We start from the raw sequence: 60,948 nt of genomic DNA, 5'->3' as shown, positions 1-60,948 counted from the left end.
CGAGTGATTCCGTGGTCGTGCTCGACCAGACGTTGCTACGATTAAATCCGGAATACTGCGTGTGCAATTATTATTTCGATGCTGCGGTGGACGTCGCGAAATATTAACGTTTATGGCGACGGATACACCTCGATCCGTCATTCGTCGAATTCAACGCGTTCTGCAACTTTGGGTACACAGAGGACCATTTTATAATAATTTCCAAGGGGCATCGACTGTTTTTATTTTTATTTTTATTTTTAGGTGTCTTTCGTTCGGTGACAGTGGATCAAAGTCGGTGATTTGTTAAACGCTGCGAACGAACCGGGTTTATTAGGTGAAATCGGCGGAACGTACGTGAATCGGAGCCGGCGCGGCGTAAAATTAGATTCGCCTCTGCGGCCAGTTCTTTTCTCAAACGGCGGTCAAAAGTTTCGAACGTCGTATATAAAACTGTCGCTAAAGTCGTTTGCGACTCCGATCGACTAAAAATTCGATTGCTGCCCGAACATGACAAGTTGCTGCTGCTTGGAGCACTAATCCTAAATCCTGGCGATTTATCAAATATTAATATTTTTATCGAATTTACACGCGAAGAGAATCGTTGAATTCGCCAAACCAAGCAAGACGTTCCACGAATGTTTTACGAATATTAGTAATAATAACGGGGGAGATATCCGTACTGGACGAGATTGGCGTCAATATCTGCCCCATCAAAATAGTGATTGTTCTCGAACGTATGGTCGAGCGTTGTCATTTGCAATTTTTTCATTCCGCTTCGTTAACGCGCATTGTGCTTTCGCTATTGCTCGGTACGCTCCTTGTTATTATGAGGATGGGATTTGCGCAATCAACGGCAAACATTCCACGAAAATCCACGACGAAAATAACTTTGTCACGGTGAAATGTTGATTTCGTTTCGTTCGATTCGCGTCGTCGCGTCCTCGACGGCCGACGGCGATGATCGAAATAATTTCTCCGATAATCGACGCACGAACAAGAGGACACTGATTTCGATCGCGGATGAAATTACACCAAGTTAATTACATCGAGGGCGGCGGGCCGGGTGTTTTAATTAAAAAAGTATTATATCGGTAAATAGTGCGATGTATAGCGAGGGCCGCGGGGAATCCCAATAAATCACGTTCGTTTCTTCGACGGGACGCGCGACAGTTCGAAAGTGGAAAGTCAAATTTCATTAATTTTAAACCACCCCTCGTCGTCGCGCGCTTATCGATATTAAAACCAAAATAATTAAAGATTATTGTTTCGCGGCGTTGCGTCTTGTTCCGATAAAGAAAAAGGTCACGCGATCGAACGCTTTGCCTTTGCAAGGGCTTTCGGGGCTATAATTTGCCTTTATGTGCTTTCCGGGGGAGGAGCCTCGAAATGGCGGAAGCGAAGGCAGAAGAGGGAAAAGGAAACGCGTAATCGCGATGGAAAATATTAGGTTGCAGGGTAACTGCGCCAAGATGCAGCGTGGAAACCCTTTAAAACGGAATTAAAGAAAGTGCAGGCTACGTTTGACCGAAAAATCCATTAAACCATTTTTCCTATGATATTAATCTGTATTAAATTGTACAGGTAACACCGGGAGCCATTAGGATAGTAGACATAATACCAGGAGTCATTAGGAGAGTACAGGTAAGTTTCGTAACTTTATAATACGATATGCTTCGACGGGAAATATAATATCGATGCAAGTTATCGTTGGTCGTGATTTGTTTAAAGGAAATTATTAATCAATAAGGGTACAATATTAAAATAAATAGAGAGTCTGAGCATTTCTCTGTCACATTTTCTGAGATTTCTAAAAATTGTACCTTGAAATTCAGGGTTGGTAAATATTAGCGATGCAGTTTACAGCCGTGGGAGCGTCTTTTCGATCGAAAACAGCCCGCGCTGCTCCGTGCACCGTCTTTATGGGGTTTCGCGGTGTGTTATGAGTGGAACGGCACTCTAGACGGATAAAAGATGAGTTCGTTTTGGGTAGCTAATTTACCAGAAGCTCTTGGTTGCCGGATATAGCGCGCAGACGCTCTCGAAAGAAGAAGGTATTACACGTAAGACGTGTACATGACAGCAAAGGTACAACGGGATGACTGGGTCTACAAAGAACCATATTCTCCGTGAAGCTTTCAGCAGAATGGAGAAAGCCGCTCAATACGGAAAAGAAGTTCATCAGGAAGAAAAAGTTACGACGCTTCTACGGGCTTATCTATTTTTTAATATCTAAACATTCCTTGGAACTTACTTTCGGATAAATAGTCGATATATACTGGGCGATATATTGGGTTAGATTTCAAATTTAATAATAGATCGATCGTTCGTCTCGAAGATAACATTCCGAAGGTAGAATTCGGTTTGCAACAACATTTTCCGACTTCTTCTTACGGGAAGAACTTTCTCAAATATCGAGTTGGTTTTAGAGAGACATTTATTTTATACGAGCGTAAAGTTTCAAACGAGTCGATCCGTTCGGTTCTGAGATACTACGCGAACGAGCTTGAAAAACACTATTCCGGGGGAAAAAGCAGAAAGGCTGGTTCCAAGTCCTACAACGTCTTAGACTAAATTCTTTGAAAATCGCCCTTCCCTTTACAGTTTCCATTATACTGGGTTTTAATTAATTTTAATGATCAAAATCGGTTCGAACGAGCTATCGTAGACGGTACTGCTGTTCGTTGTTTCCAAAGGAACTATACGAACTTCCTTGTTTAGCAGCTTTGTCGAAAACAGCGCCCGCGCTCGCTAATAACTCTACTTGGCAACCGATTTCCCGGATATTGATTACATTAACATTTGAGCCGGGTTTATGTTAATTTGACCGGAGCTACGGTTACTTGGAAAAGCGCTTAAACGGGCTACGAGCCCGCAGGAACCGAACACCATCCGATATTGTTTAAATATTTCTGTATCGGCGCTGTATCTGCATTACTAATTTTCCCTTCCGTTCGAACGCGCGATAAACAAAGCAATATTTTTGCTAGCCGGCGTACAACAAACCCGTTTCAAACGGTATATTTTTAATAACGACAGAATGCATTTGGGATCCCGGGGTCGGCAAAATAGTTTTGTTTTCCCGATCGCGGACGAGTATCGTTTGCAAGAGGGGGGAGGGCAGGGGAAAGAAAGGGACGAAAATTGATTGGTATTTCGAAACAGAAAATGCTTTTCATCGGCTTGGAAACAATGAATACCGCAGACCACTCGATCCCGTCGTTCTCGTTAGGTTTTCATTTTACCAATTGCTTCTTTTGATCTCGACGGGTCAACCGGTTAAGAAAGCAAACGCGACGCTCGGCGGCGAAACAAAGGGCTGTGTACCGCGGGCAAAGTGCGTTTCGAAACTGGGAAAAGCCGGAAAGCCGCGCAAAGGAAGCGACGGGTGCCTTTCGTGGTTTGCGTGAAACGTACACCTATATACGCGTACATATTGGTTCCCCGCGGTGGTTGTTCCAGGCTCTCGATCCCTCGTCGCGGACATATTTGCCCCGTTGACAATAAAGCGAGAGATCGTATAGATCAGAGTTATAGCGGGGGCGCCGGATCGAGCAACTTTTGGTAATTTACTTCCACGCCAGATGGAGAAAGGGGTTCCCGTAGCTTACGAGTGCCCCGGGGGAAGTTTTCTCCTTTATTACAGTTACGCTAGCAGTTACCCGTTACCATCCAGCGCAACGTGTCTACTGCACGGAGGTGGAAAGATCAGCTCTGGTAGGAATTGCCGGTCGTACGGCGAATGCACCCCACCGTGGAACACCTAATTTAAAAAGGTTATCGAAAACACGGTGGTCTGTCTTTTTAAACGATTTAAAAAATACGTCGAAAACTCTGGCCAAAAGAGAGGGACGGTTCTGTAGAAACGCCTCGTCATCGATCTTGGTCGCGATTCTAGATCGCGCGAACAGTTTAACGGGTCTGGGCAACGAGCTCCACCCGAACGTCGCGTTGTTCTTTGTCCCAGAAACGCTACGTCGACATACATAATGCAGGAAGGAAGTTTGGAGAATTTACGGGAGTCGGAGTGGCGTTCGTCATCGTTGGCGAGATCTCGTAAAGCCCGCGTTACCGGTGGACCGTGGCTCGGTGCTGGAACAGCCGCGGGTCAGAACAATGATCGTAGGTGGCCGCAAAATCCCGTTGATCTCCAAGGGCCAGCCTTTAGAACGGACGCTTGCAGCCGCGCAGGGACGTTTTCCAATATCCAATAAAGGCGAAACCATCGACTTCGCTCGACGAATGTTTCGCTTGGATACGATTTAAAGCGGCGTAGCTTGCAGAAACACGAATACAGCCGCGAATGTTCGTCTCTCCGGTTATGCCTCGAGGTCCAGAGGTATCTTCCTCTTCGTTAACGTTTCCGGAGCTATTTTGAAAACGCTCTGGGCAGAAATTCGAATAAGGTTACAGAAATAAGCGACGGCACCGGAAGACCGACCCGAGCAAACTCCGTTGTACGGAGCGATGTTTCGCGCAAAGCTGAATCGAAAACATAGAAAGTTCCTCTGAAACGATTTTTAACGTTCGAAACATAACGGAGAAGCGTGTAGAAAGTGTTGATTAAATATTCTATACAGGGTGGGATAGAGGATGATTCTACAATGTAAAAATAAGTAGAAAGAGGCCTCGAAATGGTCTTTGAAGAGTCATCGGGCACGCGTGGAATAGAGTGCGATTGGGACTCCGGCGCTAGTAGAAAAAGAGATTAATGGCCAGACGCGACAGCCAAATCGTATTGAATTTCACTTGATCCAGACAAATTTTCGCGTTCAATTACCCCGAAAACGAGCGAAAACATGTTTTTCATTCCACTTGGCTTATTTTTACACGTAGAATCGCGCCCCATCCTGTACATTAAACGTCGATTATGTCATACAGTAAAGTGTTTATTATTTTACCATCGATTTGGTTTTAAAAACGCTCTGAATTTCGAGAACGGTGTATTTAGCTTTGATCTCGATCGCAGAGTCCTGTATCTTTTCTCTCGGGAAGATGATCTTTGCTGTGCCCCTAGGCGGGGGGTAGATCACGTATGAATAGAAATTTAGGGCGCTTTCCTAAATTCTAAGATGACTACACGACCTGCTGCGTGGGATTTGTGTGAACCTTGCACGTTGCAGTCCTCCATAAATTCTGCCCTTTCGTCCTGTGCGGGCTTACGACGCGTCAAGTGCCATTGAGAGGGCCACGGCTAGACAGTCTCTCCCGAGAAACAGTAAAACTGATATTTCCCCCATGTCTGCCGGGAAACGCGTATAAATTAAAGGGCGAACGATAATCAGAAAAGTGGCGTCGTCGGAAATATTACTCGAAATTGAAATAAATTCTAGGGTTTATCTCTCTCTCTCTTTGTTTATTTTCCATTTAATATTCGGTCAATAATTGCTTTACCCGGTGGCGTGGATGCATTCGTTCGTACACGGATGCTCGTCCATTCCCGCGGAGTCTTTAATTTTCCCGTGTCAAGTCGGAATTCTGTTGCACTATGCAACGTGACCGAGAAAGGGAGACAAACTCCAGCGTCGAATGTTAAAAGGAAAGGGAGAGGGTGAGGTCCGACAAGTTTGCTTCGACAGCCAGACAGAAGAGTGTTCGAACGTGGATGGAACTGTAAGAGGATTCCACCGTGCCTGTATCCTTTACATTTACATTCCATTCGTCACGCATTGGTGTATTTGTAAAGGACTGCCCGACGCCGACTGCTTCTACGATTAGTCATTTTTTTTATCGTCTGTTTCTTGATTCGCTAAAAACCTGACTACGATACTGTTGATCGAAAGTATTATTTTGCATACAGGATAGCTGGAGACTTATACACAGTATCTATTAGCTCTGAAATATTTTGAAAACTCGCGCGTGGAAACTCCTGTTTGCAACGTCCACAATTTCTTCCCAATGGTCGAGGCTGTTTTTCCAAAAAACGAGTACGAAGCTGAAGTTTTCCCGAAAAAAATAAAATCGCGTATAACAGAATCCCCGTTGGTTAAAACCGTGTATTGGCAGGGTCAGGTGTATACAGAGGACGAGGGGCAAAGTGGTACGACCGGGCGGCGATTTTACATGCAAAAACAAGTCGAAAAAAAGAGAGCAATATTTTTCTCGCTCGAAATTTCGTTCCGGGAGATAATTGAATTTGGAAATTTGTCGGACACGCGCGCGATTGAATACCATTTCCCCGCCGCGGCTGACCATTAATCACTCTTTCTACTTGCGCGAACGTCCCCCGGCAGATCCCCGAAAAAAATATAATTCCATTCCCACGTTCGCGCCTGTAAATTTTTCTTAAATACAATTTCCCGTATTCCGGGACGGGGATTACCCCGGTACGCCCGCGGCGAATTCGATAATAAATATGATGGATGAATTGCACGTGTACTCTTCGAAATCTCAATTAGCGACAGCGGGCAGCTTCGACGCTTCCCAATATTTTCCGTCGTCCCAAAGAATTTCCAATAAGGCCAAGTATGGACATATTGTATCGAGGAGGAACCGTAATGTCTTTGCAACCGAAACGAAACCACTGGATGAAGATGGACGGACGGGACGTTGGATAGCGGATGTTGTTCTTTCGTTTATCCGAGTTTAGGGAAATTTTATTAAAACTCCGGACTAGGCTGACAAGTCGATCTAAAATTTGCTATTCGAGAAAGTATTTTGACAGCTCTGTTACTAATCACGATTTTTCCGAATGGGGGAATTTCCTCGTGGAAACAGGTCACGTGGACGAGGAGGTACGGATTACCCGGTATTTGAACGGAGGTTGGTTAGAATTCACTGGTTTCACTTTGGTTTGAATTTCTGGTTTGTCCCCTACGGTGCTTCCAATCGAATTGGAGGAGAATGAGGCAGAAGCGGATACGATCTTGGACGGTCGCCGTGACTCGAAACGCTACGACTTTCGATGAAGCTCATTGTTCACTTACCAGATCTATCGTCCATTTTCTGCGTAATCGCTACTTTCCATTCGCAATTTACATTAATTCCGAAAAGAATATCGGTACATATATTTCTCGTATTAACCCCTTAACGCTCATATTTTTCGGGTTAACCAAGAATGATCAGTTTTCTTTATTGGATTTGTTTCTAAAACTGCGGTTTTTGTTAATTACAATGTTGTATCCAACGTATAATTTGAAGGAAAACAAGTATTATCAACCCTTAAACCATTAGACTAAACAAATATCGTTTCTCGAAGCAGTCAGACTCGGGCATGAACGTTAAGGGGTTAAGATCTTTTCTGCCTGAATTTCCGTCCATCCAAAGAAAGGACGCTCTATTAGCGATCGATGAAACAGTCGTTTCGATTGAAATCGTAGGAGACGATCGAAGAAATTTGACTGATTGGGGAAACGGTGGTCCTGGACGAGAAGAAGGGAAAAAAATTGTTTCCAACAATGGTCGGGATTTTCCCCGAGCAGATGCTTTCCGTTCCGGTCTTCTATTTACAAAATTGTTCCCGCGAGTGGAAACGATCGCCGGGCTCGCTCGACGAGGCGGGCTTCGAACTCTTTTCTATCGAATTTCTATCGAACGGTAGGACGTCCGCGCGGAGTTACGTGACACGTATCGAACATCGTTGCTCCCGATGTACCGCGAGACATCGATCCGGTGTAAACACACTGTCCGCCGATATAGAATCACCATTGTGCTCTTTTCCTCTGTCACCTCTGACGCTTTTACGCGCGCTCGTTCCCATTAGTCCAGAGAAACTCTCCTGTCTCCGCGTTTCGTCCACGATCTCTCCGTGAAGCGCTTTTAATTTGTTCGTACCTCGGTTAACCCTCGAAAGCTCGACCCACGGACTCCGATGCACCATCCACGTTCCTTACTTTTCGCGAAAAATCACGGTAACGTCTTTCTTTTTTATTCTCCTTCCCCGATACCCCCTAGAAAAAAGGAGATTCTTAGCTCCGTTTAGTTCGTAATATTTTTCGAGATCGGTAGACGATGCAAGAAATTTATATATTTCAAAGCATCGAATCGACGAGGAAAACTGAATTCACGTGTGCGATTTGCACATCGGAATTACTCATGAATTATTTATAAATTTTCGATGTTGGTAAGATTTCGACGCAAATGCTCGTAGACATCAATCACGCCTACGATGTTCGCGTTAAAAGCAGGAGAATTGCTAACAGTGTCCCAAATATGCTGCACTTTCTCTAATTGTACGATTCTTCTGGTCCGACGAGGCTTGAGAGCAAAGGGTTTTATATAGGTCCCAAAACGAGGGGTAGGGAGGGAGACGCGCCAAGGATTTCCATGCAAGAAGATATTTAGGCGCGTTTGTTACGTGCCGGTTGCATCCCGTGAGAACCGACTCCTTGCATTCCGTGGGGGGTAGATTAGAGTAATGGTTTTTTAAGCGTTTCCTCCGCGAGCGCGAGCTTGAAACTGTTCGAGGAACCGAAAAATTATTCACCGTTCGTAACAGTGTACAGAGCGAGTCTACCAACCAAACTATAACTCTGTTTCAATGGAAGGCAGAAAAAAAAAAAAGGAACAAAAAAAAATATAGCGGTACATTTAGCGCAGCGCGGTGCAATTTTTCCCAGAGACGCATCGATGCAGTTACTTTTTCTGACGTTACAAAACCGTTTGAACGGTGCAATATTAAAACGCGAAATGGGATATCAATAATGAATTACATCATATATTATGAAATCAGTCTTGAATCACTGTTTAATTCATAACTGGGAAAATATCCATACCTGGCTTTAGCTTTCCCGTCATAAGCCGATGTGCGTTGGAATATAGGGCAATAGCTTGCTTCGATCCTATTTGGAAAACACAAAGTCGCTTTTCGTTCAGAAAAATTCTCCGAGCGTCTCTAACATTAGAATATCATAAAAATGATATCGGTATATGTAAGTAAACGAATCCGTTCGAGAAAAAAGTTTCTTTAATCGGCCACGTAAGAAACGGCAAATGCTTTCCCGGCCACCTAATATATTTCGCGTTACTGCCCCATAAATTTCATTTAATTGCCCGTTATTGACTCTTTTTTTGCCAGATGCCGCGGGAGTGGGCTTTCGAGCAGTTTCAGGTCGGATTCAGGTTAGCTTTAATGAAACTTTTTAACAAGCTTAGCTCTCCAGCGTTAAACACTTGGCGCGTTGTTCGATGAAGAAATCGTCGCACGTACGTACCCGCGGAACGACCAGCAATTTTCCAAAAAGCATCGGGACTTCTTGCGCTTGTTTTTTTTTCCCCCCCTTCCGCTGTAACAAACTGTGCAAACCGAGCGTATCGCGAAAGTTCTTGCGCCGTGGATAGAAATGGTCGAGCCAGTTCGCCACCGAGTTCATAACGATTTCGTTTTGGCGGCGTTACAAGCGTTATCGACGAGATATTTCCGTGTACATCGTACGGTCTCCGTGCCTTATCAATCGATTCGCGAGACTAATTACCAGCCAATTAAGCGATCCGCGGCGTCCACGGAATTTCCGTAATAGGAACGATTACACCGGCTCTCGAGCGTTCCCCGCGATGAAACAACCACCGAACTTTGACTTCGCGGGGGCCAATCGTGGCCCGTGATTGGCTCGTCGACTTCAACGGCAGACAGTGAAACGCTTGTCAGTCGACGAGGTTCCACTCGAAGGATTCCCTCGAAGCTGCGCCACGCGAGCACCATGAATGAACTTTTGCTAGTTGAATGTTCCGCTCGATGATGGCCTGTTCGCGACTTACGATGTAATACCTGACTTTATAAACGTCTGTCTATTGATTTACGTTTCGAACAAGAATTTCTTTTAAAACGGTACAGATAACTGTTCGATACAAAGAGTCAGTTCAATGAAGTATTCCTTCGGTTGGTGCAAGTCCATGAATAAAAATACATCAGGATCGAACCACTTTAAAAATGAGGTAAAGGTCTGTATAAAGGGAAGTAATTCGTTTGAGATCTATTACTTCAATGTAAAATGCGGTGGCGATTTTTTAGTCGCTTCAGCTCCTTGAGTATTTAGTCATTTTTGAGAGGCCCTATATAATAATTAATAACTCCGTAAGAAGGGATTGAACTTCGTGTCTGTGGCGCGCTCGAGCAATGCTTCGAGAGTACCTGCCTTTGCGGCAGTACCCTTTATAGGTATCAGTTCCACCAACTCTTCGATAATGTCTAAAGTTGAGCTACTTCGGGAACATACACCGCAAGCTGAGAGGTATCTTTTGTACCTGTACTGCTTCTTTCATCGAGCACTATTGAAAAGAACCGGAAATATTGATGGTAGCCTTTTACACAATTTTTCACGTGCACCGACGTTTCCTCCGCTCGACGCAATTATCTATTCAATTTCGTATTTTTGTCGCGTTCTTGTTATCAGTATCAAGTTGCACGATAGATCCGTTTCTACTAGACATTTCCACGGGGTAATAATTCAGAACATTTGGTCTTGGAACCAAGCACGTACCGCAGATTCGTCCAGTAAGTAGTAAGTAGTAATGGTCCGCGTTTGGTCAGACACTCGAGCCAGTCGCTTTGTACGATTGAAATTAGCTTCCCGGAGGTTGAAACTAATTTTTCAAAAATGCATAGTTTTGTCATTTCCAACGAAGATATAGTAATAATAGATGATATAAATGTCGATGGAATCTTTTATTCGGCAGAAGGGACGGTATACACGTGAGACGAGGTGCGGACAAACACAGGACGGGACAAGTGGGACGCATCTGTTCCGGAAGTAGATTCGTGTCGACGAACGGCTCATCACCTGTACCGTTTCGGCCTGGCCAGAAATTTCAGCCGACGGGAGCATTTGGCCTTTAACGCTTTCGGGGAGACCGTGAAAGCATCTTCTCTGACGTCGGTCTCTATCCCCGCTGGTCGTTCCAAAGGCTTCGCCAAGAGTATCGTCCTCGGGGAAGCTACGAAATTAAACACCCATGCATCCTGTCGCTTTAATGCCCGCCCCTTAAGGGGGACAAATGGTTCGAAAGAGAATTAATTCGCGGACCGGCAGTGGAAAAACGACCGTTTTGGATACCCCGGGACTCGGGTAATTGGCTAACGCAAAGAGTTAAGTCCGTAAACTTATCTCGCGGAGGCACCGCTGGCCTGCTAATGAGGAAATTTCGAACGGAATTTACATTTCCCGCGCGTCTGGGATCCGATCGAGAAATCCTCACTTATACGTACAGAATGGTCCATCGATTTCGCTGGAAACTACCCCAATTTTTTCATCCCCTATAATACTTAACAAGTCATTCTGTTAAACATTTTGGAAAGCTTCTCTTTTTAATCCAGACACGAAACGAGAATGGAAGTTTGTTTCGTATCGTCGAAATATCTTAAGAAAGTCAAAGTCCACGGTAATTAGCAGCGGGATCGGTCAATTATTTCTGGCGCGGTGCGGATTAATTACGGGGCCGCTGTGGTCGGTGAAACGACCGGTTCTCGTTCGTCCGCTTAATCGTGAAAAGCATCGTTTTAATTGCTGGTCGGCGTTTCACGGTTCGCGGGGCCCCACGAAACCGAAATCGAAAAGAAATTAAATCAATTCTGGAACTTTTCTTCGACTTTTGGCGAGCGTCGAACTTGCTCCCCCGAACGAGCGAATTTTTTTCACTCGTCTGTTTTCCTGTTGTAAGTTTCCTAAGCCCGCGCGATACCGGCGGTTCGAAAATCCGGCCCCGTAAACCGCAAATTTGGTAACTGGGTTGCGTCTGAATTAGGCTTGGTTTAGGTCGGGATTAGGGACGGGGGGAACTTGCGACTTTGTTACGTCGTTCGACACGGTATTTCATCGTATTCGATCAATTATCTATCCACGTTCGCGGTAGACTTTTGGACGATGTTCCCATTTTACGAAACTCCGAAACGAGTTTCGCGAGCGGGAGATAACGCATACGACTGTCTAGACTTCATCAATCCCCCGAATCCCCGCATTTATTTCGCCGTGGAACCGTCGCGGAAAAAGACGGGCCATCCTTTCTCGACGTTCTCGGTTGCAAAAAAATTCTCGATGACTCGGGATACCAGGTATACAGGAGACTCTGACGCACTGCGCGGAAGAACTCGGTAATCAGTTCCTTAATCAACGTAGCTATCGATGTCTGCGAGGAGGGACACCTCGACGAAGAACCGGAACGCGAAACTGCTGTTACGAAAGGAAAGTAGATCGATCACCGAAAGAGATAAAACAAACGAAACAGAGCGGCGCGCACAGGTGAAGACGGAAAAACTCTTGCTTTTCTTCCCGCTGTGTACCGTCGACCGCATCACCGGGATCCCCGGGAAACAAAACGTTAAAACAGTCTTCGCCGGGCGAACGAAAATTGGACAACTTCTCGTACAACCGCTGTAATCCACGAAGTACCTATCTCGCGCGAAAAAATATCGGTGGGACTGGAAAGGGTGCGAACAGTCGCGCCAAATTGGGCTACGTACGCTTAACCGTGGCGGAGCGGTTAATTAGTACACGCCACGATACATACTGTTTGATAAAATAACAGCAACGGTTTGAACTCGAGCAAATTTTCCGTTCAGCCACCCCTGGGGAAACATTTTAATGGGAGAAATCATTTTTCTAGAATGATTTGACATTTTTTAATCTTGTCGACAAATTTGTTCACCTGTTCGAATTTTTTTCTGGAAAGTGAGCAGGATTTCGAGGGTATGTCTATTCACCAAAAATGATCGTAATTGACCCCTGGAACCGAAAATAATTTTTTTAGAACGATTCGAAACTTTTCAATTTCGACGAATTTCAGGGGAATTTTCGTTAATGGTCAGACATTGTAGTTTCGGTAAAGAATTTTTTCCTCGTAAGTGCGTGGGATTTCGGGGGTATGTCTATTCACCAAAAATGATTGTAATTGACTCTTACAACCGAAAATAATTTTTTCGTGAATGATTTGAAATTTTTTAATAACTTTTTAACGAAGCCTCGATCGACAAATTGATATTCTCGATTTTCGTCTTATTTTGGTCTCTAAAATCTCCCATGAAGATTCTTTCCCATGGGTGGCCGAACACCCTGTGTATAAATTCAGTTTTCTCGAATACGAAACCTCCCGCGCGTTTCGAGCCACGGAATCCACCCGACCCGATTGCACCGTGAATTATGACTCGCTTTGGGCGCTGTAACGATAACGGTCGGTGAAAATAGCGCGTCGGTGGAAACGAATTAGCGCACGGCGAAATGATCGTCGTACCTATGGCCTTTAAAGCGGCCTGACTGACTGCGCCCGGGATCCGTGGCGGTACGATCTCCGGCAGAGTCTTTGGATACGCAATTTCCGCCATGCGACTGGTGATGATGTACGTGAGAGCGCTTTCGGGGACCGTGAAGGGATCCCTGACGTCCGGTAACTCTCTGATCAACGGCGTCGCCAACTCTTCGATCCTCCGCATGTTCACCGGCCTCCATTTCCTTCTTCTGCCCTGCAATTCACCGGCCCGTGTATCGATCACCGTCGTCGAAACGGTACCATTGTTACCGCGTCTTTTTCTATTCCGTCCCTACATGACGGAGCGCGGGTACGAGCACCGCGAGGAACGCTCGTTTTTCTCGTTCCCCTTTCACGACCCCGTTACGTTTCATCGACGTTCGCCGGCGAATCCGGATCGAACGCGGTTGATACCGCGTCGGAGGATCCCGTCAGCGTCGATCGAGAATCAACGGGGGCTTCCGTTTTCGCCTGGCCAGACCGGCCGGGCTAATAACTTAGAGACCCGCCCTTTTGTTTCTTTCTCTCGCCTATTCCGACTTTCGCCCATCAGGGTTGCATTTCGAGGACGCGGAACGAAAGAGACGCGTGCAGAATGAACCGCCATCTTCGTTAGTTTTCAGCAAATTTTTTAATACAAGCTCTCGCCATTTTGCCAATTTTTCTTCACCCGTTACGTAACGCGAATACGTGAGTTAGTACGTACGGGAAAGGTTGGTTTGGGCGGCACTTTGGGGGCAGCGAGTTTTTCCAAGAAGGCCACGTGTTGATCCCACTCTTCCGGTTTCACGGCTCTGCGTAGCCTGGCCATTATTTTGTTCCTGCAACGAGACCGCGTCACGCGATGGAGAATTAAACGGGGGGGTACGAAAATCGTGATCGAGACGTAACGTAATCGGTATAGCTTTCGATTAATTCGTTTCGACGAATGGACAGTTCCCGGGAGCAACGGGTAAACGAAAGAAGAGGGTACAAAGCGTACGGCGTAGGAAAGGGGGGGGGTGAAGGCGGCATGCGCTCCCGCTTGTTTGGCGAATTTCGAGACACCCTTGGGCACTATTAATAATTACATCTAGGGTACTCGTGTCTGCTAACTGTTCGCGAGTTGCATACAAAGTTCAACAGTAACGTTGGGTACCTATGAAAGTCGGCATGGAGAGTGGAAAGTCAATAGTCCGTTCTCGCTGAATGGCGCAAAATCGACGGGAAAGACGAATATTTGCGTTCCTGTGATAATTTTAAGCAGTATAATAAACCTGGTCGCTTTATTGGGTTTCGTAATACCCCGATCGATTCGTTGCGCGTCGATGCAGCTTCGTTATCGCTCGTGCAAAACGATCGATGGCGTACGCCATTTTAAATGGAATCTCTTTTAATTAGAAACTCACGACGATCGATGTAAATTAAAAATATTTTCCAGTCAACGGGTAGTATCTGTAGAAATAGTTGCAACGAGTTAATTTCTGGCACGAAGTCAGGAAATTCGCCGTCCCTGGCACACACGGAGCGTGAAACGCAGCGAATCACGATGCGAGCAGACAAACGCGTCCCGGTCTCGCGTTCGTCGTCTAAAAGAAAGACACCGTCGCTTCGCGATATCCAAATCCGACTTTACCAGATCGCATTTGCGAGCGCGAACCGTTCGAAAGACAATCCGATTACGTTCGTTCCCCGCGAGCCATTTTCCCGATTCCCATCGAAAGATCGACTTCTTTCCATCTGCCTCCTGCTCCTGTTTCTCCTCTCTGGAGAGGGGGCCAAAGAACCTCACGAGACTCCAACTCGTTTAATAATAGGTTGTAAGCTTTTCACGTTCAATCCCCTATTTCGTCTACGCTAAAGATGTTGATCCTTCTGAACAAAATTAAACTGCGTGGTCACTGATAAACACCAGCAGAGAGATCCATCCTAGACGCTGTACTTGGAAATTATTAATATCGTAATCCAAGGAGGGAACAAAGTATTTTGAAAGAATTGGTCTTTGGAACTTACTTCTTCCTCATTTCCCGCTGCTGTCTGGCGTTGCAAAAATATCGGTACTTCCGGTACCGGGAGTTCTGCACCTTCCACAGTAGCTCTGCTATGTTGGCCCTCGTTTGGAACCTCATGTTCGCCAGCAGCTGTCTGATCGAGGAACGTGCAATTCGTTAATCGTCGCTGGCGTTTAGTTCGACACCGAAAGAAAATCACCTCTTTTTTGGCAGAGCCAAGTCGACGATGCGTTTGCTGCTCTTGGCCTCGAGTGTTTTCGGGTGGATCCGCGGGTACGGCGGCGGTGCCAGTCTAGGAAGAAGCGAAACTAAGTTCCTTGGTGCAACGAACCTATTTGCTCGAAACGGTGAAACGATAGAGGGCGAGCGCGTAATTACTTACGCAGGATCGTATTTCTTGTTAAGGTGTTTCGGCCTCGCCATGACTTTGATTCGCTTCGAGGCGCGTGCTCGAAGGGCTGCGCGTCTGATGCCGAAAGGATTCGCCTGAAAATTAATATAGAAAATTAGAGAAATTGCACGCTTTTCCGCCAGACGATCTTGTAAGATATCGTTCCTCGCTGTCCTCGAACTTCAACCCTTTGCCAGACCTGCAAAAGTAGTTTGTAGTACTCGTTCTAGAAACACGGGGGAGTTATTTAGCCTTTTTACAAACGCCAGTCATTGTTAACCGTATTAATTCGTTTCGCGAACAATTGGAAATGCTTAATTGTTATTCGTTGCTCCGAGGCGATAAAGTAATGTTTTTTACTGCTACGCGTTTCACGGAGACGCGAAACTCTTGCGCGCAATCGCGACGATATAGACGGAATATTTTACGGTAAATTACTGTCACGCGCCCTGTTTCGATAAAGAAATTAAATTGGAGAGCCGGTAATAACTGCGTGGAAATTTGTTCGCCGTTAAAAAGGATTTAACGCGAACGGATTTCGAGGGGAAATTTTGGGTATACAACTATAAAAATAATTGTGTTTTTTTTCCCCTTATTTTCGTTGTTCGATCGGAATAATTTCTCGATGTTTGGTTCCGCCGCTGATGCTTGCATTTTTGTCCGGTGTAATCAATTTATTGGAAGACGAAGTGCAACGAGACAAATAATGAGAGAGCGCAATCGGATACCAATTATTTGGCGAAAAAATGTAATATCGAAGCATCGATAGTGCACGCGAAAGGAAATGGATTAATAAAGAGACTCGGCACGAGGGCTGGTTGCGTTAGATTTTAATCCCGGATCCCGGCACAACGGAATCAGGGCTTCAAAAAGTGTGAAAAGGTTCGTATTTTGCTTTGCGCGGCCGATCTTCCGCCAGGGGCAAAAATTGTATTCCGCGTTCTACGTCCACCCGCGCAAAAACCTAGTCGTTAAAAACGATTGTTCGACCGTAGTTTGTTTCACTGTTAATCCCAAAACCAAAACGGTATCGTGTATTTTAAATATAAATAAATAAACGTAAACTTTGGGGTGCATTCCACGTTAAAGGGTTGAAATATTACGCTAGGACCGCTCACCAGAAGGTTCAAATTCATTCTTTGGACCCTCCTCCAATTAGGCTGCGCCAGCAGAGTAATGTATTGCTTGTGGGACAAATGCGCCATGGCGTATTTGATCCTTTCCGCCAGCTTGTGCCCCATTTTTTCCACCGATTATTCCCCGTTATCAATTTCCTCGGGCACACGCGCCCTGGCCTCGATCCTGATTTTCTTCCCGCCCCTTTCGGATCCTTGCACTCCCAAACCTTTATTTATCCAGACGCTCGACTTCCAGCGGCGCGTTGCAGGTTGTTTAATTAAATTCACGTTTAATTAATTCGACGATCCGGGGTCCGATGGCGCGCTCGTTTAAAAACGACGAAGAAGAGGATAGGGCGGGAAGTTGAGAAATTGGGCCAACGACGTAATTTACCAGCGCGAAGCTTTCTTCTGCGTCTAACCCTTAATTTGGACGGCGATGCTGACCGTGGAACGCGTTCGAAATGGACTGACGGTGTTGCGAGACGCGAAACAAACGAACGCCGAAACCGATTATGGCTACGTTCACGCGAGCCCTATGAATCTCCTTTAACACGGAGGCTGTCGATTCCCCGATGCAGAGCTTTTCAGTATAGTGGACTGTAATAATGTAGGAACGCAGTTTCTCGAGACACGGGACCCCCTGACCCTATTCCGTGCCATTAATTTAGACTTTGTACGTAAACGATTCTCACCCTATTATAAAATCGAAATTAACAGCCGGCGTGTTCTCTTCGCCTGTAAATTTCACCGCTATTTTTGCGCCCGCGGTGCAATTTCGCGGAGTTCGGACAGGCCGGATCGACAAAGGAGGCAACGGCGGCGGTATTGTGCGACGAATCGCGTTCCCAGGCGAGAATTACCGCGGCGCGAAAATTATTTCGACCGATCCGCGGGACCGTGCAGCAGGGTGGCGGCAGGATAGGGAATTTTCAATTAATAGCAGGTACGGATACGCGGGATAAATACGGTATTCCCCAGGCGCGTGGCGCTCGGCTATTATTCCATGCCCAGAATCCAGCTTTATTTGTAGTGTCTGTGTCGCTGCAACGATCGCGGGGACGCGACAAAAACCCCGAACAAAATATGTACAATATCGAGCCGCGTGCGCGACAATTGCTCTCGGAACCTTTTGTCTCCTCTCGACGTTCCCGATGGTTAATGCAATTTTTTTTTTGTCCACCGTTGGGGGGAGAAAAAGCAGAGGCGAAGCCGTCGACCGCAAGAAAGGCGTAATTTCCGTGGACGATTCGGACTTTCGGTATCACAGACGAAATCTCTTCCAATGAAGATCTCTTGAGGGACATCCGGCCGGTTTTATTCGTTTTAATCCATCCGTCTACGAACATGGCCCACTCGCCAGATCCTCTCTGGTTGTCTCCTTTTTCGTCTCTTACTTTCTCCATTCCTCCAGCTACCGTGGCCTGCTATTCGCCACCCTTTTCCGCTATTGCTTTCCCCTTTCTACCTTCTATCCACCATCGCGCTTCCGTACTTCGTCAACCCCGCATGGGAAATCTCAAATACGAGTCTGTTTACCTGGCACTTGAAATCCCAGTGGATATCGATGATAAGGTTTTACTCCGGCTTCACCCCCCCCCCCCTGCTCTTCATCAACCCCCCTCCACGACCCCCCGACGACGTCTGATAACCGCACCTTACGAATTTAATGGCTACGCGATACACGCGATAAAGTTGGAAATACGTAGATCATGTTCGGCGGTGAGTTATGGTCGGAAACGCGTCGGAATTTCCACGACAGAAATCACCATTGGCCTTGCAACACCTTGGAAACCGAATTAACGCTCTGCAATATTAATCGTCGATACGGATTCGAAAATATTCTACCACCGAACGAAAGGGGGATGAAATTAGAAATATCGAACGAACGATTTGAAATTTCAGTAAAAAATTGTCGAGTATATTTTCCACGGTTCGGCATTTTTCTGTGTCTACAATACGAATACCGGTTGCTTGCAAGACTCGCTGAAATATGAGCCGCGAAAGAAATATCGCCCGATGGCGGAGCAAAAACCTACCCTCCGCGTCACCAGAAACATCAATCTCGAACGAATTCTTATTTAACGCGTGTCTCTGGGCGATCGTTTCGATGCTGGGATAAATAGAAAAATTTTAGTTAACGAATATTTCGCTTTGTTTGTCATCCGTTGGGTCTTCCTCGTTGCGGAGTTAGCAGTGTTTCCTGTTTGATTTAAATCGGACCACGGGCCAAATTAAACCATTTAGCGGGCCGTATGTAGCGCGTTTCGGCTCTAGACTATACTCGGTCAATCAGGCTATAAATCTGTTCCAAGCGAAGACAGAAAAAAAAATCTCCCTCTTTTTTTACCGAGCGAAATTGCTATAGAATTCTCTTCTACTTTCGCTGACACGATTGTTAGACTCGCCTGGTACGTACAACGTGAATTAAAATTGAATATTTCGAATATTCCAATAAAGTTGTCGGACAACACAGCCACGGTTGCAGAAAATTGTCAAAAGCAAAAGATTTAATTAAAATTTCTATTTTTCCGCAATATTATCCGACGCATCGAGGGGAAAATAAACGCAAAAGCAAAATTGCGACTTTATTGAATATCGATCGACGCATATCAAGAGGGGTTCCGTGGGAAACGTGAAAAATTTTTAAAAATTATCACCCGTTATCGAGCAAATTTATACCTGGCAATTAATTGAATACTCGAGCTATTAATTAAGATTAATTTTTTCGATATCCTTTGATTTATAACCGCGCCCGTTTGAGGCGCAGAAAAAAAAATGTTAAATGTTACGGACCGTTCAATTTTCCATTTAATTTTAACAGATACGTCTATCTTCGGGGAGGGGGCGGGTTTTTTAATCAGAGATTCAAAGGGATGCACAGACCGCGCCGGTGTAAGCAGAATTCGCGGTCCGCTTGTCCTAATCTATCTCTGAAAATGTTCTCGCATAAATAACCCGGTCGTACCTCTTCGCTCGTCGAAGGCGCGGAGGGAAATAAGTGGCGGTTTCCTGCGGGCGAGAAACGTCGGCCAAAGTCTCGAATATTTCTTCGTACTCGACACTCGCCCTCGACTCTACGCTACGACGTAATTTTTAATATCCGCCGACCGCGCCCGCGCATACGTTTCTATTATCTTGCTCGATAATTTACACGAGCGTTCCCCCCGCCCGTACGAATTCGAGATGGAAAATGTTGAAAGCGAGAGACGTGGCAACGAGTTCTCGAGTTACGGGAATTCATAGATACACGGTTGTGCCCTTACGTCTATCCATTCCAGCGGTGTTTAGCTTTCTAGACGTACTGTTTGGAAACGTCCATATAAATAAAACAAATTGCTGGTGGCTGGTGGATGTATTTCCGCGTATAATTGTGTCCATTTACGTTTCGACCATCTCTTGTGGCTCCCTTCAAATATTCCGCTACGGTATATTTACGTGTACCTGGCTATTTCATCTTCCGAGAATTTCGAACTCGTAGTGTATCAAACGAAAGCTGTGGAGTAATAAATATTTCTTACGGATCCGTTAATTTCCGCGTATAATACGAATATCCGTGATATAAAGAACCGACGAAAGTCTCGCGTTTCGAACCGTTACGCGCTACATCGCGTTTTAAAGTTGCCCAGGGAAAATATGCGCAAACTTACGAAATTACTTCATATATAAAATAAGGTTTTCCGTTCTCCAGTTGGTTTTCATAAGGTTAGCGGGGTAGAGGGGGCTCTGAAAGTAACAGAGTTAGGTTATAACACTGTTTGCAGTTTCCAAATTTCTCAACTTGTGTCGTTAGGTAGTGCCGTTAGGAAAATTACGGAGCGTGGTTCCCTCGAAGAAAAGTAATTTGCCAGTGTGAATTTGCTGGTCTGATAAAATTGCGCTTTCGTGCAGTTCGTAAAGCGTAAGTGTTCATCGGGGCTAGTAACTTTTATTGTTCATCGTCGACTTTGATATCAAGGGGGGGGGGAAAAAAGAAAGCTCTCGATGTACGCTTTGCGGGGCACATCCCGTGTATACATGGAGATTTTCATATTTTCATGCGACGTGGATTAAAAATTCAAAAATGCCACGCCGCCTTTGATCGCGTTTCAAGGCGATTTCTCGAGGAGTTAAATGAGACACCATAAACCGTCGGTGCTCCCTATATTACGAAGTATTTAATATGCAACCGGAGAGCCAGCTAATTTTCGGTCGACGGGTTATCGTTGCTTTGACACGGTAAATTTCGGAGACCGGACTTGCGAGTACTGCATCCGGTTCTTGCTCGTACGCGGAACGCGTGTAACGATATTTAATCCCTGGTCTCGACGTATCGAGCTTCCGCTAACAACCTGCTGGCTGCTTTTACACGCGTTCCAATGAACTTTCGTGCATCGTGCCTCTCTTTCGCCTTTTTTCCCCCTGCATTTCCGCAGCAGTCGGGCGAGCGCAAATGAGGCTCAAACATTCTACCCTGATTACGATAACAAGGTAAAACGATGATAACGCGACCTACCGATGTCGAAGAGTTAACTAGTAGCTGTCATCGGACCCCAGCTACTCGCAAATAACGAACAATGGCCGTTTGAAAGAAGAATAAAGATCTGTATGCATCGGAGCAGTGCTTTTTAAATTATACGCCGCGAGCCTCGGGCGGGGTTGCTTTAAAATTCTTTGGGGGCCGCAAAAAATGGAATTGGAAATCATAAAATACGAGTTTTATTACTTACAAATACGCGTTGGAAATTAACGGTGAGGCATCTTTGTTTCAAATCATAAAAATATTTAATAATGTTACTAAAATTGGAAAATTACCAACGACGGATATTTACGAGTTTTCGAGCAATTCAGCAAAATTTTACCTCGAAAAGCTTAAGTCGCTGCGAAAGTTACGGGCCGGAGAGAGGAACGGATTCGTTCGAGCTTCATTTTCTCGAAACAACCAAAACGATCTTGCAGTTTTTTTTTTTTCCCCGGGTATGCCGTTTGTAATGGCTGCCTGGATATAGCTCCGCGCCCGGTAGTATTTGAAAACCTTGAATGTTTTATTCTCTCGTAACAGGCTGAATGGATTTCAAAGTCTCGCGAATTTCCAGGATCTCGACAAGTCTTGAGAGCCTCGAAACGTTGAAATTTCTTAAGAGCCTCGAACTTCATAGAAGCGCGTAAAGATATTCCGAGTCGGCATAAAATTACAGCAATAGCAATCCTTTCGCTGCTCGAACGAGTTTTAAAATTTTCAGAAAACTTGAGAACTCGGTGCACAGTTCAGAAAGTAGCTCCCGCGGGACGAAAGAGCAACGGACAAACACTGTGAGATTTTCGAACGTTTCGTTCCAAGACCGTACGATTCTCCAAAAATGTACAACGATATTCGTTGATATCAGATTCACAGAGAATGGATTTCTATCGTACGCTCGAGCATTAAGTAGAAGCAGTGATTAATGGTCAGACGCCGCGGCAGGCAAATCGTATTCGATCGCGCTCGCGCCCGACAGATTTTCCAATTCAATTATCTCGAAAACGGAGCATTATACGAGCAAATTTCATTCCACCGTTTCGACTTACTTTCCGCGCGGAGTTCCTCCTTTGTTCGGTTTGCGCCACTCGTCTCGACGCCCACTGTATATTTTACGTTTTGAAAAGAGTGCAAAATTAGTTCTCGGGGGGCAGCGTATCGCGGAGTAGGTCAATCTATGTCTGTCATCGACCACTACAGAGACTGTTTAATTTAACAAAGACGGACACTTTCGTCTATATTTACACGCATACTGGACGCTTATTATTAGTTCTCCGTTTCCTTTCGCCTCGATCAAAATATCTCTTTCGCGAACGTAGCTTAAGAATGCTCGATCCATTGATGGTAGGAGGAATATGAACCGGAGAACGTGACAGACATTAATGCTCGCCTCCACCCCCGCGATTTTCTTTCGTTCGACAGCGTCAATCCTCTCTCTTCGAATCGATCGATCTTAAGTGGTCATGCGTTTCGCTCGTTCACTACGGGCTACTTGATAATTCGACGCAGGGCGTGCTCCGGTTCTCTCTTTAGCTTCCCACGCGAAATTTTAGCGCAAGTAGAAATTCTCCTCGTCGAGTGCGCGCGAGTGAAGTCGCCATTATTGAAAAATATTCGAAAATGCTCGTTCCATTCTCCGCGTCCTCGACGAAACCTAAATAAATTCGACTGTCAATTGTCACAGGAATTAATAATAGACGGGTTATCGACGCACAGAGAGATATCGGATTAATTTTCTTCCGTAATTGTGTTATTCAAAGTATTCGTTCCTGCATCGACGCGATATCAATTCGTAAAATAGTCCATTGTACCGGGAACGAATAACAATTTTTGATATTTGCAATATACTTTGTCAATTATTTTCGTGACACTTAAAATTGCGGGGGGAGACGCGATTGTTAATAGCTGCGGTTTGTGTTCGCGGTGACGTTGAATGGAAGCATTGATAGATCGAGGGAATAATTCTTTGCGCGTTAAAAAGGAAACGGGAAACCAGCGGGGAAAACAGTTTCGTCGACAAGACGTTGGCCGGTGGAAGACGGTAACTTTTGCCGCGTAAACGTTGGCTTTGATTTACGTCGGTTTTAATAACGTTCGCCGGCAAATTGAAGCTTTCACAGCCGACTGTCGGCCGTACCAGCGTGGATCGACAACTTCCTACGAGCAGGACTAATTACTTTGCACAACTAATTACGCCGTAACGTTCTGTTTTTGACGCTAGCCGGTCGAACGATCAATTAACGGGTCGTGGTATAATCATTATGTATACATCTTTATTATTTTTCTTTTGCACGTTCGACCCACGGCGCGCCTGGGTCGCGATCGATAAGACGGTCAAACGTTGGGCTCCGTTCTCGATCGCTACGCATCGTTCGAGCGTAATTTTCGTGCCACGGCATATTGATCGCAGGGAGTTTCGATCGTTTCTCGCGACACGGTTCCCCACGTTGCTCGCCGGGGTAATGAAACGTCGGCCCGCGACGCTCAGAACGAACTTGCAACGAGAAAAGTTTCGACGGAGCGCGACTCGCATGGAAAATCGACGAGATTCGAATCCAGAAAGATACGAATCGAAAGGGTACTTTCACTGTCGTATCCCGAAAGAAGAATTACCGTTCGAGAAAGGCGGACTTCATGGTTTTGCAAAAATAGAAACGACAGCAGCGGTAACGGAACAACGAGGGTGGTTTTCTAGATAAAATTCGAGCTATGAAATATTATATAAATCGTTTATCGGGCGACGCAAGACTTTTCAGATATTTTTCCATGTTCGATTCGATAATCGGATTAAAAGTAAGAGGCAACGGTGGCTGGATGCTGGCTATTTTCCGGGCCGCCTTAACGATAGAAGCAAACGCGTCGAAACCTTAATAGGTAGCACCGTTTAGGTGAACCTATTACGATGTCAAACGTACCGCTTCTTCTTTACCTTTGTCCGTAAAATGGACTCGAAGCACTCCGGGGCGAGCGACAAATTCACTTTGGAACCTCCGTCGCTTCGAATGTGACCAGCGGAGAATGGCGTATAATAATTCTAAATTTTAAATTCAGGTTATAACGCGGTCGTTTTTCAGTTTTGAACGTGTCCGCTATTTTGACGAATTTCTGGAACACTATTTTACCCTAATGCGTCCTTTCATTAAAATTCCGTGCGAGTTCACGGTGTCTTGTCTTCTATTCCGAAATATTAGCACGCGTTTATCACGTCGGGGACCCGGAAAACTGGGAATTTCAATGTTCCCGATTTGATTCAATTTTTTTAAATTTCTCTGCTTAATTTCGCTGTTTCAGGAACGACAAAAATTTCGGTCGAAGCACGCTATTGGAAAATTCGGGGAATGTCAATTTTTCAAATTTGCTCTCGATAACGCAATATGAACGTTTCATAAATTTTTCTTCGTATCGCTCGATCGATGCATTAATCGTTCCCATTCGTGAAATCAATAACTCCGCCGTAGATTGGACGTATCTCGGGCGTCGAAACGCTACGGCGGGCTTGTCGGTGACAGTCTCTAGCGCGAACGGTGGGCGGTGGTGGGGTGGCGGGGGATCGGTTACTTTGAATTTGCACGATCGTACGTGAAAATTCGTTGTACCTCCAGCCAACAAGGTTCGCGCACGAAGGGTGGAAAAACTTTGCGGATGACCCCGTTCGTTGTCGGGAATCAGCGAAGGAGATACGAGCGAGCGAACGAAGGCCGGGGTAAAAGTTATCTCGCATCCGCGGAGCTCGCGCCGGAATCGGGGGATGGAATTCGCCGCGGCGACGCGTCCGCGTCTTTTCTCTTTCCTGTTCCGTTACGCCGTGCCAACGGGGGATAATTTCGCGACGTGGCTTCAGCCACCGGCTCCGGGGGAAAAAATGGAATATCGAACGGTGAATTTTAAAGAACTGATTAACTCGTGATGTCGCTGCCTCGCGTACTCCGACAGACGAGAATTCGAGGAGCAAACGTTCAAGGGGAACCGACCGGATTGTTTCCATAGTTCTCGTCGTCAATTTTCTTAAATTGAAAATAATAAACTATCTCATTCGTTTGCAAACAGTTTCAAATTCCTAGTCTTTTCTTCAAGAATAAAAAATAACATCGTAGAGTGATCGATGAGTCGATTTACAACCCCCGGTTGAATTACGTTGGCGTAGCTGTAAACGCATCGTTTCAAATTAATTCGTTGTCTTTTCTCCAGGAATAAACAAAGAACATCGCGGAGTGTTAGAGGAGTTGATTTGCAACCCTCGTTGAATCGTGCTCGTTGCAAGCGCATTATCGTCGCGGAACGAGCTCGGTGACGAAAATGAATAGGCTGGTTCCTGGGTAAGGCAAAGTTCTCTGGAGCCGTCAGCGTCTGTCTTCTGGTCGCCGTGGTCGCGGCTATCGCGACGACTTTATCCGTCGTAGCTGGTGACGGAAACGGGGGAGGCGGGCTCTTTTACAACCGCGAAAATTATATCGCGGAAACGAAACGGTGGACGAGGGGGGGAGGCGCGTGCTTTCGTAAAGTTGCCCGGGCGCCGGAAACGCGGGATAACGAGTCGAGATAGCTGCGCTTTCGAGCAACTTCTCGCGAAATTTTGCAGCCGACCCCCTGTTGTTCGCGTCCCCGCGACTCCCGGAAAGGAAAGGAAAGGGAAGATAGGGACCCACCACGATCCTTTAATTCCAAATCGTTTTGGCGCCGATCTAATACGAGTTAACTCGATATCTTGCGTTTGCTTCGTATTCGTGGTTCTCTTCTATATTTTTAACTGGAAAAGATCGATACCACCCTGCCCTATGTTACGGATCTGGAATATCGCGGTAAAAAGCTGTTATCGACTCGAACAGCTAGCGGTTCTGCATCAGATTTGTCTTCCGAGTTTCAGCGTCGAAGCAAAAAGGATGATCGAGAGTGTTGTAAATTCGCGGGCGTATTTATGTCCGTCAGCTGGTTAAGACTCGCGAATATCGACCGACGGAACGCCGAGGCAGCTAGTTTTAGTCATTTTGAGTCCGGTGACACAATGCGATTCGCGTTGCAAAATATGGGTCATCGTACAACAGTGGAAAGCTCTTTGAGCAACCGTCGGAGTTGCTCTCTGGATCCTGATCACCTTCGTATACCGCCTCCGGTAAGGTAAACGAACAATCGACCCAGTGATCGATACAACCCCCGCGCTATTAGTTAAATATTGAACCACGGGAGTAGTTTCATTGTTCCGGAGACGGTATACGCTGAAAATTCAATATTTATGCCGCTCGAAGTCCGCTTAAACGTTCATTTATCCCCGCTTGGCGAGTCGAATCGAACCACTTAACGATCGTGTTTTGTCATTATTTCTGATTATTCGTTAATATATACGCGCGACGCCCAATGACCGAATGCACTCCGCTCGATTGCGTGGTCATTTCGGAAACTAACAGCCAACGAGACTCGTATTTCGTTCGTTGGCAGCGAATTTTATATATTATAATTATCATCGGAGAACTCCAATATTATTTCTGATTTTTTTAAATATACAGGGTGTTCGTCCCCTGGAAAAAATTTTAATAAGACATTCTAGAGGCCAAAATAAGACGAAAATCAAGAATACCAATTCGTTGATTGAGGTTTCGTTAAAAAGTTACGAATAAAATTATTAATAAAATTTGTCCACCTACGTGAATTTTTTTCTCGTAACTGCGTAGGATTTCCGGGGTATGTCTATTCACCAAAAATATTTCTAACTGACCCCCTCAACTGAAAATAATTTTTTTAGAACGATTTGATAACTTTCTTTTTTGTCGAGTTTAGGCACCTACTCGAATTTTTTTCTCGAAAGTGCGTAGCATTTCGTGGGTAAGTCTATTCACCAAAAATGATCGTAATTGATCCCTGCAAGCAAAAATAATTTTTTCAGAATGATTTGAAACTTTTTAATTTCGCCGACAAAATTTTCCGATCAGTATGGAACTTTAAACGTTAATAATTTTTTAACGAAGCCTCAATCGACAATTGAACACCCTGTATATGGAAAAAGATTGGGGAACACCCAAAAATATTTATTTTAATTACATTAAATGATTCCTCCGAAGATCTAACCCAAACCTAAAGCCTCGTTGGGTTTCTAATTTCTTTTTCGTACGCTGCAATTAGATTCCTGATCATTTAGAGCCCTGCCAACAATAATAAGTCCGTGTCCGTCGTAGCGAACGAAAGTAACCAAATATCGAAGTCATCCAATATTCTGAAATTAATTCACAGCGAACCGAATCAAACGATGACTCGATATCGATTGACAAGCAAATAGTTTAGATACGCTTAGAGTCTCGACGTCTACGTTGCGACAGAGCCGCGGGTCCGTGTCTCTATCAGCGACACATCGAAAGTATTCACGTACCGTAGCTCTATTTTTCTTTCACGACCGATTAATAGCCTGCGTTCGACGAGGCCGGACAACGAACAGCTTCTGCCGGGGACGTGATTATTTTGCCGATTAAATTTCATCGATGAAACACACGGACGGGCTTCGTAATTTGTATAATTAGCAGCTTTGTTCCGTGGTACGCTTTGTACGAGTGACGCTAGCTCCCTTTCATCGGCGAACAAAACGGACGAGATCGTTCGATGATAAATTAATCCCGGACATCGGATATTCGCGCATTTTACCCACGATCCAGCTTCGCGAACTTCGATCACCAGCCTGTTGGCATCCGGCTCCGATTGTATCGTCTCGAATCTTTAATTTCCATCAGCCTCGAAATCGGAACGGAAACGCGCCGGAAAGAGGATCGAAAATTTTGTTTAATTCGTAGCGAGAAGGAAACATTTCTCCTGGAATCCGATTCAGCGTCCTTTCTAAAGAAAGTAGTCGAGTGTTATAAATGTAATAAATATAGGATTGCCCCGGTACAAACAAGAAATTGTCATAAAAGGTTTGTTTCGAGGCAACAATGGCGTCCCCGGGGGGGGATAAAAGAATGGAATCGGAGTTGGAAAATATAGATATCCGGGTATGTGGCCTCCGAGTCGCGGCGAGTTAAGGTGATCAAGTTAGGCGGCTCGCCCCGCATATTGTTCGAACGGTTCTTTTCAAAGGAGTTTAATGGCGTTCCGCTACGCGGTGTTCCCGAGCTTGAAATGAAATTTAATTCCCCGGTACATACACGCGAAAGGTGGCCGGGATTGGATATTCGTGTTTCTTTGTGGGGAAACGCGAGCAACGAGTAATCACGACGTCGGAATAGATAGTCCAAGATAATCGCACTCCGTAGCATCTGAATCGATTTGGATTCCATATTGTGCTTTGCGGTAATGAATTTCCGCTTTGCATTGTTTCCCGAGTCGCGTGGCCACTATGCGCGACGTCTCCAACGCGATCATCGATCCTGGAATTTTCTATTTCCTGTTACCCCTCCCCCTCCCACCCCCGGGCCAGGCCAGGCGTCGCTGTCTCGGGGATAAACAAAAACGAACGTTTTAATCCTTTTGCATCGACGCGGCAGCGTTCGCGGAGTCGACGAAAAATAATTTATTCCACGGAAAATTGATAAAAGACAACCTTAAAGGGTAAGACGAACAATGCTTATGATAGATGGGATGAGAGCAGAAGAACTTAATTTATTCTTCGACGTTTCGCCTAATGGCGAGTGCCTTTTTCAGGAACGGTATTTACAGTGAAATACAAAGCCACGTTTCTTATAACGTGTTCGAGCAATTAGAGAGGACGTTTGGGAACATAAAAGAGCACGATATCGCATTGCATGGCGCAGATGAATAATGGCCGTACGTAACAAGTAACATCTTATAAATATGTACATAAATTAGAATCGCGCAATGCCCCTCGAAGGAGAAGAATATACTCAATATTTTAAACCAAGTTCCAAATAAAATTAGCGATGTTTCCCGATACCCGTGATCATTGATTTTCCTATTACGCGTTCGTTACCGATTTTTAAACGCGCGAAGCATTTTTCGTCAATTTACTTACGGGCTGTACATTTTTGCGGGAAACGCCACGCTGCATTTTTATTGTCGGGGCAAACGCGCCAGAATTTAGCTTAATGAATTTCGCCTCGCGAAGAATTCGCGCTGATGCTTTTGTCGGCGTATTAATTACAAAAACAGGAACAGGCCGGGCGGGCCGTGTATAGGAACTTACAGGATAAAAAGTTTCGTCCGTGTTCGGTGTTTAACGTCGATGAAACAACGACTTAGTTTGGGAAATTCAATGAACGAGCGGCCGACGAATCGCGGCGAATTGGTTAAACGTTTTTAATTGCTTCGACCGGTAAGTCGAAATTCCTTTTCTTTCTTGTTAATATATAGATCGCCGTTGGCTCTTTATCGAACGAATAATGCACCCTCGAAAGGCCATTATTTACTCCTTTATGATAGAAAAAAATTATTAAAAGATTAATGACCAGTGGAAGCATTTATATTGGGAACATGACTGCGCCTTCCGAAACTCTCTTCAGGAATTCCGTGAGCATAACCGTGTCTTCGATACGTTGATTGATTAGTTCCACGGCTCGGTACATCGAATGAAAGGCAACAAAAATAAAACGTTATTAGTCCGGGCGTCGATATTTTTTTATAGAAGAATCGGTGGCTGTGTCTTCGGGGAAAGAAATTTCTGCAATTAAAAGTAAATATGCGGCGGGCGGAAAGGCGGGGAACAGCTGTACGCTGTTATTAATCTAAGTTTACGAACAATAAAAGAGAAATTAATAGGAGGTATAGAACGAGGAAGTAAAAACGGGGTAAAAGAAAATAAAGAATAAATTACGCGGTAAGATAAGGAAAATAAAATTAGCGGCATAATATGAAGTTCCGGGACAAAAGTTGGTGGAGAAGGAAAGAAAGCCAGCGGAAGGATAACAAAGAGTTATCATTGGTGATGCTCGGCGATGCAGGCGTACCAGCACGCTTGAAGGAGTTAAAGGTTCGTAAGGAGTGAATCGCGGGGGGGTGGAGGAGTGAGTTATAGTAATAAACGGGAGCTGTAGAAGAAAGAACCCTGGTATTTGGATGTACGATAAATGGAGAAAAATAGGGTCGTTGTCGCGTCTGGTGGAAAAGAATTCATCCCGGCGGTGATCATGGTTTGTAAGGGGAAACTCGTGTAAATAAGAAGACAGTGGCTGCACCGAGGATTCTGTGCATCGAGCAATAAATTTGAATATTATAAAATTCTCCGGAGACTTATACATCCCTATAGTTTCTTTCGATCCCTTTGCCGGTCTATGAAACCGTACAAAGGTTAAGAGTAAAACAGGGACGAGTACGAAATGATATATCTTTTAAAAAGACTTTGTCTCTCTTAAATTTATTTCGAGGATCTAAATTAGAACGTAAAACTAATCAGATGACTCGTTTAGAGTTCGGAACTTATACTGGAGATGTGTAACGTATTATCTAGGGACCATCGGAAGATAGAAGCAAGGGGCGATTATGTTAATTTGGAAACCGTTCGAGATGCTGTTACACGGAGAACGGCAACAACTTTGCAATCAAATGTACGATATGTAAATACGCGTGAACGCAATATGGAACAGGGAATTTGTAAAGAAAATTGGTGGACCTTGTTATAAATGAACAAACATTGGATTGTTAAATTTCGTTTGCAGAATATTTAATAATGCTTGTTGCAATAAAATACGATATACTTATATGGTGAAAACATAATACAATAGTATAATATTAATTGGGCACACTCGTGCTTCATATTGTGTGCTCATATCGCAGAAAACGTTAATTATTCCGGGCAGACGGAGTAAAATATCACCGAATGTATAAACGAGAAGGGGGATGAAAATAAGGCGGAAAAGAAAAATTCTTGTCCCTCGCCCGTCGTGACATATTACAAAAATTTTAGCGCGTGTCAAATTTAATACCGTCGCTGCGAAAAAAATTGTTGGCGAACATTTCCGGGCGTATCCATCTTGCAGCGCCATTTCGAGTTGCAATCGGGGAGTATCATTCCCCGTAGAAATCGCTACATCGTTAATTTAATTATTTCCCCGACATGGGGGGGGGGGGCGGATTTTATTTGAATAAAGCCGTACCCCGTTCGTCGCGGACAGTTTTCGATCGCCGTCGATTGAAAAAACCGGATCTACGATAGATTCGAAGTAGCTTTCCGCTTAAATATTGAACGACGCTGCGTCTGCAACCGCGATTTGTTATCTACTTTGTAAACCACGGTCGCATAAAGTATGCCTTTAACGTGAAACGTTTCCCTGTGTGGCCACGCTTGCCAATCTTTTTCCATGTTTAATGCCCTTCTCTCTGTCGCGTGTGTGCAGGACATACATTGCCGTTTCATCCCCCGTTCCAGGCGGCATTAAACGACAATGCTCGAATACGAGATACGGTCGTGTTTATTGGCTACTGTTTTTTTATAAACAATTTTTACGCCGAAGCGATAAAAGTTCCGCTAATAGGAACCGACGTACGGGTCCGCGTGAAAACGGAATGTTTACGCAGCCGATAAATCCAGCGAGAGTTTCGCGCCCCGAAAAATTCACCCTGCTCGATCGTTTCGGTTTCGACGGGACGGGATTTTGTCGCGCGTTAATTTCCGCGGCGCCTTCGTTATGATATGTCGCGGAAAAATACCGTAGAACGCATATGCGGCGGAAAACAAATATTGTCGTGGTTGCGGAGCGATTCGGGAACCATTGTTTGCTTAATAAATATTCCCGTTTAAAGCGTTTCGCTCGTGAAAGAGTATCGCCGGGAAACCAGCGAATATTAGTCGTATCGAAGTTTGTACATAGATGGGAAGTATGACAGTTCTATCGCGAGCGACACACCGGAGGGAAACGGTTCGCGATTTTGGCTCTGACACGCCGTGCACGGAAAAACGCGCAAAATTCCCGTCCACCCGTGACATAATATTTTTTTTTTATATTTGCAGAATTACGGCAAGGTATGCGAAAGTACAACAGTTCAGGTACATCGACGGAATCGAATGTTCGAAACAATTCGGTGTCGCGTCGATATGTATATCGTTAAAAACGATAAACGGCCGGTATTGGACGGCGTGGTATTTTGTCCACGGCTGGGCGCGCGTTAAATAAAAATAAAAGTTTCAATTGTCCGGTGAAATATGTCGCGGAGAGTAGATAGAAATTTTAACTGTTTGACCGAACGAACGTCGCGAATAATTCGTGATCGATGTACAAACACGGTAATTGATATTTGAAATAATCTAGAGCGTTGAGGTTTCGGTGTCAACGAAAAAGCACCGATTTTCGGAATTACTTGTCGGTAGTTTTGTTTCACGAACGAGCCAAAGAAGCGCATCGGCCAATAGGTGACACTGTTTGTGGAGCCTGCTTGCAAGAAACTTCACCCAACTATTATACGTTGATTTCGACGAAACTTTGCACAGAGGCAAAGTCGTCGAGGCGGTGTTCCCTTTTGGGGAAAAAAAAACTTACGCGTAGCTCGAAAAACCCTGCGTGGTCGGAAAAAAATCACCTCGTTAGTAGAGTCAACAGCCGATAAGTTTCTCGGTAGTATAATTCACCGATGAAAGCAAATTCATCCCGTTTGGTACGGTCGGTCGGATTACAGTATGGAGAAAACCCAATATTCAAATGCAAATTAAACATTTGTGTCCAATCGTAAACCATGTTGGTGGTATTGTTCACGGTCTGGGTGTGTATGAGCGCGTCTGGAGTAGTCAACTTGCAATTTATCGATTCTGCTACGGACCGACGGGTTTATTTAAACATTTCCACAGAAAATTTGCGGCATAGCGCGCAACAATTAAACCGGGGATCGTCGTTCACGGTTGATTTTAATATACGTCAGACTTCGTGGCGATAATCGAGTTAGTCGATGAGGGGGTTGATATCCGGATTCTCGGCCCGGAAGTTGCGCGAAAAACCTGTTCGTCTACGTTGCGTTTCGAGTAACGGTACGATAAATTACGGAAGCGCGCGGGGAACTCGTTCGACCGAGTGTATAATTTAGAATGGATCCTTCGAGTCCCCCGGTTCTTGCTTCGGGAGACTAATCGCGAGCGTCGTTGACTCGGGCTTCGCGAGTCGCATTATTCAGCCCAGGGCAAGGTTTCACGGACTCGCAGAGAGATCAGACGTCGTATATCCTCGCGGAAGATTCATCGGATCGCCCAAGGCAACGCTTGTCGGAACGCGAGCGCGATACGCCCGGTGCAGCATCTGGCATCGAGGAAACGAGAAGTCAACCGACTCGCGAAACTTGAGAAACTCGGACGGATCGCGATGCAGATTTAATATCCCTGGTATAAATCATTGCACTGGCTAAAAAAGGAAAAAGAAATAACGGATGAGCTCGGGTAATTGCGCGAAAAGCTCGATAGCTGGTAACCCAATTGGCGGGCACGTCGGTCACCGTTATAGACTCGATGTTCCCTCGGAATTCATAGAATCGAGTGTTTGGAAGCGGTTCAACTGGCACTTCCTCGTTTCCTGGTTGGACCTTCCTACGGTTCGATCGAGAAACCGTATCTGCGGTACGTTGCGGCAGGATTTCGATCGACGACGTATCATTGATTCCTGATGGGGCGAGAAGTTTCGTTATTGTCGGATGGAACTTGGGAAATTTACCCTCGACTAATATTCGCGAGCAGATATGTCATCATATGCAGGTTTTAGAAACTACAGAATGTGTTATCGACGGTGGGTAGCATAGAGAATACCACCCCTAGGAAGGAGACCTTGGTAACTACCCTTTTGGCAGCTACTGGTAAGGGTGGGTGCAGATCTACCAAGCGAATTCTCGTTTCGTCCACACTTCAACAACTCAGTGTTTGTATTTTGATACATTAAAATCCGCCAATTCGTTTAGAAGTTCTGATATTTTAAACGTACGCATGAAATTTCAGTGAAACATGACTATGGTCAGACATGAAGTTTTCGGTAATGAATTTTTTCCTCGAAACTGCGTTGGATTTTGAGGGTATGTCTATTGACCAAAAATGACTGTAATTGACCCCCTCAACTGAAAATAATTTTTTTAGAACGATTTGAAATTTTTTAATTTCGTCGAAAAATTTCACACATTCTCGAATTTTTTTCTCGAAAGTGGGTAGGATTTCGGGGGTATGTCTATCCACCAAAAATGGTTGTACTTGACCTCAGGACCTAAAAATAATTTTTTTAAAGGGATTTGAAATTTTTTAATTTCGTCGAAAAATTTCACACATTCTCGAATTTTTTTCTCGAAACTGGGTAGCATTTCGAGGGTATGTCTATTGACCAAAAATGACTATAATTGACCCCCTCAATCAAAAATAATTTTTTCAGAACGATTCGAAATTTTATCAATTTTTCATCTGTTTCGTCACTTGCCATTCATTGGTCTAAACGCGCCCTATGATATCGAACGATGATTCTCAAACCACCTGCGATACTACCCCTGCTAGAACGAGAATTCCTAACTGATTCACCCCCTGAAAGATGGCGCTCCCAGTACCGAATCGATAAACACCCCCCGAGGAGTTTGCAGATCGAACGTAGCCAGGACTCTTGGTCCAGGCGCATCGAGAAACGCACGTCTCTCGTGCGTTTTCGTCGCGATAGGCGGTACTTGGCAATTCGCACGGTTCGTTGGCTGGATAATTGCAGAATTAGACGTAACGACGAGTGTGTAATTAGTTTGCGCGGAATGTATTGCCAGGGGCGCGTCTATAAAGCTGTTGGAATCGAAAATGATTTACACTAACGGGATTTAACGGGAGGCCGGCACCGGTAATTAACCTATTACCGGGCTGGCCTGTTTGCATGATAATTTTCAAAATCGATACGCAACATTCCTGCATGCCGCTATCATATTCGTCGCTCGTGCTGCAGACCATAATCCAACCATAGACGAGGCATACCAGCGGACCATTCACCCAATGTATTTTTTCGGGACCATTTTTCTGGGGCTCCATTACCATTTACGGTCCATTATTGGACATCAATCGATTCATTTCATTGGAGTAATCAATCGATTGAGATTATTTAAAGATTGTGATCTCCTGGTCCACCATCAGGCGCCTGAAAATGGTCACCGGTGGGGTTTTAGCCCCCAAAGAGGATTTCCTCACGTAAAAAAATAAAATACAGTGCTTAAACTGGTCAAAACCAATTTCCAGAGTGTCCAGAGCGTTTCTAAAATGCCTATAAGCTTGGCCCACTTTCGAAATTGGATCAAGGCCATCCGAATTCACTTGACCCACTTTCGGAATTGAGTTAACGCCACCTGGACACCTCGAAATATCAATTATAATTGAACTGAACACACTCTAGGCACCGAGGTGCGTTAATTATCGATCGAACAGGTTCTTCAACCCCATCGAAACTGCATCGGGGACAGAGGAACCTCTAAACTTATTTAAATCCACCCATTCGTCTATTTTCCTCGATTATCAATCATTATTAACACACTAATGTTCACATCTAAAGAATCTGTGCATTTAGTTTAAAAATTAAAGGCTTCGAAAATGGCCCAAAGGTCACTAGTTCAGGAGGCGTACAGAAATTAGAAACAGGGAAAGTTCGTCTTCCTGGTTTATCGTTGCGACTGTTCGGGCCGTTTGAACGATGCTATTTACCGTCGAGGTAAAGTAATTAAGCGATCTTCGCGATGCTGAAGGGAGCGGGGTGTAACATGAAGTATAACCGTGTCGTTTGGAATACCCGTTCGAGGAACTTTTAAACAAACTTTCGGCCAGAAGCGCGCGCCGGTTCCTCGAACGTTTTCTGGCCCTCGGAGGAACTCGGTAACCGATGAAATCAAGTTAAACGGCGCGGAGAAACACGGTGACTCGTTTACGTCAGTGTTCCGTGTTTTAGTTCGGAACTTTAAACGGATTTTGGTCAGTGGTTCTTCAATTTCTACACCGGTTCCTTTCGAATCGATCCTGAACAATGGGTGTGCTTCCGTCTGGATTACGCTACCACCCCTTCGAACTGTTTGTTAATTGTCAAAAGTGGACTGGACGGAGGAAGCGTAATGCTAAATTTATAACAATGCAAATGATAGCCTTATTATTGATAAGTAGACTGCAATAATATTATTGAAATTGGAGCTTTGTAGAGGGTTGTCTCAACCCCTAGATATAATAATTCGTACCTCACTTTAAGTATTTCTTATATTCTTGCGTGTTGAGTGCATTCTGTAGTTTTTTGAGAATTAAAATTTCCCATCAATGCATAAAGATCCGCAGTCTATTGATAACCAAGGAAATTTATTTCGATCGTTTGCCTTTAGTGATTCGTACGACTTACCAAGCTACGGTAAATTGTGCAAGAATAATTTCGTTACTTTTGAATGGATTTTAAGATCGAACGATTCTCGAAACCCTTCGATGCATTTTGATGTTTCGAAAGGGGCAGGTTTTCTCTATCCGCGTATCGCAATTCATTTCTCTCGCTAGGAAATTCATTCTGTCCTTTGTTTCCCGCTGCCTCTCCTTTCTCTGGCGTTTGTACCGGCCAATATTGGAGCTGCATAATTCCCGTGTATTTCCGTTCGCATTCGCGAGAGTACTCTTTCTCCGGCGGTGCAATTCGAATCTAGGCCAGCGGGCGACAAAAGGCGAGAGCGAGACGGAAAATTAATTCAATAGAGAGAATCGGAAACCTGCAAAAGACCAGCTGTAAATGGGGAGCATAAAATCTTTCTTCGTATCGCGTTATGGCTGCCAGCGCGACTATAATAATTGGAATACTCCCTCTATCGACAGTGATTACTTTCGAAAGGAACCGCACGAGGCGAGAAACATTTTTTTATCTCGAACGGGGAAATTATAATGACGGTAATTCGATTAACGATAAAGGGAACGCTCGCGATATCTGTTTATTAAATATCGGTTTACCAACGAGTTATTGTATACGCGATCAAAGTTTAAACGACGTCTTTAAAAGACATTTAATTAATCACAGAGTGTATCCATTTTGCAATTAATTCGACAACGTTCTTTCATAATGTAACAACGTATTTTTAATTATAACGATACGCGTTGTAATAAAATTCGATCTATTCTTCGGTGGTACTTGCGGGTTTGATTGATCGGCGGACCGTAATTAATTACGAAACGGCCGATAATTGGGAAAAGATAATAATCAACGGGGAAATTTAATTTCGAAAATTATACAGACCGGGGATAAAATTTCTGGTTAAATATAACGCGATGAGTCATTTTTTAAAAATAAAAAAGTAAGATTTATCGAACGCGTCTGACCATACCTCGATATTTCTACTTGCATTTGAGTTTGCGTACATCGACGATAGTATTTGACAGGGGAAAATAAATCAGAGGTCAAAGGGGACTAAAAGAAAGTAAAATATGGACTGTATGGAATAATTTTTGTTTAGTTGCAATTTTGAAAAAAATTCTTTCGAGTGTTCAGCCATTAAAGTAAGGCGTAACATTGTTTAAACGAGTATTGTGATCCCTGATTGCACGAAATCTAGACTCGTTAAATGTATCTGAAGCAGGGAAACATTATGCTTTTCATATTTTTGTACGGAACGTCAATCGCGACGTGGAGTGTTCGCACAATTACGGTAAACAATCGCACGGTATTTCGTCATTAATTTTTTCCACTTCCTGATGGTTTCTCTCTGAAAGGGAACGTTCAGAGCGGTTAAACTGATATAATAGATACGGAAAATGCTTCGCGTGCACGCCACGACTTGTTCCGCGTTGCTCCGACGATGAAAGGTTCATTTTAATTCCTGTAAATCCATTCAACGGCGAACAACGGCGAAACACGCGTCGACATTGGCGATAACGCGGCGCGTTCGAAGCACGTCATTAAAATAATTAACATCGACGATAGAGAAGCTTGAAACCATCGAATATTTTCGCATTTTTAAGTGCTCGTTTCTCGAAAACGACAAAGAATTATTTTCGCCCAGTTAGCCAAGGATCGAGAAGACAGAGACGCGACGATCAAGGGGGAGGCGGGTGGTATCGTTTGGAGTGCGTTCAAATCGTCCCGTGCAATTCCCGTGTCTCGTCACCGGTGCAACTTGTCGCCAGAAGGTGGAGGGGGGGCCGTGGACAAAAAAAGCGTGGCTGGGGGCAAAAGGTCGACGGCAATTTTCATTCATCGGACGGGTGGAATAAATTATCGAGCCGGTCCTGGTGGACTGGCGCGGGAAACGGGGCTTTTTCGTACGTGGATACAGTAAGGTACGCCAAGCTATTTCGGCCAGCCGTAATTCATATTTACGAGCAATGGGAGTTACGCCAACTATAAGAGGCTGCATAATGAAACCCAGTGGCAGTAACACCCACCCCGTCAGGTTTTTCCTTAGCCCCACGGTTTCATTTTTATTCCCGGCGTCGTCGTTTTTGCCTCTCTCGCGCGACGCGATCCGCCCTAATATCTACACCCTCGTTCGCAAACGCTCACGGCGATATTTCAAAGCTCGAAAAGCCCCGCGGGGTTACGCGTTGCCCATCGCGGCGCGCACGATTTCCTTTACCCTTATTTATGGGGGTCGGTTTACGTCTACGAAATAACGGCAATTTGCCTCGTATCGGACTCGCGGCGATCACCGTCTTCCTCGTCGGAACGATGGACGAAGCTCGATTTCTTCCGTTCCCGATCCTCGATGGCCGGAACGAGGGGGGGCGCGGCGTCGTGCAACGAATCCCAATTCCGCGCGGAAATACCCTGGATGCGGAATCACGGCCGCGTTTCGGAGCTCCTGGGGGCGTGCTCGACCTGGGAAACCGTGAAAGAAGCCGGACTCTGCGAATTTTTTTTCCCTGGGAAAACTGCAAGCCCAGGCTTCGTACTCCGACCCCTCGACGAGACATTTTCGACAAAATTGGAAGAGACTTTTTTAAATTTTTGTGAAATTCCCTCTGCGATTAACAATAAATTGCTAACCACGAGAGTCTACGTATCGAATAATTTCAAATAATATAATTAGAATCGTGGTGGAACGTGCCCTTGCGATATGTTCGGTCGATGGACGCTGGGTTAACAGTCGTTTTAACGAGAAAGAATTCCCCCGCTGTTTAGCGACGAGCATCCGGGTGCTGTTAGCTTTTAATTGACAACGGGCGATTGTTGTTCGATGCTTGGAAAAACAGACACGGCGTGCCGTTCTGTCCGTTCGTTTGACTCGCGGCCGAAGCACCGGTCACGTTTCTACTTCGCTTTACGCCGTTCGAGAACTTGGGGAAGAACCGTAGCCCCCGAAGTTGGGGCTGAAAACATAAAACTTCGGACAACATAACTCACCCATTTCCAGACTATCCCTTCGAGAAATTATTTTGTAGGTGGAGAAGTATTTCTAGGCACGTGAACGGAACGGGATTCGCGGGAGAAAGATCGTTCGTTCGTGCGAACGTGTCTACGGGGATGCGCGAAAAATCCCGGGGAACCCAACTTCGCAGCCCGATCAAACATTAATCGTTCCTTTTCGCGGGTACATTGGCAGCTGGGATTTATTGATCGCCGAATTCGCCGTTCCAAAGTCCGTTTCGTGATTCACAGATCAGATTTGATATATTTTTTAATAGAAAGTTCAAACCCAGAGTCTCGTATCATCAGAGTATTACTTGGAATTTGTTCTCGTATTTATCGTTTTAGCGTCTTTGAAATTGACGAATCGAATGTAGATTTGTTTCCGGTGAAAAGTCTTGTCACCCGTACGCATATACGGCGCGTAATCGAACAATTGTTTGTAATTAAACCTGGACGTCAGGGGTTAACGAACGCGTCGAACGAACGACAATACGCTCAGCGTTCGCCGATCGCGTTCACGTCGATTGGTGTCTATCGAACGGCAGAGAAACGTTCGTCTTTGACGATCGATACGTCGAATCGCCTTTACGATGCTTAGTTAGATGCGTTCCGGAGGATCTGAGACACTTAAAGGAATTGCAGCAGCATGTTGCGTCGTTTGTAAAGGTCGGTGAATGTAGATTCTCGAGTGCCCTTTCAGTTTGTAACTTCCGCGAAAGCCGAGACAAAATGCTGGAAGCTGCCGCTCGAAAAGGTTCGCGTGTACCCAATTTAGAAGATCTTTTCGTTTCAAGTACATCTCGAAGAGCTCGTTGGTGGAAAACCCCGCGAATTCTTCGGTGCCCTGAGAAACATCGAGCGTTCTGTGGATTTTTCCCTCCCCGACACGCGAGAGATCTCGCGGCTGGTTGGATCCCGAAATCTAATCAAATTTCGCAGCGCGTCGCGACGAAAGCCGAATTAGGAGATACGCGTCGGGGCGAGAAGGCAAAGTGGCGGTTAGGTCGTGCTAAATAACCTGATTAACGATCCTATAGATCGCTTGTTGCGATCCAACGCGGCAACAGCCTCCTATTATTTAGCCAGTCACGTCTTCCTCGGGCGTTAAGCAAGGGTGAACGTGATCATCCCTTAATTTCGCGCGACGGAATTATTCTCCCGTGTACGGTATCTCGGTTCTGGGCGAATACATATTGAAACGCGAGGGGAGGGGGGGGGGGCAAAAACCACTCTATTCGCCCCTTTTGACGAAATGAGACCGATAAAAATAATATCTACAGTTCTTATTCGCGAATAAAAATTTTATGACACGCTATTGCTTCGCTCGTGAGTCCCCAACCAGCTGAATTTGATCTACGAAAGGGTTAATTTTTATAAATTTGCAACTCGATCGTGAATCAGCGGAGAACAGTTCGTCCGTGAGCTCGAGAAATTTTCTTTTTTAACTGGAAAAGTTACACCGTGGAGCAGTGTATGACTTAATTTGACTCTGTTTGACATGTGGGTCACGCGTCTGTCGTTTAAGTTGAAATTTAACAGGGGCGTGTTCCATTACGACTCCGTCCAGCGGTTACTTCTCTCGAGTAAAAAATTAGTTTGAACCGAAGAGGGTGAAAAGTTCGCATCGAGCGAGGAACGAACGACGACGGGGGTTGTACATTCGTCGCGGCTCCCCACGGACGGGTCGACGTCGTCGGGAAGAAACGGGGGAGGCCTCCGTGGAATTAAAAAATTTTTAATTGCAACCGTAAAGCAGCGTCGACGCCGACCGAGGTGCAAGCGACTGCTAATTATCGTCCAAGAAATTACGGGACATTTAAGAGGCGAATCGTGAATCTCGTCGCCTGGATGGACGACAATGACCCTCTCATTGTTCGCCGTTGAATCGTCCGAGAGGGAAAAACAAGCTGGTTCCTCCAAATTTATCGAATTCTGTTGAATGCGTTGTGGCTTTTTTCTTTTAATATACGATAACGTTGTCTTTTTACATAACGAGAACACTGTCATTACTCGACTCAAAGTTTTGCGTTTATTAATTTTCTTCGTTAAAAGGGGCACACGAGACTCCGCGAATAGAAATCGACAAAATAAGTTTCTACTCGTCGAGCGTTTTGGGACGAAAATTTTGAAAAGTTGCATCCCGTATTGCAAGACGTGTTTAGGCGAGGCTCGTTCCATTTTCCACGGTCCGACGTAACTTCCTGGTAGCGACGATGACAATTGGACCTCCTCGTAATTTCTTGCGCTAACTTTATGCCAGTTATTCCGGGGGGAGGAACGGCATTCCGGGCACGCGAGAGCCGCTGAAAGGACCTTCTCGCTTGTAAACGCGTCCTGTGTCTTGCGGGGGAATTCGTTTCCGGGCGGTCTGATAAATCGCGAACCGTCCGCGGTTCACGAGCAGCCATTTCCGCGTTAGCCTGGGTCAGGGGATGAGACCGTCCCGCGCTCGAAAAACCAACAATACCAGACCCGCCTTCAATGGGACATAACCGTTGCGCGACATTAATTATCCGAGAATCACAATTGCGTCGACCATTATATCCGCGAACCGGAAAATTTCGCGAAAACCGCGGGTTAAATGTTTTTCTTTTTTTTTTTTGGAACGTCTCTCGAAAGCTGCAAACCACCGAGATTATTTAAGGGGACGCTTACACTATTTGCGCAACATTTACGCGACCACAGAAAAGCCCCAAGTTCTTCTCGAGTATAAAAAAATCCATCTCAAGACGTTCGTCTCGTGAAATAATTTCCAGACAAGTTTGATCAATGATCGAGATTTTTCCAACACTTCGTGGTTCATCAGAGATTGGACGAAAGCAATCAGGATTCCCGTTTCGAGCCATCGACCCGGACGACGTATTTTAAGGACATTGAAATCAGCCATGCGCGTCCTTTTCGACGTAATTGCCGAAATTCCCGTTAAACGAAGTCGTCGGTAGACGCGCGCGGAATGTCTGTCTCGGTTGTAATAGTAATTGCCGTGTATCCTGATGGTTATCTCTTTGGCTGGATTACGCGCGTCCGAGTGACATCCCGGCCGCGGTACGTACGAATTAATTTCGCCGGCAAATATTTGATGCGACGGAATTAATACTCCGCGGACCGTCGTGTTTATTAATTACGATCTTCAATATTGGTACGTCTCAAACACGGAAAGTTCAACCGCCGGTTCCTGCAACAGCGGCGCGTTACAGCCGAGCGTAGACGCATCGAATCGTTTAGGGACGACGAAAGTTTCCACGTTCGTGACCCCTAGACGTCGCGGAAGTTACACCCCGGGATCTAACAATTAACTTGCTCGAAAAGTTGCGACCAGGAGAGATAGAAACGTCTGGCCGCGTCGTTAAGTAATTTCGACGTTTCTCGGGCGTTCGTTCTCGTCAACTCCCTCTTAAGAGGCCTTCTAGCGCGAAACGCAAGAAACCTGTCGCTTATTCGCGAATTTCTTTCTCGAGCTGCCCGCCGGTAATTGCTTTCCCAACTGCTCTCCACGTTTATTTATACATATTTCCGAGAGAGAGTCCTTTTTCGAATCGCCCGCCTCCCCGGTTCATTGATCTTTTTTTTTTTCTTGTTTTTCTCTTTTTTCTTCTCTCGTGGAAATAAAATATACCGAACAGGTCAGATATTTTTAATCCAGCGTTTCGCGTAACGTTACAAACGGTCGACAGTCTGCGAGGGTATAAAATAGACAGCTGTCACACATACGCGGCGGTCTGTCATGAAAATTGGCGCGTCGTGAACGCGTGTGGAAGCGAACGTGTTAATGAAAACGCTATTGAACGTCATCTACACACGCGCGTGGTATCTACGTTCATCAAATTTGCTGGTCGGAGGTTCAACAATAAAAAAAAATAAAGCTGGAAGCTTTCTCTGTAGAGCCAGTTGTAAATATAATATAATTACGAGAAAGAAAAAAAAAATATTTGTCGGTCTCGTGTTCGTTCCCGTAATCATACCCCATTCGTTAGGAATTATTTTCATTTGAACGAACCACTTTTTTCCAAGTTTTTACGCAACGATAGTAGGAGAGCTATTTAACCCCCCGGTCGTATGTCGTAGCCACTGCTAACAAACCCCATAATTCACCGAAGAATTTTCCGCATAAATAATAGTCCGCGTTAAAGCTCCTCCGCTGTTTATAAAACATTCCACATACATTACGGGCGGGATATTTTGTTCTGTTAAAAACGGAAGGAAGCACGCCCTCGGCGCGGTATAATAAATTTGAAATTTATACTTTCTCTTCCTTTCTTGTTCGCCGGGCGTTTAATGTTCCTATAGACTCGGCGGTTGTATTCGACACCAGGAAAACGAGCTTTCTTATTTTTTACGCCGACGGGTAATTAAAAACAATCCGTTCGAGGCTACGTCAACTGCATTTTTCACCTTACGTGCATTTTTAGAAATTAATTCGAACCATTAAAAATGGCATGGAAGAGGCTCCGCGTATGAAATTCTAGCAACGGCGAAGATATTAAATTTCTGAGGTAGCCAAGATATAATTATTCGAAGGATTAATTACATTATGCCATTTTAATTGACAGTCGTTGCTAACGATCACATTCGCGGAATTTATACTTTATTTATACTTATTTATACTTTTCATACATCTTTTTAAAAGATAAGGGAGGATTTTGCATAGTTTAACGCATCGTTTCGTTATCGTTTGACGCGTAATTTTCAATACACGAATGTCTGTTGGAACGTCCGTCGAGAAGACGACAGCACGACACGTACGTTTCGATCTTTCTGGGTCTTGGAGCTTCCGCGGCACGCTGGTACGTTTCGAACGTGACGCGAAAGCTCGACGGGAGTCGACCAAGTTTGCGTACGCACGTTCGAATTCCTTACGAGAGTATTTATTTACGCACCGCGGCGAATCGCTCGGTCGAGAGTTCGCTCGTTCGTGCGAGAATCTCGATAAAACTCGTTTACGCGACGTCCGATCGATTTCGAGAAAAAGTTCTTCTCCTTTTACATTTTATTCGAACGTTTAACTCTGAATTTACCGATTTTTGTTTCACAAATAACCCAATTTTATCGCACATCAGTCGTATAATCGATAGGAATTGCTGAAAGTTCTTTTTTTTTTAAATAAACACAGAAGACAGTATAAATAATAATAGCTTTTAGGTTCGTTGGATAGGGGATGAAATGCCCTTTAAAATGAGCGTTTGTACGAGTCGATAGCGTAATTAGTTCCGGAGATATGAGGATTTCAATTTCAAGTCGATCGGATGAGACCGAAGCGCTTGTTTACGTCGCGAGATCAATGAACTTTCTTACTACGGCCTTGTCAAGGTCGTTGACCGCACGTGCTCGTAGTAAATAGTAAACGTGACGTCACTCGGTCACTCGGTCAGTGGGTCAACGTGCGACAAGGAGGTCCGAGCGCGACGCGTCAGACGGAGACAGAGATAGTTCAAATTAGAAAAATTACCTTTCACATAAATTACGATATCTCCGAAACGATAAGTCCGATCGACAAAAACCAAAAAGCATTTTAAAGGGGATGCTCTGCCGCTTCTACCAGTGGCTCGATAATGGATAAAACACTAACAGTTTCGGAACTGCGTGTGTGTAAAGTTGAACTATTTTTAATACGTGTTGTTAAGCTATTCTAAGACAGTGGTCATTGAAGATTCTCTCGCTTTATAGCATCGCTAACATAACTAAAAGTTTACCAATGTCAGATTAAGTTCTCGCAACGAGACGGAAGAACCACGACATTCTGTATAATACAAGTCGAGGTACTTGGACACTTTCGGCCTCGAGTTCCCGCAATTTTTAAATCTATTCTTGTATAGTTTGGTTCTAATGCACGTTCAGAAGCAATTGACCTCTCGTGCTCGCCAGGCATCGGAACAAGCGATCCATTTCCGTCGAGTTTCCAGGAAGACCGGGCCTGTATTTTCCTTCCGCTATCCGGGAAACGTTCCGCGTCGAAGATAAACAAAGAACGCGGAATACCCCAAACAGAAGCAATCTGGATTCATACTGTCTGTCGGATAACTGTCTATCGACTATCCGTCGATTCATTCTTCGGAGGGTCTTTTGGACGGATCGATGATGGATGGCGCGAATATCCCCGTGCAAAATCTATTGAAAAATGTTTCGACGGACGGCTGCCGGTCGCGTCCAAAATTTGAATAAGATTTCTAAAGCTACCGGATCTCCAATATGGACGTGACTTGCTCGCTATCCGTGCCAGGGAATACGAAAGCGAAATCCGTGTGAAAAATCTACATCGTACTAAAATAATGGTTAACACTCCCTCGCTTCTTGCATGAATCAGAGATGACCAAGAAAAATATTTGTCGTGATGCACGATCACTAAGAGACGTATGTAGTTCACTGAATGTCTATTTTTTGATCTTTCGCCCGTGTTTTCGTGATTTTGGACCAACGTGCGTCGCTTGAAATGATCCGGAATCGGGGTCGTTTGCGCGGCACGAAAGCACGAAGTTTGCCTAAAGGGTGGTGGGCTTTGACGAGCGCCCAGCGTGTCGAACACGGATACGCGCGTATCGGTTTCCGATCAAGTATATCTGCTTACCAGTGAATTGGATCAAAGGCCGTGCAATTAATCTGACGTGCCGGCTGTTGCCGTCGAAATTCCTTTTCCCGCGACTCCCGAACCCTTTATTTATCGCGACTACAGATATCAATAACGCGTGTTCGATCCGTCCCTGATTCGATCATCCGACTCGAATTTTACGATTAATTGCATTCCAGCCGAACGATCGAGAGCTTCCTTTCTTTCCCATGGATCCCTGGTTCGCGTCCTGCAACCGAACAAACATCGTAATATTAAAAATAAAATACACGGTGATCGATTAAAATTTATTCTGATATTGTCCCCTCGTACCATACAATTATTTTTATAGAAAAATCGAAGATATCGTTGTCTTTACTTTATACAGTAAACAATATCAGGGATTTTCTTTTAAGAAAGAAAACAGGGATGTTCGGGATCTCGACCCACTCCAAGCCTAAGGTGAGCTTTCTCAAAGCATCTTCCGATGTCCCGAAACTACCAAAGCGATGGGAATCTCGTCAGGATCGTTTCACGTACCTTATTGTTTGGTCGCCTCGCGTTTGTCGACGTCCGAGTGAATGTCGCATTGAACTTTAACCGACTTCGAGTCCGCTTGCTCCAACGAGGCGTGCACGCTGTTCTGGATCACGTGTGGCTTGAAGCCGGTGGTGAAGAACGGCGTCAGCAGCTCGACGGGCAATGGAAAGATGATCGTGGAATTCTTCTCGGCGGATATGTTGCTCAGCGTTTGCAGGTACCGTAGCTGCTGGCAGGGAAAGCAAGTGAGGAAGCCGGGTCTTTCTCGCGACACTGGATTAATTTTCAATTACGTAGCGCGGCCCCCCTTCCCGACTTTCTTCATTCAGAACGTCGACGACGAGATCTTTTAATTAGAGACCCGGGTAATTGCGAAACTAATTGTGCCATCTGTATGGTTATACAGAAGCCGGGGTAGTGCAATTGAAAAGTTTCCAAAGAACATCAATTAAGAGAAACGAACGATTTTCAAGTTTACCAGCAACCTCGTCGACTTGGGACAACCGACTAATTTCTGGTGAACTAATTCGATGATTCGATCAAGTCAAATATTTCAGATATTTCTCCGATGGACGGCAATGTATTATTTTTCGAAATCGATCGGGAAACCATAGCGATCTCTGCGAACCGGAAGAAGTAGACGTTTTGTCGGAATATCGGGAATATCTCGGGAATTTCACGGGATGGTCAGGATGGAACGTACCTGAAGGGCTGCTGGACTCATGGAAATGACATCGCTGGCCTCTTTCAGAGCACGGGAAGCCAGCATCTCTCCTTCCGCCGCAATCACTTTTGCCCGTGCCTCCCGTGTAGCTTCCGCTTCCGTGGCCATGGCTCGTTGCAGCTGCACCGGAAGTCGAACGTCCTTTCTAAATCAGGGAGCATCCGTTACGTTTCGTTCCGTCAACTTGCCCTCTGTGTCTACCTGTGTACACACAGATGGCCACGTACAGGGTGTTTCACGATACGCGGCGACGTACACGAAAACGGTGCAGAATCGAAGCAGACATTTCGGAATCGAGAAAGAAACGGTAGTCTCGTTGCACGTCGGAATTTCTTAGGGGATCGACGGTAAATGGTATAATTTCGCAATTCCTTTACATTTTCATTAAAAATCTCACCGTGAGCCACCTCCGAAAAAAGGTACCCCGGGTTACAAGATACATTATTTCGGAGTCGAAAAATCCAAGGGATCTCATAAATATGCAAAGCAGCGCGGAACGGAGCCCGGTAAAATTAAAAAGGGCTCCGGGAACGAATAAGGCGGGGCGGTTTTTGTCGACTCGGACGGGAAACAGGATTTCTGAGAGGCAAAAACAACGCGAATGCGTGCAACTACTCGTTCGATGGTCGTTTCGAGTTACGGCGAAGCGCGCAACTTCCTCGAGACGTTTCGGCAGACGCGGTCGGAAAAAAGATTTAGTCGTTTTACGTTTCTTTACCGATGACCTCGTTCTTCGAGGGAAGAATACGAGCGATCGTTTCGAATTCGACGTCGCGACAGACGACAGACTCGCGTCCTGGGGACGACGCAAAGCGACGCATCATCTCCGACTGTTGCAACGTAGCATGCTTCGAATTGCAACTCACCGTTTCCGCCTCCTGCGAATTCCGTTCCTTGTTAGAGCTGTTCCATCCAATTATTGTCGCGAGGAATTCGCGAGCAAGATCTAACGTTCGTAGAGAGATTATGGTTTTGTGTGTATCATCATCTATTACACGTTTATCAGCGTACAATTAAAGTTGGAATACGCTTTGGTCGTCGTGGATTTTCTATGTTCTATTCTCGATTGATTCTTGATTGTGGCGACCCTCGATCCCCTTGTAAATCCAATATGGCTCGCGTATCCGAAAGATTTAAAAGCCCTTCTCGCGAACGAAGGGCGTCACGAGGACTCGACAAAGTAACCCTTCGATATCAAAAGGCTCGTCGAATTCTGGCGGATCGCGGGAGGGTCGCGTGGCTGTAAATTCACGCGAAACCGCTGAAATCGGAGTTATGCGGCGTGGAACGTCCGGGTTTCGCGCCGCAAACCCTTTAATTTAGGAAGTTAACCGGTACCGGTCGAAACAATTTTGACGTTGTTTCTCACGTTTACGCGCAACTATGCCGGGAGCGTATGGCGGGTGTGGGTGGCGTTCCAAAAATTTCGCGATTACCGCGTCCTCGTTTTCGTCGTGCTCGTGCATTCAAGGGTGGTTTTTAAGTCGAGGGAAAAAGTGTGGCTTTCCTTGAGCCAGTTACACTCGACCAGAATAAAACTGTACTTCCTTCGCTAGGCGTTGGCCATTTTTTAAGATAGGAGGATCTCAAACCCTCCCCTTTTTGGTATTCGATGGTCTAACAAAGGTGAACTTTACGTTCAAACCACTCGTAGATCATTCAACCCTTCGAGCTTTAAGAATTTTTTTATTTTTGTGGGGCTATTATTGAAATGTTAAAGTTCCTCGATTCCCAGAAAATTGTTAATTTGCGTTCGAAGACGCATGGCGGGGCGATTGCTCGCGGGAAACCAGAGTCACGCGCAACAGCAATAATTCTCCATTTTACGTCCGTGTAAACAAATGTAGCGTGAAGCATTTAATATATTTTACTCGAACAATACATAGTTGAGAGCACACGGTACATTGAATAAAATTACTACAAATGTACCGTGGACTGTGGCGGTCGGTTTTCCGACCGAACGGTGGCAGCGAATGTTTTAACCTTCTGTTGCATAATGCTTCCATTAACAAACGTAATAAAAACAGTTCCTGCGATGTTCATCGATTAAATTTTACGCGACTCCCGGGCTCTCTCAACGAGCGTAACGGTTTACATTCGATTTAGTTTTTTCCAAAGTTTCACGTGTTTCGGACACCTTTCGCTTTTTGTCATTACAATTTTCCACTCGTCTCGAACAGACGTTCCAAATACTAAAAAAAAAAAAGGAAAGTTTAAAGCGTCGCTCTGGGATTGCGTAACGTTTGTGAAACCCGAACGAAAGCCGCGAAACACTCGTTCTACGCGGCAGCGTTGCGTTTCAGTCAGAAAACACGAAATAGTTTGTACGTAACGTCTAAACTTCGATGCACCACCGAGCTGAAACATTGCCAGGGCCCTGGGAGACCACGTACGAATCGTTGAATCCATCGTTTCGCGTATTTCGAACGCCGTTATCGGAGTCGAACGCGGAGCACCGGCCACGGGGAACCCCGGTCAGGTTGGCAGTATGTAAACGTGGCGGAGCACGAACCGTTCCCTTCGATGTCCCTTCGATGCCCGCCTAAAGAGCCTCTTTGGAGAGCACTCGAGGTTTTTTTTCGGGCTTTAGAAGCGCGCGACAGCGATGTCTGGCTATTGGAGCGCGCGAAGTCGTTGCACGTCGAGACCAGAGGGCTCTTCTTTTGTAGATAGCTTGTCGAGGGGTCGATGCCATACTCGCCCGTCCGCATTTATGCACGTCCGCGTATATCCGCGTGCACCTTTGTGCGTGCAATACCATCCACCGACACTCTTCGTAACACTATAGGGTTCTCCACACAACGGCACGTGAGAATAAATCTCGAGGAGACGCGGGAGTCTTTTATTAAATATCCTAAATCCGCTTATTCTCTAACCGAGTAAAATTAAACGCGGTATAAACATGGCTGACCAAACGTGCTCGATGCACCTGGATCGAAGACCGAATTAATTTGCTAAAATCTGTAAGGGTCGTACGTGAAACTTCCCCCAATCGTTTCTAATTATTAGAAATCCGACGTCCAGCAAGTTCTCGTAGCACTCGCAAACGTACGAGTTTCGATACCGTGTTTCACCAAGTACCGGTGCAAGTACATCGAATTCAACGTGAATTTCGCGGAGTTTCGATACGTCCGCAGCCAAACGATACTTAAACATCGAATTAATTCCGATCCTCGAGCATACATTGGATCTGATCGAGTTATCAGGCGGTAATACCGATCGATTGCAAATTGGAACGCGACAACGAAGAAAAAAACGATCGGCGGTGAAGGAATTTTTTGAAATCCGGTACAATAGGAGGCTGTTGAACGACTCCGTCGGGACGCGTCTCGATCACGGTTATATTTCACCGTGAATTTTTTCAACAAGCTCAATGGAACGTAACCGTTGCCGACGATAAGCTCTCCTCCGCGAGAAACGATATTTATCGCCGTATACATCAAACGTTTGATCGTCTCGCAATGATCGATCGGTTTCCTATTCACCCCACGCGGAGAGCGACTTTCGATTGTATTTACTTTACTGCAGCCTCGATTCTCCATTTTCCGCGCGATGCTTTTGATTCCAAACAGCAATCGTATCCTCCTGCTTCGACACAGAGTTTAAATCGTGCAAAAGAAGAGCTTGTAATAGACACAGATGGTGAATCTCCAAGGAAATTGAGCTTAGGACCGCGAAAGCGGAAGGTTCGAGCTTTGGTTTAAAAGTAGCTCCCAGGTAGATTGTTGGATCGATCCAAGGATCATCGATATGCACTCACATTTCGACTCGTTCGACTTTGACGCCCCAAGGATCGGTGGCCTCGTCGAGGGATGTCTGCATAGTGTGAGAAATGTTCTCCCGTTCTGACAGGATTTCGGCCAAGCTCCTCGTTCCCAGGACCGTTCTCAGCGTGCTGGCAGCCAACAGGCGGGTGGAGTGACTGAAACGCAACGAGCGTACGGTCCGGGTTTGTTCGTGTTTGAATGACCGAAATGCGTCAAATGTTGATACAGGCCCGGGGGGAGGGGATCGGGTTTGCCGTTACGATAGCGAAAAATAATTCGCCAGGGACCTTTATCCCTTTCCCTCTATGCACGCGGCTCTTTGTTCCCGAGTTTGCAATCGACTCTTTGTTTTTTTCGAAACGCGCACCATTCGGTCCGTTAAAGGTAAGCTTTTTGTTTTCGAAACGCGCGTCGTTTTGCTGTGTGGTTTGCAGTTAATGGTTTACGTTTCCGAATCGGTAACGATCGGGTTTTTTGTTGCCGTTCGCGTGACGCTCGTGCGTTTTACACGAAATGGAATTTAAAAATGTGCCCCGCGTTCGACTGTTTACGCCGATTGTCTTTTACACGCCGGTCAAAACTCTCTTCCATTATCTCGGACTTCCGGGTCCATTTGGAAGTCACGCTGTTCGATAAATAATTTCACAAACGTCCATGGAAATTCAGATTCGGGGCAAAACAGCCCCGGGCATATAATATATTTGAAAAATCTCGTTTTCGTCGAGTGAAATGAACGTTCACCAACGGTTGGCAATTTTTTAAGGGATATTGGCCCGGCGGTGGACGTGTTAAGCGTCAAGTATTACTCGCGCAAGACGCGTTAAGCGACTCGGAGATTATTACCGCGTACCGTGGGTCGCTTTATGCTCGTTGTTTCTCGCCCAGTAATCTAATTTCCGTGGCACCGGAGCTGGTAAAACGCGCGACGCCGTTTTCGCGAGGACGAATTTTTCGTCGCGTACGGAAGAACGCAACGTTCCCGGCGCAATTACTTTTCGCCGGGAGTTCATCGAATTTTCTGGCCGGCGACATAAATACGCGTATAACTTTAATTACGCCCGCCGTCTTTCCCATAATTGAACATCGGGCCCCGGCGCGCTCTAGTTAATTAAACGTCCGCCGGCTCGAGCAAGCTGTCACGCGTGCGGCTTAAAAACGCACCTACGGAACCCGGCACGTTGGCCAGCCTGTTCTCAGCAGACAATAAATCCAACGGGTCAGCGGTTTTCCACTTCCAACCTTTCGTTCTTTTCTTTTTCTTTTTATTCACTTTTGCTCCGATATAAAATTTGGCTGGATCTTCACCCCCCGTTCGAGCAATGATCGATCTCCGAGCAAACGAAATCACGGAGGTTTTTTATACAAGCGAAAGGAATATTTTCGCGAAACTTTCGCTCGAGGGATGGAAAAAAAGCAGATGGTCCATCGAGGGTGGCGGATCGAATCACGAAACTTGCATCGTTCGAGGCCGGTGAGTTCATTACCGCGGGTCTCCAAGTTGATCGCGCAACTTTTACGCAATTAATCGGATCCTATGCACCGACACGAATCACCCAAGTAATTTTGTCACGCTCTCGCAACTCCTCGACCTGCCCCCCTTCGCATTTTTCTACCCTCGTAGTCGATTCCCTCTCGAGACGATGTCGTCTCTCGAAACTATACGGCATCTGTGATGCTAATTAAAATTTCAGAAAATCGTGTCCATGTTAATTAACCCGGCCACGCAAAGAATTCCAATTAATCCACGGTGTCTTTAGAGCGCCTCGAGGTCCTGTGTTGCTCGTTCTTAATTCAACGTTCGCGCGAGAAATGCAAAAAGGAAAGGGCGTCGTCGCCTTTCCCGGGAAAGAAACGGCCACCGTCGTCTGGGTTTATTAACTCCGTTATTCCGCCGGCACGGGGCCGTTCGCCTAACTAATTTCACCGAAAATTCTGACGAGCTTTTCAGTCGCGCGAACTTTCGATTCGGCACCGCGGCGCCGCGAAAAAATTGCGCGACTACGTCGCGACGTCCCCCGTCATTTCTCTCGTACCCGTCTGAATCGAGAGAATGGCCGGCCGGCTATTCAAACGACCCCCATTTCTCCTCCTTTCCTTTTCTTCTGTTTCTTGCCAATTTTTTTCGATCTACTTCGAACCGACGCGAGATTGCCTGTTCCGACCCCCGTGGAGCATCTGCGAAATCTCTAACGCTTTATTACAAATTTCCATGGTACAACCACACGATTAACAGCGAAAGATTTTATTTATTAGAGGCCCCTAAACACGTAATAAAATTACTCAGGTGGGAGGAAGCGGAGTGTAGTTTACCTGTAATTGGCTATCTTGACAACAGCGTTCAGCGGTTCCTTTATGCGATAGTAAACGACAGCGTCGACGCTGACGGTAACAGAGTCCTTGGTGAGAACTTCCTGTGGAGGGACGTCGAAGGACACGGTCCTCAGGTCGACTCGAACGCAGCTATCCACGCACGGCATCACGAAAAACGTCCCTAAGGAAGCTAAGTTTATTCCGGATGTCCAAAAACCAGAGGTTCTAATTTTTATTCAATCGATAACGAGTGACTTAAGCAAAAGGGGGTTGTTTTAATTGTGGACAAGTGTAATGGCTTGTATAATTCCTTATATCATCTTGAAACGCTCTCTGAAAGTACCTGGACCATAAGCACTATCCTTCAGGCGACCCATTCTGAAGACAACGGCCCTTTCGTACTCCTGTACGACCTTGAACGTAAAGCACAGGGAGAACGGGAACGTGACGAGCACCAGGAGGAAGGACCCGATGGTGGCCAGGACCTCGATCAACCTCGTCATCGGGCCAGCTTTGTACTCCCCCGCCATGTGCGAGCTAGGTACCCTGGATTCCTCTGTTCCATCAACAGCAAAGGGATTAAAGCAACCCGCGAGCAACAAAGAGAAACATTTCGAATTGAACAAGCGTCGGTGGGAGATTGCTTTCGAAAATATTCGATTCCTTGGACCGGAATGAGTAATTAACGAGCGTTCGAGGGTACGATTTGTCATTGGTTGCACGGTTGGGGATTTCCTTCGCTCGGCGGACCGTGTGGCTCTTTTGTTCATCCCCGCGGGCAAAAGCAATCATGCAAAGGCTTTTTACGCGGATAGCCGTCGGTAAATTGCGCGTGAAATGGAACGTCTGTCGGGAGAAAGTAATCCGTCCGCTGTCCGACGACAGCTTTTTTCATTAATTTCATCTTACGACGTTCTGGTAGCGTTCTCTCGTCGCTCCTTAAAATCCAGCGGCGTCGGAACGCGCACTGTTAACGAACAGATTGCCAATTTTATATTCCCTGCGCTGTTTTAGGTTTCTCGTTGTTTATAGTTTTTTATCGATCGCCTTCGTGTCGATCGGAAGTTTCTGCAGACACTTATTTCGAAGACTCGTCGAATTGGCGGATAGAGTTACGGTCTGCTTGCAAAATCTGGCGAGTCTGTTAGATAAACGATTGGTCGAAACACGCGTGGGCGTTCTGGCGGATACTTGGAAAAGTTATTTGTATAATTTCAGCTTCGAAACAGAGACGTTGAAACGAAAGTATTTCTGATCACGGCACGAGCGGCGATCGTCAAATCATTTACGTCATCGAGTGTAAAAAAAATTGTACAATCTCTTCTCTGGCGTTTAACCCATTTGCATCCAAGCGCGGAATATTCCGCGAGCCGCGACTGTCTACTATCACCAAGCGCGGAATATTCCGCGAGCCGCGACTGTTTACTATCGTCAGTTGAACGTCGCCGATGTTTCGATGCGGAAGCTTAAGTAGAGCGATGATGCAAATGGGTTAATTTAAATAAACGCGAGCCTAAGTTACGTTATTGTTTCTGTAACGGGCGACAAAAATGGCTCGATACGTCTATTAATTAGTACCGAAATGATCGAGGCAATGACTCGACAGCCGCTGTTTGGACTATTACCGATCTAGCGTACTACTTTTCGGTGAGATTTGTCGAGCAACAGGTTGGTACGTCTGCGGGAAAAATAACGTACGACAAATCGATACAACTATCGTCGCACTGTCGTGGAGAATCGTGAGATAAATTGTTGAGTGCGTGGTTTATATCTGTGGCTTTTAGCTTTTTTCTTTCGGAGATCCATTCCCAGAATTACATTTTTAAGAATTAGTGTTAAAAGTCCCCAGGAGCTCGGATACGACCGTCCAGGATTAAAGCTTGCATGGATAAGCTTTTTGCAAAGACTCCAATTTCGAGATTCCGAGTTAAACTCCAATTCTACTAAATTTTCTGTTCTAAAATTAACGACTTCATCCTTCGTCTGCATTTTTAATACAGCTTATACTAAACTGAGAAGGTTCGGGGTTCAAATTCAACGCCACTGAGATGAAAATAGTTAAAGGAGTTCGATTTTCATATTTATCTACAGATGGGCAATATTTTAGTTATCGATTCTACTTGGTTGATTCTTACAAAATTAATGAGTTAATTATCTCAAACACTGTGCCAGTTTAAGCCACTTTTCTATGCAAGGGCTCGAAGAAAAGAAACTGTAATTAGACCATTTTACTTCTACTTCCCACAACTAAACTCTTCCACCAAAGAGTTTTAATGCTGGTAATATTGAATCATTGATTTTCCATTTAAAGGGGTTTTAACTGCTACACCAGGGAGCTCATTACCTTAATTGCTTCAATCATATCATTTCCATCCCATAGTCTTCTTGTACGCTTCATTAAAGGTGAAATGCTATGAAATATATGTACTAGTATACAGGGTGTTCCATCTAACTCGAACTTTCTCTTGATTCTCGTATTACTTTAACATGTAATAGCAATGATTGCCCACCTGTAGGTAAACCCTCGGAAAAAAAGAACACTAACATCGTATTTATGTTTTGGGATTAGGGTCGTAGACCACTGCAACGCTGTGCTGCCATTCGACACACCTGCGCCGTATGACAACTTGTACAACAACCCTGTGCACTCTACAATATCTACCCTCTTGCGACAATTGCACAAATTACTGTACGATTTAGTAGATCCTGACCGAAACGAGTCAATATCGCTCTTTTTGAGTCGAATACTTTTAGTTATTTAGACTTTCATTCTATGTCAAAAGTAATCACACGTAGTTCTGTAAGTTGGGAGTACTTTTTTATCATCCTGTGTCTTCTATAATCTATCGCTATTTTAGAGTCATCGATACAGGGTGATTCTTTAGCCAGTAGACTCGAACGAAGAGATCAATGTTGCGACTGTTGCAACGCAGAGGATTCTATTTGTAACGGAGAAAGACTGAACGTATATGGGATTATCTACGCGGTGTTCAGGCATTATTTTCGAGTCTAGCGACGATAGAATCGCCCTGTAGAACGGTATCGAGAGGTATCTCACTGAACTCGACGAAGCACTCGACTCCACCGCTGTCGGTCTTTGTGCATCCGTAGTGTACCATGCCGCGGGAATAATTTCTATTTCCCTCCTCGATCTTCCTCCCTCGGTTACCAGGTGGTCCAGGTGCAAACGACGAGAACCAATAACAAGGTTGGCTAAATTCCTCCGGATCTCCTATCTTATCGTTGGTACCCGGACGAAACGAGTCACGCGAACGCGAAATAAGCTATCGAGTTCTGTCGTCCGACTACGAAATCACCGGTGAACACTGACGAGACACTTGGGGAACTCCGGGTGGATCCATTCGGACGCGATAAAATTTTGTAATGTTTCTCATCGAGACGCGAGGTTAGTGAAAGTGGCGAGGGTGTCGGGTCATCGATGGGGGAGAACTAATCTGGCCACGGCGGAGGCGACTCGGTTACTAAGTCGGCAACCAGGAAGACTCGCGAATCGGGGGGCGTAGCGAGCGATTCGGCTACCATAATAGCAAGCAGTATGGTTCGACAGGCTTGCGGATCGCGGAGCAGCCGCCGCGACGTGACGAGAGACGCGTCCGGCACGGTTTGTCCCGGTCGTCTGATTGATACCGCACGCACGGACCGCACCACCGCAAACCTATACCAAATTAACCGTAGCCGCAACGCGCGAACGTGCACGCTGTTTACGCGCAAAATGAGTGATTGGTCACTAAACGCTACCAGCGGGGCGAATTTACCCGGAAAAAAGCCAAACCATCCGCGAAGTTCGAGGTCTGGCGCTTCAAGTTATCTTTCTTCACGAAAATTACCGTGTTTAGAAAAAAAAAAACGAAAGATAATTTGTACAGTTTCCTCGTGGGCAACAGGACCGTGTATATCAATTTTACATATTTATATTACACGTTTGAGAAACGAAAGACAGATTTTGAACATTAGGATCGGTCATCGATCGACTCATTTTTGCAGGAAACAGAGATCATTAACCCTTTTCTCTGCACGTTTGTTTCAACTTTTGCGCACACGGAGCGGATTTATGCGGCGATCGTAAATTCCTGTTCGGCGAAAATTAAAGTAAAACGAATGACTTTTGAAGGCCCCCGAAGTTGATTTAACGCGACTTGGTCAGGGAAAATAGTAAAAGCTCCGCTGCTTTCGAACGATATACAGGTTTTTTTTACGACTCGCCATTATTTATTACGGTTATTTATAACCATTACAACGATTAATATCCATTTTATCGATTTATCCGACTATAACAAATTCATAGGTACCAATCGTTATAGGTAGAATATATATCAACCTACTCTGATGAAAAACTACCTCGATTATACTGTGTTCGACGCTGTTTTAGACAAGCCCCGCGGAATGCGGGGGCAATTTATGGTTTACGAGGTATAATTCGTACCGCGTTTTATGCCCGCGGTAACGAACTCGACGCGAATACACCCGGCGACGTAAAAAAATAATGCTGCAATCATTCTCGACGCGTTCTTTGTAATATCTCTAAGGGACGATCGTAGAAATCTATCCCCCTTGCATCTAAATAGAATCACAGAGGGTATCGACGCGAAAGCAATTTATTTTTTGCATCTTTTAGATTGCTCGAGCTTTAAACCACGTTTCAAAATAGTTGTGGCGAGGTTTTCAGGCCAAATATTCCACTGTGTAATGTTACAATCCATCCGATCCAAGTATCTACATCCGCGAATAGACGCTAACATGAACGGTGCTGTCGTTTATCGAGGACCAGGTCAAATGTTAACATTTTCCCCCAAGTCGACGACTCCCAGTTCTGTCGATCTCAATTGTCGTGCCAGTTAAGCAACCTGGTGTAACCTAATTACTTCAAATTTTCAGGACACATCATCGTACTATCAGAGCTCAGAATCGGAATCTTTTCGTTTCGAAACGCAGAGCTAAGGGGACCAGAGTGAAATTAGGCTAAAACAATATTGTTCGAGCAAACGTTAATGGAAGTCCGTGGAACGAATTAAGAAAGAAAAAATAAAGCAGTGGTGGATTAAAAGGAACGCGGCGGTGCAAGTAGACTGTGGACAGCGTCGAGTAATTTTGCCTTATGAAGAGGCTGACTATAACGTCTGGCCCAGTACGGCTCGGACGGGAGCTTTTTTACCCCGAGAATACTTGTGTACAGGACATATAATTGTCGCCATAAATTTCCCTTAACATTTCAAGCGTCGGTGGGGAGTCCGGACCGTTTCCCCAAGTTTAAAACAGAATTTAATATTTGCTCTCGCTTCCGTCGCGTTCTCGTAACAAAGTCCCTTAAAATACGAAGAACTTTTAGGCATCGGGAGACAACCACCTGGACAATAAGACGAAGCTGTAGGTTCGTAACGACAGGGAGCTTGAACACCGTTGATTTTAATTCGCGCGCATATTTTTCCATAAATTTTCTTTTACGGCCCGTCCGCTCGGATAGCGTCGTTTCGAGCATTGGCAATCGTCTACAGGTAATTTATCAGAGAGACTGTGTATTTTAATATCCCGGTAATTAAGGTTCCGCGGGGGCCAGGTACATCGCGGCTGCCGCGAGAAAGGCTTTAAAATCTGATTTAGCGTTTAATTTCGGTCGATGATGGGGCTACGCCGGGGCGCACTTTATTCTTGTAATTAAACGTTTATCGCGCAGAAAGGCAGGTAATCCGAGAATTTTCCTGGCGAACGAGACGACGGGGAATCTCCGCATTAATTCCGCGATCGGGGGTGGACGCGTCTCGATACAGCGTCTGCGCGCCTAATGCCCAATGATCCTTTCAAGAGCATCGAGCAGAAATTATGGCCGCGAGCCACATTTCCTGCCGCTGAAAATTCCGAATTAAGAGCTTAGACCCGATCGTCGACGTCTAGATTGCTGGGAGAGGCTGGTCGCGATATTAAAAGACCTTATTGATTCTTTCCAGCACAGAAAATCCATATTTTCGAAACTCGACGCGTCCATGAAGCAAATATCTGCTAATTTTAGCAGAAAAATCGTAACAAAAGCGACTTGAAAAGGTGCTTATAATAGAAGACAACGTTAGAGAATAGCATATATTAAAAGACCTTATTGATTCTTTCCAGCACAGAAAATCCATATTTTCGAAACTCGACGCGTCCATGAAGCAAATATCTGCTAATTTTAGCAGAAAAATCGTAACAAAAGCGACTTGAAAAGGTGCTTATAATAGAAGACAACGTTAGAGAATAGCATATATTAAAAGACCTTATTGATTCTTTCCAGCACAGAAAATCCATATTTTCGAAACTCGACGCGTCCATGAAGCAAATATCTGCTAATTTTAGCAGAAAAATCGTAACAAAAGCGACTTGAAAAGGTGCTTATAATAGAAGACAACGTTAGAGAATAGCATATATTAAAAGACCTTATTGATTCTTTCCAGCACAGAAAATCCATATTTTCGAAACTCGACGCGTCCATGAAGCAAATATCTGCTAATTTTAGCAGAAAAATCGTAACAAAAGCTACTTAAAAAGGTGTTTATAATAGAAGACAACGTTAGAGAATAGCATATATTAAAAAACCTTATTGATTTTTTTGGGTAAAGAAGATTCATATTTTCGAAACTCGACGCGTCCATGAAGCAAATATCTGCTAATTTTAGCAGAAAAATCGTAACAAAAGTGACTTGAAAAGGTGTTTATAATAGAAGACAACGTTAGAGAATAGCATATTCGAGAGTTTCGTGAAAATAAATCCAAAAAATCGTCGATTCCCGGACGGTCGTAATGGGGGGAAAGTACGTTTTAATCCAGCCGGATTTTCGTTCTACCAGTGTCCTTTCGCGCTCTTCTGCCGCAATTAATCGCAACATCCTTGCGTAAAATGAAAAATTTCAACACGTTGAAAGGGAAAAGGAGAAGCAAGAAACAGAAGTAGTAACGCATAGAACCGGCTCGCGTCGAAGCGATGCGTGAATTTTTCACCCGTTGCCCGGGGAATCTGGTCAAAAGCGTAGCTTAAAAAGGGCGACAAAGTTGGTGAAAAAGGGTTTTCTTCTTTTTCACGGCGGACTCGTTCCCCGGGAAGCCCGCAATTAAATAATTGCGGAAGAATCTACTCGGTAGAATAAACGTTTCCACAGCAACGTCCGAGCTCTTTCTACGTCTCTACTATTTTTTCACCGCCCCCCTCCCCCCGCACTTTTGTTTCGCGCGTCAACTCGTCGACTCTGCTTTAAACTTCCCGCCGCTTTTCTTCATCCCCCACCCCCCTAACTCCCCCAAACCCTCCCCCGTCGCTTTGATTACTTCGGGAGTCTCGCGTTACGCGGATCCGCAGTTTTCGCGTATCGAAATCCATTAGATTAATGAAACTGTGCCGAGATCACGGTTACCCGGTGGATAATGTTTCTTCTCTCTTGATGCGAATCTCGACGCGGACGCGGTTGCTCGCTACCCGTGCAACGATAAACGATAACTGCCGACCGGGGGCGTAAAAGCCCGGCCGGCGGCGTTACCGTTAAAAAAATTAGGATAAAGCGTGTTTGGTTTAAGAACAGCTTAAACGCGCCGAACGCGATCGCGTAAAACTTTTATGTCTCGGAACGAACAGACGCGGTTGTCGGAATTCCCGACCATGCCTCGACGAAATCGACTTAACCGGCAACAGACGCTATCAACGATTTTCTGCTCGAAAGAATA

General features: G+C 45.2%; 2 protein-coding genes across 2 annotated transcripts; both read right to left on the bottom strand.

Moving 5' to 3' along the window:
• Nucleotides 1-10,693: 10,693 nt before the first annotated feature.
• Nucleotides 10,694-16,778, bottom strand: LOC122397919. Its single transcript, XM_043397417.1, has 7 exons — nucleotides 16,656-16,778; nucleotides 15,529-15,632; nucleotides 15,346-15,438; nucleotides 15,148-15,279; nucleotides 13,862-13,976; nucleotides 13,141-13,369; nucleotides 10,694-10,851 (listed from the first exon to the last, which is right to left on the bottom strand). Exons 1-7 carry the CDS (start codon nucleotides 16,776-16,778, stop codon nucleotides 10,694-10,696), a joined length of 954 nt encoding a protein of 317 aa, XP_043253352.1.
• A 29,666-nt stretch (nucleotides 16,779-46,444) lies between these two features.
• Nucleotides 46,445-53,747, bottom strand: LOC122397918 (band 7 protein AGAP004871-like). The gene is made up of 5 exons (XM_043397416.1): nucleotides 53,588-53,747; nucleotides 53,245-53,425; nucleotides 50,928-51,089; nucleotides 47,147-47,312; nucleotides 46,445-46,669 (listed from the first exon to the last, which is right to left on the bottom strand). Exons 1-5 carry the CDS (start codon nucleotides 53,745-53,747, stop codon nucleotides 46,445-46,447), a joined length of 894 nt encoding a protein of 297 aa, XP_043253351.1.
• Between the last annotated feature and the right edge of the window lie 7,201 nt (nucleotides 53,748-60,948).

The sequence above is a fragment of the Colletes gigas genome, unplaced genomic scaffold (assembly GCF_013123115.1).
Source record: "Colletes gigas isolate AHSC1104 unplaced genomic scaffold, ASM1312311v1 Colletes_gigas_Sc00010, whole genome shotgun sequence".
NCBI classification, from domain to species: domain Eukaryota; kingdom Metazoa; phylum Arthropoda; class Insecta; order Hymenoptera; family Colletidae; genus Colletes; species Colletes gigas.
Note: the sequence above shows the minus strand (reverse complement) of the source record. Positions and strands in the feature narration are given on the sequence as shown.

Excerpts from the sequence above, each read along its gene's own strand:
- LOC122397919 (XM_043397417.1), bottom strand. The coding sequence starts at position 16,778 with ATGGGGCACAAGCTGGCGGAAAGGATCAAATACGCCATGGCGCATTTG. Across the intron at positions 15,633-16,655 it reads GAATGAATTTGAACCTTCTG|GCGAATCCTTTCGGCATCAG; the intron begins GTGAGCGGTCCT and ends ATTAATTTTCAG. Across the intron at positions 13,370-13,861 it reads CGCCCAAACCAACCTTTCCC|GGCAGAAGAAGGAAATGGAG; the intron begins GTACGTACTAAC and ends GGTGAATTGCAG.
- LOC122397918 (XM_043397416.1), bottom strand. The coding sequence starts at position 53,747 with ATGACGAGGTTGATCGAGGTCCTGGCCACCATCGGGTCCTTCCTCCTG. Across the intron at positions 53,426-53,587 it reads GGATAGTGCTTATGGTCCAG|GGACGTTTTTCGTGATGCCG; the intron begins GTACTTTCAGAG and ends TAGCTTCCTTAG. Across the intron at positions 47,313-50,927 it reads AAAGTCGAACGAGTCGAAAT|AAAGGACGTTCGACTTCCGG; the intron begins GTGAGTGCATAT and ends TCCCTGATTTAG.